The 72,089-nt window shown below is 40.1% G+C and overlaps 4 protein-coding genes across 4 annotated transcripts in view; 3 read left to right on the forward strand and 1 right to left on the reverse strand.

Annotated features, from left to right (window-relative positions):
• The first annotated feature begins 5,473 nt into the window (after positions 1-5,473).
• On the forward strand, positions 5,474-16,208 carry apba2a (amyloid beta (A4) precursor protein-binding, family A, member 2a). Its single transcript, XM_060909292.1, has 11 exons — positions 5,474-7,018; positions 7,176-7,259; positions 7,377-7,416; positions 7,812-7,957; positions 8,159-8,245; positions 12,106-12,291; positions 12,745-12,924; positions 13,049-13,261; positions 15,659-15,778; positions 15,911-16,051; positions 16,137-16,208. Exons 1-11 carry the CDS (start codon positions 5,474-5,476, stop codon positions 16,206-16,208), a joined length of 2,814 nt encoding a protein of 937 aa, XP_060765275.1.
• Positions 16,209-19,036: 2,828 nt separating this feature from the next.
• On the reverse strand, positions 19,037-30,390 carry duox2 (dual oxidase 2). The gene is made up of 8 exons (XM_060903307.1): positions 30,258-30,390; positions 29,748-29,920; positions 28,362-28,419; positions 26,923-27,057; positions 26,549-26,756; positions 26,224-26,438; positions 25,838-26,064; positions 19,037-19,057 (listed from the first exon to the last, which is right to left on the reverse strand). The coding sequence occupies exons 1-8, from the start codon at positions 30,388-30,390 to the stop codon at positions 19,037-19,039; spliced, it is 1,170 nt and encodes a 389-aa protein (XP_060759290.1).
• A 397-nt stretch (positions 30,391-30,787) lies between these two features.
• On the forward strand, positions 30,788-51,699 carry duox (dual oxidase). Its single transcript, XM_060909305.1, has 33 exons — positions 30,788-30,848; positions 34,909-34,986; positions 35,495-35,656; positions 35,775-35,962; positions 36,337-36,538; positions 39,537-39,703; positions 40,026-40,086; positions 40,548-40,644; positions 40,811-40,901; positions 41,017-41,119; positions 41,221-41,393; positions 41,509-41,684; positions 42,939-43,057; positions 43,149-43,289; positions 43,401-43,514; positions 43,608-43,810; positions 43,929-44,108; positions 44,302-44,527; positions 44,664-44,757; positions 44,953-45,128; positions 45,547-45,616; positions 45,705-45,782; positions 46,228-46,406; positions 47,093-47,323; positions 47,690-47,789; positions 49,379-49,428; positions 49,543-49,670; positions 49,778-49,931; positions 50,072-50,304; positions 50,441-50,599; positions 50,733-50,888; positions 51,115-51,243; positions 51,577-51,699. The coding sequence occupies exons 1-33, from the start codon at positions 30,788-30,790 to the stop codon at positions 51,697-51,699; spliced, it is 4,602 nt and encodes a 1,533-aa protein (XP_060765288.1).
• A 19,618-nt stretch (positions 51,700-71,317) lies between these two features.
• Positions 71,318-72,089, forward strand: part of LOC132873598 (zinc finger BED domain-containing protein 5-like) — a 1,233-nt gene continuing 461 nt past the window's right edge. The window contains exon 1 of the mRNA XM_060909318.1: positions 71,318-72,089. This exon is cut by the window's right edge and continues 215 nt beyond it. Within this exon, the coding sequence (XP_060765301.1) occupies positions 71,357-72,089 (733 nt within the window). The 5' untranslated portion in view covers positions 71,318-71,356.

Below are 72,089 nucleotides of genomic sequence, written 5' to 3' on the forward strand. Positions count from 1 at the left end.
TAACTGAGATATTTATGAAATTCCGAGTAGACTAATATTGTTGTAAATTGTATAGCCTTTGGTTTCACTGATTTGATGGAGCACATCTTCTATAATATCCACTCTACATGTACAGTCCCAGTCAAAAGTTTGGACACACCTTCTAATTTAGTGGCTTTTCTTTATTTTTATTAAGTAAAAGGCACTTCATGTCTTAAAGTAATGATGGACTGTCGTTCCTCTTTACATAGTAGAGTGGTTCAGGGCTATTTACTGTATTTTTATTATTTACTGTTTGATATCAGACGGGGCGGCACGGTGGTGTAGTGGTTAGCGCTGTCGCCTCACAGCAAGAAGGTCCTGGGTTCGAGCCCTGGGGCCGGCGAGGGCCTTTCTGTGCGGAGTTTGCATGTTCTCCCCGTGTCCGCGTGGGTTTCCTCCGGGTGCTCCGGTTTCCCCCACAGTCCAAAGACATGCAGGTTAGGTTAACTGGTGACTCTAAATTGACCGTAGATGTGAGTGTGAATGGTTGTCTGTGTCTATGTGTCAGCCCTGTGATGACCTGGCGACTTGTCCAGGGTGTACCCCGCCTTTCGTCCATAGTCAGCTGGGATAGGCTCCAGCTTGCCTGCGACCCTGTAGAAGGATAAAGCGGCTAGAGATAATGACATGAGATGAGATGATATCAGACGCATTAAGAAGGCAAGAAATTGCACTAATTAGCTTTTGATGAGGCACACGTGTTAATTGAAAAGCATTCCAGGTGATTACCTCATGAAGCTCGTTAAGATAATGCCAATAGTGTGTAAAGTGCCATCAAGGTAAATGGTGGCTACTTTGACGAATCTAATATCCATCCATCCATTATCTGTAGCCGCTTGTCCTGTTCTGTAGGGTCCTGGGCAAGCTGGAGCCTATCCCAGCTGACTATGGGCAACAGGCAGGGTACACCCTGGACAAGTCGCCAGATCATCGCAGAGCTGACACAGAGACAAACAACCATTCACACTCACACTCACACCTACGGTCAATTTAGAGCCACCAGTTAGCCTAACCTGCATGTCTTTGGACTGTGGGGGAAACCGGAGCACCCGGAGGAAACCCACGCAGACACGGGGAGAACATGCAAACTTCACACAGAAAGGCCCTCGTCAGCCACTGGGCTTGAACCCAGGACCTTCTTGTTGTGAGGCGACAGTGCTAACCACTACACCACCGTGCCGTCCCCAAATCTAATATATAAAGCATTTTTTTTTTTTTTACTTTTTTGTTTACCACATAATTCCATGTATGTTCCATGTGTTATTTCATAGTTTTGAAGTCTTCAGTATTGTTCTACAGTGTAGAGAATAGAGGCTTTGCACCATCATTCAGTGGGATTCAGTTTCAAACAGAGAGGTCAAAAACCCGATGGTATGCTCACTTCATTTCCACAAAGGTAAGAATTTAAAAAATAATAATAATAATATTAAAAAGTATATTTACATTTGGGGATCCTTTGGAGTGCGTTGTGTGCGCGCTTGGGACTCGGTCATTATGGGAAACACCTGATACTGATCTGAGCACAATCAGCATGCACTGTAAGGACACTGTTTTCACAGAGACTTTGCAAGTATTCTGTCAGGTATGCAGCGGTAGACGGATCTAAGTGCAGGATGAGTGTTTATTAGCAGGCGTGAGATTTCCAACCCCCCCCCCCCCCACACACACACACACACACACAAACGAAACCAAAAGCAGAGTCATAAACAAGGCTCGAAACAAATGTGACAGTGATAATGATAATACTTCCCAAAGCCTCTGTGTCCTTGAAAGCACATGCTGATTGCGCTCAAATCAGTATCAGGTGTTTCCCATAGGACATACCATAGGGTGACCTGGATGACTGAGAACCTTCACAGGCATACCTTAGGGTTTTTGACCTCTCCATTCGACACGGAGTCCTGCTGAAGGTTTTTTTCCCTCCATTTTCCCTTCTACGTTTAGAAATCTCTCTGGTTTTTCCCCCCAATAGTGAATTACTTTTGGCAAATTAAAAAATCTGATGTCTTTGTTTTGTCCAGAATGATTTGCACATCCAAAAATGCAGCAAAACCTTCCCATACTGATCAGTAACAACCAACGCATCTGAATGAAGCACTACAAGTGTGCCCCCTGTCATGGTAGCGTAGTTACCGTTGCTATGGGGGGTCACGTGATGGTGCAAAGCCTCTATAGTCAAAATAAAGAAAAAAAACTTATGAATGAGTAGGTGTGTGCACGGTGGTGCAGTGGTTAGCACTGTTGCCTCACAGCAAGAAGGTTCTGGGTTTGAGTCCAGTGGCCGACGGGGGCCTTTCTGTGTGGAGTTTGCATGTTCTCACCGTGTCTGCGTGGGTTTCATCCAGGTGCTCTGGTTTCCCCGGACATGCAGTAATTGTTCGTAGGGGTGAATGTGTGTGTGAATGGTTGTTTCCCAGGTCCAGAAATGGAAGGGTTGTGGCAGGAAGGGCATCTGGCATAAAATTATGCTCCAATTAATATGACATGTGGATCAATAGGGTCCACATGGACCCTGACCGGGCAACAGTGCTGGACAAGGGAGATGATGAATCAGTAGGTATGTCCAAACTTTTGACTGGCGACTGGATGTTTTTACCTTCCCCTGTTCATATTTTTTGTCCTTTTAAGTGCATATTCTGGACCAATTTCTTTTTTTTATATGAAAAGTATATCCCTTTACACACTCATCCAGAAGGGTAATTTTGCACAAGTCCATCTGTCTACAGCAGAAAAAAATAAAATAAAACGCGTCTGGAAAAATCCCAAGGGAGTCTGGAGCCAGATTTGTGACATCACCTGCGGAAGCGCCAGCAGGCTGCGCGAGCTTTGCGCAGTCTCAGTGCACAGCCTGTGTAGACCAAGCACTCCCATTTCTCTCTCATTGTCCGGTCTTTTGGAAAACAATGAGTACTAATCCCATCAAGATTGGTGTTGTTACACCCTCCTACGATACATCTGTTAACCATTTTAATAATTCCTTGATAACATTGAAGAAATTTGCAGAAAACCACCAGGTCGTTTCCTCATAAACAATCCAGTATGATTCAGAAGGAGGCATCCTGCATGTGACGTCACGAAAATCAACATTTGCTGGGAAATCCAAATGCCAAGTTTTTTCAGAGGCGGACCAATTCGCCTCAAATGGCTTGATTTCCACTGAATATTTCTGGTATTGCACAAGGTAAAAAAATTGCACAAAATGCAAAATGTGACAGATATTTGACCAAAGTTTAGTATAAAATAGGAGAATTACATTGATCTTGCTCCTGAATTTACCCAAGATGTGCCCTTTAATAGTACTGTTCCCAACTTAAAAGGAATGCATGCAGCATGTAGGGGAAGAGGATCTGTCCTTTTGTTCAAAAGAAACATATACTATATGGCCCAAAGTGTGTGGACACTTGAGCATCGCTATGTGGGTCTTCCTCAAACTGTTGCCCCACAGCTTGAAGCCCACAATTATATAGGCTATCTTTGTATTACTAGGTATAATATTATAATTTCCCTTCAGTTGAACTAAGGAGCCCAAACTTGTTCCTTCATGCAAGTGTCCGTGTACACAAAGTGAGGTCCATGAAGGTTTGCCAGAATTGTTGTGGAAGAACTCAAGTGTCCTGCACAGAGCCCTGACCTCAGCTCCACTGGTAACTATTGGGATGAATTGGAATGCTGACTGCACCCCAGGCCTCAAAGTCAGTGCCCAACCTCTCAAACACTTTTGTGGCTGAATGAGTACAAATCCCCACAGCCATCCTCCAAAATCTAATGGAAAGCCTTCCCAGAACAGTGGATATTATAACAGCAAAGCGGGACTAAACCTGGAATGGAACATTCAAAAAAAAAAAGCACAGATGGATGTAATTGGTCAGGTGTCCACATACTCTTAGCCATGTAAAGCTTTCTGCAGTGACTTTTTAATGACCAATGCTGGGAAAACAAGGTCTGTCATCTACTTCGGCATATAACCTACCATTCCTACTGAGACATGATGCTTAATTGTGATGACTTTCATTATCTATATTCTATAGACTATATTCTTTTAGCTATTTCTGTTTCTTTTAAATACTTGATAACAATTTTTGGGGTTTTGTTTTCAAATAGAGTTTTTATTTCGTCCTCGGTCGGTTCAACAACACACTCCGCCATTTTGTTTTTCTCTACTCATGGTATATGAGCTGATATCCTAGTAGTAGAGAGAATCAGAGCGCATCTTTGCTCATATGCCATGAATGTGGATATAATAACATTGATTATCTAGTTACAGTGGCACCTGTCAAGGGGTGGGCTATATTAGGCATCAAGTGAACAGTCAGTTTTCAAAGTCGATCTGTTGGAAGCAGGAAAAATGGGCAAGCGTAAGGATCTGACAAAATTTGACAAGGCCAAAATTGTGATGGCTAGACGACTGGGTCAGAGCATCTACAAAACAGCAGAACTTGTGGGGTGTTCCTGGTATGCACTGGTCAGTACCTACAAAAAGTGGTGTATGGAAGGACAACCAGTGAACTGACAACAAGGTTACGGGCGCTTAAACCTCACCGATGCATGTGGGGAATGAAGGCTAGCCGTCTGGTCCAATCCCACAGAAGAGCTACTGCAGCAGACATTTCTGAAAAAGTTAATGCTGAGCATGATAGAAAGATGTCAGAACACACAGTACATCGCAGCTTGAGATGGCACGAGAATGCACTATGGGAAGAAGGCAAGCGGTCGGAGGTAGTGTGATGCTGTGGCTGATGTTCTGCTGGGAAACCTTGAGACCTGGCATTCATGTGGACATTATACTTGACATGTACTTCCTACCTAAACATTGTTGCAGATGTACACCCTTCATGGCAGCAATAATCCCTAATGGCAGTGGCCTCTTTCAGCAGGATAAGGCACCCTGCCACACTACAAAAGTTGTTCAGGAATGGTTTGATAAACATGACAGAGAGTGATTCAAAAGGTGCTGACGTGGCCTCGAAATTCCTGAGATCTCAGTCTGATCAAGCATCTGTTTGATGTGCTGGACAAACAAGGTCATACCTCGCGAGTTACAGAACTCAGAGGATCTTCTGTTACTGTCTTAGTGCCAGACACCAAAGCATACCTTCAGAGGTCTTGTGGAGTCCATACCATGATTGTTCAGAGCTATATTGGTTGCACAAGTGGGACCTACACAAGTGGTTTTAATGTTATGGTTGATAATTGACGTATCTCACAGTTGGCTTGGGAACATTTGGGGATCCCCCAGGTAACCAGGGACAAAAATTCAAACTGAACTTTACAGCATGTTGCCATGACTCACACCAATAAAAGTGGAAGGAAAATGAATGAATGAATGAATGAATGAATGAACTATTCTGCTGTGACATATGAGATGGTACTGTGTTTCCATTACTGTATTGTGTTATGCTCTGTTTTACAGTACTGTAAGACTCCCACTTGCGTGGGCTTACTGAAGCCAGTTATGGCTCTCAGACAAAGCCAGGGTTCCAGGGCCGTGCCTGATCATCCACAATACATCTCATCTCTACCAGAACAGACAGTGAAACACTCTAGAAACAGAGTGGATCCTGAACAACCTCAGAGCAGTAACACAGTCAGCCAGTCAAGCACACCAATCCCAGTCAGCTTCTGTCCCACTGATGGCTCTGTCTCAGGGGAGGAGTTCGACCATGGAGATAGCCCTATTCATCATGATAGCATGGAGGAAGACTCACTGTCTGAATATGATAATGTCAGATCAGAGGAGGAAGAAGAGCAGGACTATGAGGAAGATGAGGAACTGCGTACCGATGCAGATGGGATGACTTACTATGTTCACGGTTGCCCCGAAGATGAGAGCTATTTGGAAGGAATGGACTGTCATGAGGGTGCTGAAAGCATTGATAGACCAAGTACTTCCAGAGAACCAGATGCTGAAGGAAATCCAGGAGATGCCTGGGAATTTTCTGAGAGGTTTTATGAAGTGGAAGGTACAGGGAAGCTGGTCCATAAATGTCCCAAGCCTATTACTGAGTCTACTTTCATTCAGGCTCCCATGGCTGAGGACGAAGAAGATGATGAAGAAGATGCAGAGGAAGTAGAAGAAGAAGATGATGAAGAAGATGCAGAGGAAGTAGAAGATGATGATGATGATGATGATGGTGGTGGAGAAAATGAAACATATTTTGCTTATGAACAAAAAAAGGCAGGAGGAAGTCAGGATGGAATTATCTGCAAAGGGCAATGTGATTTGCGAGAGGACAGTAAAAACCCTCATGAGGGATTAAATTATGTTAAAGGAATGAGTCGAGGAGAAGAGGATTTAAGTAATTATTACAGAGTGGATAAAAACATCCCAGAGAAGTGTAAGGGTGATGCCCAGAGGTCGTTTATTGGTCACAGAGAAGGCAATAAAAAGAGCAATGTTGAAGTTAAAGTTGATTATTCAGGAAACTGTGAAGTGGGCAGGGTAGATAAAAACTCAAAACAAGAGTCTATATTCAGAGGGCATCAGATTTATAAGGAGGACAGAAGCAACAGAAACTGCAGACTTAATGATATGACCACACCTGATGGTCCTGAGAATAGAGAAGAATTTAAAAAAAGACATTCATACAAGGATCATGGAAGAGAAAAAAGAGAAGACCGGTGTTTATATGAGGGGAGTGACAGTTCTGAAGACAGTACCCACAGGGGACAGGGGTGTCCTCATAGCTATAGAGCAAAGACCAGGAGGGATAAGGTGCAGTCAGTGGACACGGACAAAGATGTGGATCAGATTGTGAATGAAGTAAGAACAAAAATGAAAGTAGGACCTCAGAGCACTGGGACAGACAGGGGTATAGCCGAGAAGTCATGTAATGAGAGAAGGATTACGGAAAGTTCACAAGTATCAGTGCTTAGATCACACAGAGAAGAAAGCAGATCCAGTGCCCCAAACACACCCAGGCAGCCTCTCAACCCACAGCTGCAGAAAGACCCGGTCGGATCCACTAAAAAAGACTTACTGACGTCCAATCAGAGCCAGGTAACAGTTCAATTAAGTTCAAATGCATGCATGGCTGCAGAGGCTGTTAATATATATTTTTTTTCAGTGTGGAGTACCTTCTGTTTAATTTAAGTGTATATTCAGGAGAGTGATGGATATTTTAATGGCGTAACTCAAAGTTTTACACAATCCTCAGGTAACACAAAGCAGCCCACAGCACTGTACAGTAAATCCACAAGCTGAAACTAACACAGCAGCTAGCAACCGTAACCTCCCTCAGGTAAGAATCTAGGAACAGACAGGGGGTTCCTTTACACCTGTTTTGGAAATACCATCATGCTGAAAAATTTGAAACCTGTGTGCAGCTGCAGCCTAACAGATTTCCTTTACTTTACAGCAAGGAAAGAGAAATCACTCTTTCCCAAGCTTTGTGGATGGTAAGAATTTTTCATTCTTCCATGTAAGCTGAAGTGCTATATGTCCAAAATTGTTCTTAAGTAACTAAGTCACTCAACTTACATAAACTGTATGCAATATATACTGTGATTCTGTGATTGTTAATGAAATAATAGATAGATAGATAGATAGATAGATAGATAGATAGATAGATAGATAGATAGATAGATAGATAGATACGTACATACTGTACATACGTAGATGTACTGAATTGAACCCCAAAGGAAAATTTGGGTCAAAATCTAATTTTAAAGCCAAAACATTTCAAGAAGGAAAAAAAAATATTGTATGTGTTTGGAATTTGTTTTAAAATGCATATTCATATATTTTTCTTATGGCAAAAATAATTACTGAGGTATTAGTGTCTCTTACACAGTCCCAGGCCCATGTGAACCAGAGGACCTCATTGATGGGATCATCTTTGCTGCTAACTACCTCGGGTCCACTCAGCTTCTCTCAGACAGAAACCCGTCCAAGAGTGTGCGCATGATGCAAGCACAGGAAGCTGTGGACAGAGTAAAGGTAGAGTTATAATACGTTTTAATAAAGCTTTAGAATCTTTTGATCCATATCTGGTGAACATTTTCCGTTAATCTTATAAATAAGCATTGCAAATCACAATCCCCCTGTGGCTGTTTCTGGATGTTGTCAGGAATGATGGTTATGAAAAATGTCTACCCTGGCCACAAGATGTAGCTATTATTCTACTGCTGTGTGTTTTAGTGCGTGGATCAAGAGAGCCAGAACCCAGTTGAGGTTGACCTCTTCATTTCAACAAAGGCCATCAAAGTGCTCAATGCTGACACACAGGTTGGCAGTGTTCTAATTCACAATATTAGTAAGAATAATTGTTTCCATTTTCATGAAGGTCTGTCCTTTCTGAGTGATAAGTCAACCAGACTATAAATACACTGTAAGTCAAAACAAGAATTTCAATACTTAACACTTCAGTACAGGCCTGGAATTTCGTCATTTTAGGGGCAAGGCCACTTGGCCTTTTGTGCTGTCAATTTTTTGAGGGCACGAAGGCCAAAAGCCAGGGCACCAAGGCCATAAAATAAAACAATGATTTTAAGTTCACGTCTATAATGAATTTAATTTAAGGACTACTGACTCTTCTGAGGAAGATTGGAATCTCAGTCGAAACTATCAAGCAGGTAAAGAAACATCTCCTACACTATTATGTCTGAAGATAAGAAAATATTGAACACATCTAAACTTATCAATCCATCACTCACTTCAAAAATTGTAAAACTTATTAAACCTATATCCTCCCATAATTTTTGTTCAATTGACACCGAATGTGCAAGAGCATCTTCAGACTGTACTACTACGCAGATTTTTGAGCCTGAAGTACATCAAAATGTTTGACTGTAAATGGAACATATACCGTACTAGCATGCAGGCTACTGATTAACCCATAAGAGCCCAGACCAATTTCTCAATCAAGAAAAATTATTGAGGAAATAAAATGAACTAAATAGACGACAAAGAAAACATTTCTGACCTTTTATTTCTTAGAATAACACTTTCATGTCTCAAGATCTGAAATATTAAATTACAAATTTGCAGAACACTGCAGCACTACACTGTTAACCCGAAAGTTCATTCTATGCAAACAGTTTGAGTAAATACCACTTTTAAAGATTAGTTTTATTGCATTACTTAAACAGTATGAGTATATGAGACAGTCATTGGGTGTACTCATTTTTGTAATTTAAACAAACTTAAACTATCATGTTTTACCTCAGGCCACAGTGCTGCCCTGTTGTGATTGGCTCAAAACTCAAGACAAGTCTGTGCTTGCTTGGCATAATTATTACTGGGGGGTAAATGAATAAAAGTAAATGTTAATGTTGTAATGACGCCAAAAACAATGAGATACAGTGGTGCTTGAAAGTTTGTGAACCCTTTCAAATTGTCTATATTTCTGCATAAATATGACCTAAAACTTCATCAGATTTTCACACAAGTCCTAAAAGTAGATAAAGAGAACCCAGTTAAACAAATGAGACAAAAATATTATACTTGGTCATTTATTTATTGAGGAAAATGATCCAATATTACATATCTGTGAGTGGCAAAAGTATGTGAACCTCTAGGATTAGCAGTTAATTTGAAGGTGAAATTAGTGTCAGATGTTTTCAATCAGTGGGATGACAATCAGGTGTGAGTGGGCACCCTGTTTTATTTAAAGAACAGGGATCTATCAAAGTCTGATCTTCACAACACATGTTTGTGGAAGTGTATCATGGCACGAACAAAGGAGATTTCTGAGGACCTCAGAAAAAGCGTTGTTGATGCTCAACAGGCTGGAAAAGGTTACAAAACCATCACTAAAGAGTTTGGACTCCACCCATCCACAGTCAGACACATTGTGAACAAATGGAGGAAATTCAAGACCACTGTTACCCTCCCCAGGAGTGGTCGAGCAACAAAGATCACTCCAAGAGCAAGGCGTGTAATAGTCGGCGAGGTCACAAAGGACCCCAGGGTAACTTCTGAGCAACTGAAGGCCTCTCTCACATCCTCTCACAGGAAAACACTGCATTCCAGAATAAGAACCTTATCCCATCTGTGAAACATGGTGGTGGTAGTATCATGGTTTGGGTCTGTTTTGCTGCATCTGGGCCAGGACGGCTTGCCATCATTGATGGAACAATGAATTCTGAATTATACCAGCGAATTCTAAAGGAAAATGTCAGGACATCTGTCCATGAACTGAATCTCAAGAGAAGGTGGGTCATGCAGCAAGACAACGACCCTAAGCACACAAGTCGTTCTATCAAAGAATGGTTAAAGAAGAATAAAGTTAATGTTTTGGAATGGCCAAGTCAAAGTCCTGACCTTAATTCAATCGAAATCTTGTGGAAGGACCTGAAGCGAGCAGTTCATGTGAGGAAACCCACCAACATCCCAGAGTTGAAGCTGTTCTGTACAGAGGAAAGGGCTAAAATTCTTCCAAACCGGTGTGCAGGACTGATCAACAGTTACCGGATATGTTTAGTTGCAGTTATTGCTGCACAAGGGGGTCACACCAGATACTGAAAGCAAAGGTTCACATACTTTTGCCACTCACAGATATGTAATATTGGCTCATGTTCCTCAACAAATAAGTGACCAAGTATAATATTTTTGTCTCATTTGTTTAACTGGGTTCTCTTTATCTACTTTTAGGACTTGTGTGAAAATCTGATGATGTTTTAGGTCATATTTATGCAGAAATATAGAAAATTCTAAAGGGTTCACAAATTTTTAAGCACCACTGTAAAATCTCTTGCAATGGTGATCTCGGCAGCAGTTACACTTCGGTTAAACAGCAAAAAGAAACATACAACACTAGTAACAAAACAATGCTAACTGCATAGATTAAAAAAGTGGCTATGAACAGACAACAGCACATATCACGTATCATATTATGGCAGGAACAAGCAGTAGTAACATCCATGACCTTACGCTTAAAGCTCGACAAAGGAAAAACTTGACAGCAAGCTAATGAGCATTTGTTACCGGCTACAGTCAGTACTCGGCACATTAAAAGTGGGTCAGCGTTGTAACGACATAGCGTTACTGTCCAAGCAATGCTTATTTAACGGTAACAAACTTAAGCCCTATATGTTGAAATTCCTCTCTTATTCGTTCGTTAATTTATCACACAGTATTACCTCAGTCAACTTTTTCCCTCCTTCTGTGAAAATTCAACGTCTCAGACGCGGACACAAGTGGGCGGGGGATGTGTTTGATTAAGTCTCCTGGTTGGCTGGTGATAGATTGGTGTCGTTATAGCACGTCGGAGCGGCTCATGCCAGGCTCGAGTCCGATCCACCACTGATGAGAATAAGAATCCAGAATGTCATCAAAAGACGTATTTTTTTCTCAATAGACGCAGGTGATGTTAAAGCCTATTGGCAGTCACGAGGCAGACTACAAAACCGCAGGGCATCAAGGCCACTGTGGCCTTATGGCAGATATTTTTTCCAAGGGCACAAGGCCAAATTGAAAGGGCACAAGGGCCATGGCCCTTGTGGCCCTCGTGAAATTCCTGCCCTGCTTCAGTATATGTGTGGCAGAATAGGAAAACCCATCACACGGTGAAATCTGGACAGTTTTAACTATAGATAACTCTGGCTGTTTCTCTTTTTTCATGGACCTCAATCACAAGTAAAGTTCTAGCATTTTAAAGCTTGTTTACCCCCACAAATCAAAAGACGGAAAAATTTAATTTAAAAGGCCCATCCTTGGGTGCGACACAGGAGCATCACAGACATTTTGCCAGCTGGTATCTGATTACAAACTCAACTGATTAAGCTTATGTCGATTTCATTGTGGCATGAAACGATCCAAAAACTTTATCAAAGTGTGATATTCATGACATGAGGAACGCACACTTAGCAGGCAAGGTTTTATATATCTTTAGAAAGACTGATTGTTTTTGCAGCCACATTTTTTACACTGGTTCCTTCCCCAAGATTGAATTTAAAGAAATAGTCTTGGCAAGATTTAAAAGTAGTTTTGGCTGTTTGCCAAAATTCAACTGCTGGACAGACTTTCCTAGGCCACCATATGCATATAACCAAGATAGTGAAGCAGTACATCAACTTAATTCCTTTATTCTTTAGCAGTTTTTTTAAAATAGCATGTTGGCTGATATTGTGTCTCTTCCGATTCAGGAGACAATGATAGACAATGCTCTTCGGACCATCTCCTACATTGCAGACATTGGGAGCGTGGTAGTCCTGATGGCTCGCAGACGAGTGTCGCAGTCTGCTGCACTCGACTATAATGAAACCAGCCTGAATTCTGCTGAGGGCAGGAAGCAGTACCGAATGATCTGTTACGTCTTTGAGTCTGAAGATGTAAGTCAAGACTGTACCCTGATTGCAAACTGATACTATCATATTGCTTATATACGAGATAAGGTACAAGTTTGTATAGTTTTTTCTTGTATAGATGCTCAAATTATAATTTATGCTCATTTAGGACTACTGCCTCAACACAAGCAGTAATCATTATATTATATTTTATAAGGGCAGATGAACAAACTCATACTATCTGGTCATGAATCAAGTTAAAGCCAAAAATTCTAGGCTTTGTTTTATTATTTTATGTAATTATTACTAATCCGTATAATTTCCATGTGCCTGATTGTAGACTATCTCAGTGCAGCAGGGGCAATGCCCTGAAAAGTGTATGATTATGTAACTGCTCATGACTTCACTTTCATTGCCTGATTTGAGTTGGCTGAGCATGCTACCTCAGTCAAGTATTCTCCTGTCTTCTGAGCCTTCACTCTCCCCCCCCATCTTCAGGCACAACTCATTGCACAGTCCATTGGTCAGGCGTTTAGCATGGCCTACCAAGAATTTCTGAGAGCAAACGGGATCAACCCTAAGGACCTCAGCCAGAAAGACTACAGTGATATTCTTAATTCACAAGAGATGTACAATGATGATCTCATCCACTTTTCAAAATCTGAGAACTGTAAAGAGGTATGGGGAGTCTTGGCATAGCAAAGCTATTCAGACAACATTCTGTGCAAACTAACAGTTACTGTGCTGCATTCTGTTCCGTCCACTCCCTGTTGACCCTGACCTGTTCTTTTTCTTTTGGTAGCTGCTCCTGGAGAAGCAGAAAGGGGAGATTCTTGGGGTTGTGGTAGTAGAGTCTGGCTGGGGGTCTATCCTGCCGACAGTTATCCTGGCTTGCATGCTGAACAGTGGGCCAGCTGCTCGTTCAGGGAAGCTCAACGTGGGTGATCAGATTATGGCTGTCAATGATACAAGTCTGGTGGGCTTGCCCCTCGCCACCTGCCAGGGCATCATCAAGGTTTTTATGCATTGCTATAAATTCATGTTGTGCTTAATTGTTCCTTAAAATTTTATTTACAACCCCGATTCCAAAAACATTGGGACACTTTAACAATAAAGTTTATCAGTTTGAACATGAAATATCTTGTCTTTGTAGTGTATTCAGTTGAATATAGGTTGAAAAGGATATTGATTTTATTGACATTTTACACAGTGTTTCAACTTTTTCGGAATCAGGGTTGTAGCTCATCAAGATACCTGGTGCAAAACTTACAGTGGTGCTTGAAAGTTTGTGAACCCTTTAGAATTTTCTATATTTCTGTATAAATATGACCTAAAACATCATCAGATTTTCACACAAGTCCTAAAAGTAGATAAAGAGAACCCAGTTAAACAAATGAGACAAAAATATTATACTTGGTCATTTATTTATTGAGGAAAATGATCCAATATTACATATATGTGAGTGGCAAAAGTATGTGAACCTCTAGGATTAGCAGTTACTTTGAAGGTGAAATTAGAGTCAGGTGTTTTCCATCAATGGGATGACAATCAGGTGTGAGTGGGCACCCTGTTTTATTTAAAGAACAGGGATCTGTCAAAGTCTGATCTTCACAACACATGTTTGTGGAAGTGTATCATGACACGAACAAAGGAGATTCCTGAGGACCTCAGAAAAAGTGTTGTTGATGCTCATCAGGCTGGAAAAGGTTACAAAACCATCTCTAAAGAGTCTGGACTCCACCAATCCACAGTCAGACAGATTGTGTACAAATGGAGGAAATTCAAGACCATTGTTACCCTCCCCAGGAATGGTCGACCAACAAAGATCACTCCAAGAGCAAGGCGTGTAACAGTCGGCGAGGTCACAAAGGACCCCAGGGTAACTTCTAAGCAACTGAAGGCCTTTCTCACATTGGCTAACGTTAATGTTCATGAGTCCACCATCAGGAGAACACTGAACAACAGTGGTATGCATGGCAGGGTTGCAAGGAGAAAGCCACTGCTCTCCAAAAAGAACATTGCTGCTCGTCTGCAGTTTGCTAAAGATCATGTGGACAAGCCAGAAGGCTATTGGAAAAATGTTTTGTGGACAGATGAGACCAAAATCGAACTTTTTGGTTTAAACGAGAAGCGTTATGTTTGGAGAAAGGAAAACACTGCATTCCAGCATAAGAACCTTATCCCATCTGTGAAACATGGTGGTGGTAGTATCATGGTTTGGGCCTGTTTTGCTGCATCGGGGCCAGGACGGCTTGCCATCATTCGTGGAGCAATGAATTCTGAATTATACCAGCGAATTCTAAAGGAAAATATCAGGACATCTGTCCATGAACTGAATTTCAAGAGAAGGTGGGTCATGCAGCAAGACAACAACCCTAAGCACCCAAGTCGTTCTACCAAAGAATGGTTAAAGAAGAATAAAATTAATGTTTTGGAATGGCCAAGTCAAAGTCCTGACCTTAATCCAATCGAAATGTTGTCACACTGAAAGCAAAGGTTCACATACTTTTGCCACTCACAGATATGTAATATTGGATCATTTTCCTCAATAAATAAATGACCAAGTATAATATTTTTGTCTCGTTTGTTTAACTGGGTTCTCTTTATCTACTTTTAGGACTTGTGTGAAAATCTGATAATGTTTTAGGTCCCATTTATGCAGAAATATAGAAAATTCTAAAGGGTTCACAAACTTTCAAGCACCACTGTACTTACCCTGTTAGAAAGTCAAAGAATTGTGTATGCATTTTAAATTTCTTTATTTGCTGTATTTAGCAATCAAGCCAACACCAGTTTGTGTAGATACCATGCAAATTATATATTTTTTCATATTAATCTCACTTGCTGTTCATACATAAAAGTTAGGATATTTTAATGAAAAAAATAATTAATGAATTCATATAATTCATATAGTGAAGGGTTGGGCAAAATTACAGCATTTAAAAAAAGGTTACAAGTTAGATCGAGATTCAGTGAGTCTAAACACCAGAGCATATGACTTAGATCATTTTCATGCTTATCAATGTGAGCACTGTGCATGTGGGCTGAGTCATTCAGAAAGAGAGCAACCGTATCAGCATAAAAATAATACACCACAGGAAAAAAGGTGATGAGTCAGAATAAGTTTGTACTGATTTGCAATGACCCTTAACTCTAAGGGGCACAAAGGGTGTCAGTAAACTTCCCCCACCACATAACAGAGCCGCAATTTTTCCTTTAATTTGTCACCATTTATAGTTATAATTAGTTGCTTCTGCTTTTACCTGAGCAATATTTGATGCAGTATTTATGCTTTCACTTCAGTGTGATATTTCTGTACTTTTTCCACTGTTTCTGACCATGCTTACAGTTCTGATAACGTGTGTGTGTGAGCACGTGCATGCATTTATATTTATATTTATGTTTATTCCAGGGCTTGAAGAATCAGTTACAGGTAAAGCTAAGTGTGGTAAGCTGTCCTCCTGTGACTACGGTGCTAATAAAGAGACCAGATCTGCAGTATCCTTTAGGCTTCAGTGTACAGAATGGCATAGTGAGTCCACATTAATTGGGGGATATAATAATGTGAGAAGAGCATGATGCTTTGCATGTATAAGTATGTTGATTAAGATTACCAGATGCACATTATGCTGTGTGTACTGGTGTATACGAACTTTCTTTCCAGATCTGTAGTCTGATGCGAGGTGGAATAGCAGAACGTGGAGGAGTGCGTGTGGGTCATAGAATAATTGAAATTAATGGACAGAGTGTAGTCGCCATGGCACATGAGAAAATTGTCCATGCCCTATCGGTGTCCGTCGGAGAGGTCAGTGTGTTCTTTATGATTTAAACTGAAGTTTTATGTCTGCTGCATTACTTGAGACTTACAATGCTTTATGTTTTATTGGCAGATTCATATGAAGACGATGCCAGCTGTAATGTTCAGGCTGCTAACTGGACAGGAAACCCCAATGTACATATAATGGCCGTGCTGGTGCTTGGGATGCTCTGTGATGTTCTACCCTGCTTGTGCAACTCAAAATGTTACATACAGTTTTCAAAAAAAAAAATCTTGAATAAGGATTCTTTGGCTTGTCCCTCTGGAGGAACTTATAAAGGTTTTGTGTAGGACAGAGTGTTTCCCTACCTTTCCAAGTAGGAAACTAAAAACCCTCCAAATAACTTTTTTTCCTTATAAATGTAGTTTTAATCCCTTCTACAATCCGTCCTGTGAACACAGCACCATTGTTGTACTAATATACTAGTTTACTAATTAACCATCAGTACATACAATAGGGAAACTGACATTAGGCTTAATCCTTGTTTGATTGATCATGCTCTTCAATGCACTGTGTGTATGTTTGTGACAGAAACAGACAAGATTAAGAGCAAGCTACTGTATTTTTAATTCGCCTGCTGGGGCAAGGTCTATGTTGGCGTGTTAGACAACATGTTTAGGTCTAACACCGAAATACAACCCCGATTCCAAAAAAGTTGGGACAAAGTACAAATTGTAAATAAAAACAGAATGCAATGATGTGGACGTTTCAAAATTCCATATTTTATTCAGAATAGAACATAGATGACATATCAAATGTTTAAACTGAGAAAATGTATCATTTAAAGAGAAAAATTAGGTGATTTTAAATTTCATGACAACAACACATCTCAAAAAAGTTGGGACAAGGCCATGTTTACCACTGTGAGACATCCCCTTTTCTCTTTACAACAGTCTGTAAACATCTGGGGACTGAGGAGACAAGTTGCTCAAGTTTAGGGATAGGAATGTTAACCCATTCTTGTCTAATGTAGGATTCTAGTTGCTCAACTGTCTTAGGTCTTTTTTGTCGTATCTTCCGTTTTATGATGCGCCAAATGTTTTCTATGGGTGAAAGATCTGGACTGCAGGCTGGCCAGTTCAGTACCCGGACCCTTCTTCTATGCAGCCATGATGCTGTAATTGATGCAGTATGTGGTTTGGCATTGTCATGTTGGAAAATGCAAGGTCTTCCCTGAAAGAGACGTCGTCTGGATGGGAGCACATGTTGCTCTAGAACCTGGATATACCTTTCAGCATTGATGGTGTCTTTCCAGATGTGTAAGCTGCCCATGCCACGCGCACTAATGCAACCCCATACCATCAGAGATGCAGGCTTCTGAACTGAGCGCTGATAACAACTTGGGTCGTCCTTCTCCTCTTTAGTCCGAATGACACGGCGTCCCTGATTTCCATAAAGAACTTCAAATTTTGATTCGTCTGACCACAGAACAGTTTTCCACTTTGCCACAGTCCATTTTAAATGAGCCTTGGCCCAGAGAAGACGTCTGCGCTTCTGGATCCTGTTTAGATACGGCTGCTTCTTTGAACTAATAGAGTTTTAGCTGGCAACGGCGGATGGCACGGTGAATTGTGTTCACAGATAGCGTTCTCTGGAAATATTCCTGAGCCCATTTTGTGATTTCCAATACAGAAGCACGCCTGTATGTGATGCAGTGCCGTCTAAGGGCCCGAAGATCACGGGCACCCAGTATAGTTTTCCAGCCTTGACCCTTACGCACAGAGATTCTTCCAGATTCTCTGAATCTTTTGATGATGATATGCACTGTAGATGATGATATGTTCAAACTCTTTGCAATTTTACACTGTCGAACTCCTTTCTGATATTGCTCCACTATTTGTCGGCACAGAATTAGGGGGATTGGTGATCCTCTTCCCATCTTTACTTCTGAGAGCCATTGCCACGCCAAGATGCTCTTTTTATACCCAGTCATGTTAATGACCTATTGCAAATTGACCTAATGAGTTGCAATTTGGTCCTCCAGCTGTTCCTTTTTTGTACCTTTAACTCACGGGCGATTGCTCTAAGACAACGAGGGAGGTTCAGCCTCCTCTAAAAATGACGAGCATTGTGTAGGATGAATTGCACTAGGCTTATGTTATAGCCGACCTTATAACATTGCTATTTCAGATCCAGAATCATAGAAATATATGTGCTCAACCCAACTACAGTGCGAAATCATTCCGTTATAACTTTCCCCAGTTCGCCTAATGTGTGCATGAGTTTTTCCCCCTCGTGACAGCGCAATGCAGCCCAGCCTCAGTGGACTTCAATGGCATGTGGGAGCTATGCCCTTTTCAATCTCAAAATGCAAGACAATTATTGGACAAATACTGCGAAAACGCCCGCCCACGGACTCCCAGCCTCACAGTGGGAGGGACATGGCAAAGCTTTCCGCGAGGAGACTGGTGATTGGTGAAAGCGGCTGGATATTTTCTTTGATTGACAGCTCGTTTCAAATATAGATAGGCAGCGGTGAATCTCAGTTCAGTCCCATGCGGATTCGCAAGTGGTGTGGTGTATTGTAAGAGATCAGCTTACATTTCGATTTCATTCATTACATACAGTTTCTACCAGCTTTTTTAGTTTGTATATATTTTCATTGTAAATAAAATGTAAATATAGTGTTGTCAAGTTTGCTATCTTGGTTCCAGAAATTTCGTTTATTTGAGTGACTGAACTTGAACTTGAGGGGGCTAGTCAGCTAGCAAGAAAGCTGCGCACAGATGCCAAGCATTGCTGATTTAATTTTGGCGAAGCCATTTGCCAGTCTTCCTTTCGAGGAAAAAATTAAAATTAAAGAGCAGGGTAGACCAACGCCTCAAATTGACTTGGTGAAAAAGGTAGGGAATAATACTCATTCCTTTCAGCTCTCCTGGTACGAGAAAGTGAATTGGCTAACAGCAAGTTCAGTGACGAGGAAAATGTATTGTTGGCCATGCCTCTTGATTAAACCCGGATCCGTGATTTGGTCAAACGTGGGCTTTGATGACCTGCACAATTTCACAAGGGCATATAAAAGACACGAGATCAGCGACCCACATCAACAACAGTAAATAGGCTACTTTAGTAATACGTCATGGATGGACCAAAAATATAGAATCTATTTAAAATGTTTATGCTGAGTATATTATAGTGGAATATATATTTATCTGGATATGAATTAAACACAGCTACAATTTGGAAAACATTTTTAAACAAAAACACAGCCGAGAACACTTCACACTACAGACCTGGATTAAAAGTGACGGGTTATCAAAATTGTCAATAAAACATTTCTCAGTCAAAATAAGTAAAATATAGGGAAAGTGTCATTGAATGAAATGTGTGGCACCCAGCTCTATGTTTGGCTCCCCAAGGTCAGTGCTTGTGCCTATTCCAGAACACTCTGCTGTTACTGCTGAGGTTCCTGACAAAGAGCTGCTTTCAATAATGATCAATTTTTAAACAACATGCCACAATTTTAAAATATAAAATGTTAAAATATACCCCCCCCAACACCACCATCATGTATATTGGACAGTAGGCTAATGGGCCAAAAGAAACTGTTATTTCACAGTTTGTGACCCTGCCAACAATCAGCCAGATCAGAGGCAAGAGTATGGGCAAAATTGATGTGTTTTTTCTTTTAAAATCTGGAAATATCGTAACTGACCAGCCTCCCCTGTTTGAAAGACTGCCAGCCGCCACTGCTTTAACTTTTCCAGCCTCTTATTGCCCCTGTGCCAACTTTTTTGAGATGTGTTGCTGTCATGAAATTTCAAATGAGCCAATATTTGGCATGAAATTTCAAAATGTCTCACTTTCGACATTTGATATGTTGTCTATGTTCTATTGTGAATACAATATCAGTTTTTGAGATTTGTAAATTATTGCATTCCGATTTTATTTACAATTTGTACTTTGTCCCAACTTTTCTGGAATCGGGGTTGTAAAATACGAGACTCTCAGACTAAATTAGGTTCACATGGCTCAACAGGGCCAAAGCAGTTGAATGGATCTTCTGAATGGTAGGCTCCCCCTCTTGTTTTTAACCTTGGGGAAATACAGTGCATGATTGTGTTCCATGCAAGTGAGCTGGAGCTTTATAGAACGTCAACTCACCTCTGTCAGACCTCGTAAACAAATATAGCTCTGGTCATATCAAGTCTACCCTGGTGGTTATAGTTTCCCTGCTCTGCCTTGCATGATTATTTTTTAATATATATTAATATTGGGATTTATTTTTAATGCTGTACATAGTAGACTTGTTTATCAGCTGACATACTTACTAAGAATAGATATCTATGCAGATTCATCAGCTAAACTAGGAATGATGCTATTCATGCTCATATTTATCATTAATGTTTCATACATTTCATAAGCTTTCGGTCATTTGGGAAAGATTACCTGACTTCCAAAGAAAAATACACTTACATTCTCACATTCATGCTCATATTTATCATTAATGTTTCGTCCATTTCATAAGCCTTTGGTTATTTGGGGGAGATCACCTGATTTCCAAAGAAAAATACACTCACATTTATGCTCATATTTATCATTAACGTTTCGTGCATTTCATAAGCTTTCGGTCATTTGGGAAAGATCACCTGACTTCCAAAGAAAAATACACTTACATTCTCACATTCATGCTCATATTTATCATTAACGTTTCGTCCATTTCATAAGCCTTTGGTCATTTGGGGAAGATCACCTAATTTCCAAAGAAAAATACACTCACATTCTCACATTCATGCTCATATTTATCATTAACGTTTTGTGCATTTCATAAGCCCTTGGTTATTTGGGGAAGATCACCTGATTTCCAAAGAAAAAATGCACTCACTTTATTAGGAATACCAGTACATTGGCACGTACATGTAGTTCTCTAGCCAGCCAATCATGTTGCAGCAAAGCAATGAAAAAAAAAACACACACACACACAGGCAGATACAGGTCTAAAGCGTCAGATAATGTTCACATCAAACATTACAGGCATTTAGCAGCCACTCTTATCCAGAGCAGTGTACAATAAGCTTTACCAAATCTGCATGTCTACCGTATGAAGTGAGAGAAAACCCACACAGACACGGGAAGAACATGCAAACTCCACACTGAATGGCCCCTGTCAGCCGTGAGGGTCAAACCTGGCACCTTCTTGCTGTGAGGCGACAGTGCTAACCACTGCACCACACGTAAGTCTCTCGGATGGATGTTAAACATCAGCATGAAGAAAAAGTGTGAGCTTTATGAAGATGTGAAGAAAAAGTATGAAAAAAACCAAACGGTGTGAACAGCAGTTGTGTGTGTGGAAACTCCTTGTTGATAAGAGAGGTCAGAGGAAAATGGCCAGATTGGTTCAAGCTGCCTTGAAGGATAGAATAGTTCATATAATCACTATTTGCAACCATGGTGAACAGAAACACATTGCAGCATGCACAAAACATGAGGTTACATTGGGCCACAACAACAGAAGACTACATCAGGTTCCACTCCTATCATCCAAGAACAGAAATATGAGGCTATCATTGACATAGGCTCACTCAAACTGGACAGTTGGAGATTATTAAAAAAAAAAACAACACCTGGTCTTTTTCCAGTTTTCAACTGTCCTGTTTGAATCTGTGCTTGTGATAGCCTCAGATTCTTGTTCACTGCAAAAAAATATCTTAGCAAGTGAAAATATTTTGAATATCGTTGAAACGATCTAGCATTTCCTATTAGAAGAATACAAGACACCAGTTCTGAGATTATTAAACCTAGTTCTAGATTGCAACCAATTTATTCTAAGATGTCTTATCAAGTAAAAATATCTGTCCATGCAGCAAGATAATTTCACTAGTATTAAGTAATTTTCTCCTCAAATTCAGTTTTCTTTCTTTCTTTTTTTTTTTTTTTTGCAGTGTTCTTGGCTGACAGGCGCAGAACCTGATGTGGTCTTCTGCTGTTGTAGCTCATTCACCTCAAGATTTGATGTGTTGTGTGTTCTGAGATGCTTTTCTTCCCACCATGGTTGGAAGAGAAATTATTTATCTTCTTCTTCTTTCAGTGCTGAGAAATTTCACAGAATCACAGCACAAATTTGAAACTTGTATTTAAATCCAAGTAACTATGATGGAGTACTTGTGTTTGACAAGTGCTCCATCATGGTTACTTACTAGACCTTTGTATTCCTTGTCAAAACTTTACCCATAGGTTGTGGTTCAGACTTATATAATTTAGGAAATCAATTAGTGTAACTGATCATTTTTAAAGGCAACACGGTGCTGTAGTGGTTAGCACTGTTGCCTCACAGCAAGAAGGTCCTGGGTTCGAGCCCAGCGGTCAGCGAAGACCTTTCTGTGCGGAGTTTGCATGTTCTCCCGGTGTCCGTGTGGGTTTCCTCCGGGTGCTCCGGTTTCCCCCACAGTCCAAAGACATGCAGGTTAGGTTAACTGGTGACTCTAAATTGACTGTAGATGTGAATGTGAGTATGAATGGTTGTTTGTCTCTGTGTCAGCCCTGCGATAACCTGGCGACTTGTCCAGGATGTTCCCTGTCTCTAGCCCATAGTCAGCTGGGATAGGCTCCAGCTCGCCTGCGTTCTGTAGAACAGGATAAGCGGCTAACAGATAATGGATGATCATTTTTAAAACCATTCCATTTCAGTGACCAGTCCACCCTGCTGAAAAATCCAGCCACCTGATTAACTACCAAAACACACTCCCCAGGCATTATTAGCATGGCTGCCCACTGGGTATGGTGCTTGAAAGTTTGTGAACCCTTTAGAATTTTCTATATTTCTGCATAAATATGACCTAAAACAACATCAGATTTTCACCCAAGTCCTAAAAGTAGATAAAGAGAACCCAGTTAAACAAAATGAGACAAAAATATTATACTTGGTCATTTATTTATTGAGGAAAATGATCCTCTGTGAGTGGCAAAAGTATGTGAACCTCTAGGATTAGCAGTTAATTTGAAGGTGAAATTAGAGTCAGGTGTTTTCAATCAATGGGATGACAATCAGGTGTGAGTGGGCACCCTGTTTTATTTAAAGAACAGGGATCTATCAAAGTCTGATCTTCACAACACATGTTTGTGGAAGTGTATCATGGCACGAACAAAGGAGATTTCTGAGGACCTCAGAAAAAGTGTTGTTGATGCTTATCAGGCTGGATAAGGTTACAAAACCATCTCTAAAGAGTTTGGACTCCACCAAGCCACAGTCAGACAGATTGTGTACAAATGGAGGAAATTCAAGACCATTGTTACCCTCCCCAGGAGTGGCCAACCAACAAATTTCACTCCAAGAGCAAGGCGTGTAATAGTCAGCAAAGTCACAAAGGACCCCAGGATAACTTCTAAGCAACTGAAGGCCTCTCTCACATTGGCTAATGTTAATGTTCATGAGTCCACCATCAGGAGAACACTGAACAACAATGGTGTGCATGGCAGGGTTGCAAGGAGAAAGCCACTGCTCTCCAAAAAGAACATTGCTACTCGTCTGCAGTTTGCTAAAGATCACGTGGACAAGCCAGAAGGCTATTGGAAAAATGTTTTGTGGACGGATGAGACCAAAATAGAACTTTTTGGTTTAAATGAGAAGCGTTATGTTTGGAGAAAGGAAGACACTGCATTCCAGCATAAGAACCTTATCCCATCTGTGAAACATGGTGGTGGTAATATCATGGACACCTGTCCATGAACTGAATCTCAAGAGAAGGTGGGTCATGCAGCAAGACAATGACCCTAAGCACACAAGTCGTTCTACCAAAGAATGGTTAAAGATGAATAAAGTTAATGTTTTGGAATAGCCAAGTCAAAGTCCTGACCTTAATCCAATCAAAATGTTGTGGAAGGACCTGAAGCGAGCAGTTCATGTGAGGAAACCCACCAACATCCCAGAGTTGAAGCTGTTCTGTACGGAGGAATGGGCTAAAATTCCTCCAAGCCGGTGTGCAGGACTGATCAACAGTTACCGCAAACGTTTACCGTAGTTACAGTTATTGCTGCACAAGAGGGTCACACCAGATACTGAAAGCAAAGGTTCACATACTTTTGCCACTCACAGATATGTAATATTGGATCATTTTCCTCAATAAATAAATGGCCAAGTATAATATTTTTGTCTCATTTGTTTAACTGGGTTCTCTTTATCTACTTTTAGGACTTGTGTGAAAATCTGATGATGTTTTATGTCACATTTATTCAGAAATATAGAAAATTCTAAAGGATTCCCAAACTTTCAAGCACCACTGTATGTGCTCATTGCTCACGTATGTGTGCATGTTTGTGTTCACTGCTTCAGATAGGTTAAAAGCAGAGAGGAATTTCACAAGCGTGTGATGAATAAAGGTGACCTTCTTGTTCTTCTTCTTATTATTATTATTATAATATCCTTCCTGTCAGCTCAAAGCAGTCTGGTCAGTCTCCTCTGATCGCTCTCATCAACAAGCTGTTTCAGACTGCAGACCCTCTGTTCACAGGCCTTTTTTTTTTTGGCCCATTCTGTATAAACTCTAGAAACTGTTGTGTGTGAAAGTGGCAGGAAATCAGCAGTTTCTGAAATACTCAAATCAGCCTTTCTGACACCAACATTCATGCAGTGGTTAAAGTCACAGCGATCACACTTCTTGTGTATTCTGATGTTTGATGTGAACATTAACTGAAGCTCTTGACCTGCATCTGTATCATTTTATACATTGTGCTGTTGCCACATGATCGAATGATTGGATACCTGCATAAACAAGCAGGTGTTCCTATTAAAGTGACCAACAAGTGTATATCATATTCTGACTAGAATATGTTCTAACACCCATGATGTGACACATTGGGCTGATTTAAATTGTGTTATATTATATTGTATTTGAATCTGTGCCTTTGACCCTCCACCTCAAAAAGCCCAAATACCTGTAGTTTTTGGCTACCATGACGCTGGTCTGTAAATTTTATCATGCAGTGCAAAAAATAATAACAACAATAAAGAAGCAACCACTGGTATAGACTGTGTTTAACTGGCCTTGGAAGAGCCTATAAAATTGAATTAAAGCATTTTGTTTCAATACGGTCTCCAATGCTAGACCAATAGAAAGAAATTGTGCAATTTTGCAGGCTGATTGACATGAGCAGTTTTAACATTGGTATAAAAGCTTACTTTGTTTTCATATCCAACAACACAAGTATAGTAGTTTTCTCCTATAAATTCATGTGATACCAAACAAATGATGACGTCGTCTAGTGACAGTGATGCCAATTGAATTAACTCACCACTTGTGTAAAGATGAATTATTATTCCATAAACTACATCTAAAGAATACAGTGCATAGATAAAATAGTCCCCCCGGAGTTATCTATGCCAGTAACCTGTGTGAGATGACTGCACTAGAAAAGATACCAATAGAAGGAATTATCATCCAGCATAAGAGTGGGTTTTGTGCATTAATAATTTGAATCCTCTGTAAACAATGTTTTTCATATATATTTATTTTTCTCAATGCAAACAAATGTATATACATATTTACACTTATACTGTATGTATGTGAACTTACAACAGAAAAAAAAATCTGTTGATATTTGTATTTACAGCAACTCCCAGCAAGAAAATAGGCTTTGTTCTGAAGGATGTGTGATTTTCAAGTATAGGAAATGATGGCCTTGTTGGCTTCAATTGGTTTCTCAAAGCTTCTGTGGAGACATGTAAAGTGCATCATTTTTTTCATCACTGTTCATACATTGAGTTTAATTAATATCAGGAATCACTTGAAGGTTTATATTCATTACAGTGTTTGTTTGATAAGGGTATGGAGACTTACTGTTAAAGTGAAGATCTGCTGTGGTTCTTGGTTCGTTGTTTTTACAGTCACACTTTCTAAACTTATTTCTTCTAGGAAACTTGTGTTGAGGTAACCCTCTGATATTAAGTACATATCATTATCATCATCATCTTCATCCACCCCAACACTGAACGCTGCTCTCATCTTCTCTGGGATCAGGCAATCCAGCAGAATCACAACAATACCAATCACTGCACACAATAAACCTGCAAACCAGAATAGTGTATTATTCACAAGAGATCTGCTTTTCACAATTGTGATTTATAATAGCTTTTATGTCATTAATATACAGTCTGCAACACTCAAATATACCAGAGAGACATGCAGTGAGCGTTAAAATACTATGCATGACACAGGATACATACCAGTAGCTAAAGCTAACCAGAAGGAATGGCTATATTCAGGTTCAAAGGATTCCGTGCCTATAGAGAAGCTGCACTGTGGGATGTTGTATATTGTGGAAAAGGAGGCCAAAGAGAAGAAGATAAAAGCTGCCGTAGTAACCATCATGAAGCCGGCATAGAGGATGACGGGCATTGAGAAGAGGATGTTGGCCACTATCCAGCAGCAAAAAGCTGTCCTGTGGGAACAAGTGAGAGAGACACTATTCTTTACTGTACTTGGCTGCATTTGTTGAATAGGCCTTGCTTCTACATTCTGAAGACGGTTTCACTGATCATGGTGTCTTACCACAGGGTGGCCGAGGCGTATCTGCCTGAGTACTGGTACTGATAGATGAGACTGCAGGGGCTGTTTAGGGTGAACTTCTCAGCAACATACAGGATGGGGTTGGGAAGACCTTTTACCAGGGCATCAGAATAATCATCATCTATGACACCAGCCCATGTGAACATTTCATTGTAGTCTATGGTCTCGTTGAACTGTACTACCGGATCTCCTACAGGGACAGAAATAAATATCAGATATAGGCTATGAAGCCTTCTCTGACCTGACCAAACTTAAATAATTTGCTTAAGTTTTAAACAATTCTTCTTTTCCAAACATCTAACCTAATTTATTGAAATATATGTATGAAAAAGCAAACCAATTTCTGGTTAACTAACCTCTGAGCGTGATGTTAATTCCATACAGGCCCACATGTAGACCCACCTCAGCATTCACCACGACATTACTGAATGATTTATAAGTAGTGTTGGCCTTCAACCTTCCTTCAGCCCAGTCTGAAGTGAAGTTTAGAGCTGTAATAGGAAGGAAGAACTCATTCTCAGTGCATCAGTGCATGTATATATAGTTATGATTTTATATATATATATATATATATATATATATATATATATATATATATATATATATATATTCTATCCACATTCACTGGATATGAGCGATAGCACACTCTGATTGGCTACTCTACTCTACTACTAGGATATCAGCTCATATACCTTGAGTAGAAAAAACAAAATGGCGGAGCGTGTTGCTGAACCAACCGAGGATGAAATAAAAACTCTTCTTGAAAATAAAACCGCTAAAAAATACAAAAAAAGCAACAAAATATGGAATACAAGTATTTGATGGTAAGAACGCATCTTTTTTATTTTTCAAGAATTATTATTATCGCATTTTTCATAAATTCGACTGTCATTTCACCGGTTTGTTTACATTCTAAGCAGAAATGATTTTGTCAGTCGTTTTGTCTAAAGTTTTTATTTATCGAATTTGCAAAAAAAAGTTCTGTTTATCAAAATCTAGTGAATGTGTATATAATAAAGCAGTAGCAGTTATTCTACTCAGTCTCATCATACATGGCTTATTGCCAACTCGGCTATCAGCTCATATATATATATATATATATATATATATATATATATATATATATATATATATATCATCTCATTATCTCACTGCTTTATCCTGTTCTACAGGGTCGCAGGCAAGCTGGAGCCTATCCCAGCTGACTACGGGCGAAAGGCAGGGTACACCCTGGACAAGTCGCCAGATCATCACAGGGCTGACACATAGACACAGACAACCATTCACACTCACATTCACACCTACGGTCAATTTAGAGCCACCAATTAGCCTAACCTGCATGTCTTTGGGGGAAACCAGAGCACCCGGAGGAAACCCATGCGGACATGGGGAGAACATGCAAACTCCACACAGAAAGGCCCTCATTGGCCACTGGGCTCAAACCCAGGACCTTCTTGTTGCGAGGCGACTGTGCCACCCATATTTGACTGTTTTATTCTATAAGGGATTTTTATCGCACACTAAAACAGCATGAGAAAAAAAAGAACCGAGGCGTATGTTAAAAAAATAAATAATAATAAAAAACTGGCAAACTTTACAAAAGCATCTCAAGAAGTAATGTGGATGTGATTGGATCTTTAATGCATGACATTAGGATGTACTGTAGTAGGTTATTTCCTATGGCAATAAAGTTTATCATATTATCAACACCTATTCCCTTTTTCAAATAGGGTGAACAAGACATTCCTTGAATGTTTATTTATTAAAAAAAAAAGTTAGGCTATAAAATACTCACCGACTATAACCACTCCTATGAATAAGCTTATAATTATTCTGAATGTCCAAAGAATCCTCTGAAAGAAGGAAAAAAAACATTTCTGTAATGCTAGTATACAATCAGTCAGCTAATACACTACCGTTCAAAAGTTTGGGGTCACCCAGACAATTTTGTGTTTTCCATGAAAAGTCACACTTTTATTTACCACCATAAGTTGTAAAATGAATAGAAAATCTAGTCAAGACATTTTTCTGGCCATTTAATCGAGCCCACAAATGTGATGCTCCAGAAACTCAATCTGCTGAAAGGAAGGTCAGTTTTATAGCTTCTCTAAAGAGCTCAACTGTTTTCAGCTGTGCTAACATGATTGTACAAGGGTTTTCTAATCATCCATTAGCCTTCTGAGGCAATGAGCAAACACATTGTACCATTAGAACACTGGAGTGAGAGTTGCTGGAAATGGGCCTCTATACACCTATGGAGATATTGCACCAAAAACCAGCAGCTAGAATAGTCATTTACCACATTAGCAATGGATACACTGTAAAAAAAATCCGTTGTTTTTACGGAAAAATACTGGCAGCTGTGGTTGCCAGAATAATCCTGTTAAAAATACAGTGAAATGTAAACAACATTACAGAATAACTTGTACATTTCACTGGGATTCCATGTACAATTAATGATAACTAAATGTAAATTTTACAGGTATTCAATGTACAGTAATCAATACATAACTGTTAATTTTACGGATATTCATTGTACAATAAAAAAGCATCTAGGAATGAATTGCGAGTGTTCTCGATTATTGGTTTTTGTGGCTCCAAAATGATGGTTACAAGCAATGATCTACTAGACAGATATTTTATTTGATTTAGAGTTTTACGAAATGTGCCGGAGAGCCTCTACTGACATTTTTTTTTTATTTTTTTAACAGGGCAATGGTGTAATTTTAACTATCACATTCTGTTTTAGTATTACAGTTTGTCTGTGTTTAAACTACAACAATTTGTAAATTCTACAAAAAAAAAAAGATCAATTCAACATATTGTTACTGTTAAATTAACAGTGGTATTTGGTTAGGAGTTTTACAGTATATTGATGTAAATTACACACTGCTTCATTGTTTTTGTATTTACAGTTTTTTTTATGTCATGATTTTACATAAATTCACTGTTAATTCTACGGACATTTTTTTACAGTGTAGAGTGGATTTCTGATTAGTTTAAAGTGATCTTCATTGAAAAGAACAGTGCTTTTCTTTCTAAAATAAGGACATTTCAAAGTGATCCCAAACTTTTGAACGGTAGTGTATATAAAAAATATTTCATTTACTGACAGCAAGATTTTGTTGTTGATTTTTTTTTTTGTTGTTGTTGCTGGGCTGCTGTGTGTGAGTGCCCTCACCGAGCGGCCGCGGATCCCGGGCACAATGAGCAGCAGGAGGACAAGCAGCGTCAGGAAGACCAGGATGATAGCGAGCAGGCTGCCGCTGAATATGAACGAGGTTCTTTGTAGCGGGTAGAATGGGTAAATGTCATCGTAGAAAGTCATCTTCCCTCCGAATCCGTGCGCTAAGGCTGAAACACACCGCGCCACAGTGAGGACATGGAGCTCAGTTACCGGCAGATGGTCAGATAAGAGGCTGCTTTCACTGGAGCGCATCTCTCATTTAACTAATGACTTCATCACAAGCATATCTTACAAAGCCTCTTGTAGAGACAATTTCTGCATTTGTTTCTTTATTTATTACATAGGCTGGGTTTTTTTTCAAATGTGCCAAATCTCTGCAAATTCGCATTATTATCATTATTATTATTATAGGCCTAATTATAGGTAAACTGATCTCAACTCTGCCGTGATGCATATTTCAACCAAGTCATAGCCTGTTGTATAAATGGACTTATTGTGGCTTACCTGCGAGCACGAAAAACAGCGCAAAGTGTGCACTAAAAGTGCAGGAGAGTCGCAGTCCAGGGGGAATTGTCTTTCCACGGCGGTGAGCATCTTTTATATCCTCACGCGTCATGGGATTCGACCTAATTTGCATGGATTGTAGACTTAGTTCAAAAATGAAGGTGTGAACCAGTAATGACCATCCCTTTTCTGATAAGTCTGGCACTTTGTTTCAGACAAACGAACTGTGTAGCTGCGTTCACACACACACACACACACACACACTGCGCTTTTTTTGGTTTGCTTGCGCTCAGGTGTCACAGCTCAGTCGCTCCCAGGATCCAGTGCCTCCGTCAGTCCTGCCTATAATGCGCAGGGTGTTAACAGGAAAACCAACTCCTTCTTAGTTTCTTTCGCACTACTGATTGTTTTTGTTTGTTTGTTTGAGCTGATATTTCGTGTTCCCTGGCTCTGAGTGATTTCAGCCTCTCCAGAGTTCTCCAGCTGTCTTGCTTGGTTAAGAGCTACACTTGGCTGCGTCTTTCTTCAGAATGGACTTGTACAGTTGCGCATGGGCTCTGATCGCACTGTCTCTGATGGTCTGTGCAGCAGGTAAGCAAAGTGAATGGGCTTTAATATGATTGCAAAGTTTTTAAATCATGCCTTCATACCACAATGATAGCTCCATTAAGTTATATGAACTTACACTACCGTTCAAAAGTTTGGGGTCACTTTGAAATGTCCTTATTTTTGAAAGAAAAGCACTGTTCTTTTCAATGAAGATCACTTTAAACTAATCAGAAATCCACTCTATACATTGCTAATGTGGTAAATGACTATTCTAGCTGCTGGTTTTTGGTGCAATATCTCCATAGGTGTATAGAGGCCCATTTCCAGCAACTCTCACTCCAGTGTTCTAATGGTACAATGTGTTTGCTCATTGCCTCAGAAGGCTAATGGATGATTAGAAAACCCTTGTACAATCATGTTAGCACAGCTGAAAACAGTTGAGCTCTTTAGAGAAGCTATAAAACTGACCTTCCTTTGAGCAGATTGAGTTTCTGGAGCATCACATTTGTGGGGTCGATTAAATGGCCAGAAAAATGTCTTGACTAGATTTTCTATTCATTTTACAACTTATGGTGGGAAATAAAAGTGTGACTTTTCATGGAAAACACAAAATTGTCTGGGTGACCCCAAACTTTTGAACGGTAGTGTATATCTCTTATACTCAAATGTCTCATGATAAGTTCGAGATACTGAACTCAAGTTTATAAGTTTTCATTACATTCCTGGCATTCAGCAGATGCTTTTATCCAGAGCAGTATACACCATACAACATACAACATACCCAGAGCAGCCTGGGGAGCAGTTGGGGGTTAGGGCCCTTGCTCAAGGGCACTTAAGTCATTCCTGCTGGTCCAGGGAATCAAACCAGCAACCTTTTGTTCCCAAAGCTGCTTCTCTAACATTAGGCCATGGTTTAATTTTCACAAATTAAACTTGAAATAATCCTGTCTTGACTTAAAACTAAGGTTATCTTCAAGTTGAGTTTACTCTGAGAATTTTTCATTTCTAAACGTAACCAGCTTGAAATTTCTTACAGTCAATAGTGTTGTTTGTGTTTCAATGACTTGAAGCTTGACGCCAATTCACTGTTCTTGCTATTGAATATATATCTATTAGCACAACTGAAACAGTGTTAGTTTGTAAATCATGAGGTACCAAGATGATCCAGCAGGTGGAGAAGGAGGGAAAAGCTCCTGAAACATGCAGACAACAGTACTCCAAGCTCTTCGTGTAATACAGGAATGTTGAATGTCGTCATATAGACCGAGGGCAGGTATTATGAGGGATTGTAAGCATAACATTTACATGACACTGTGTGAGGTCTGGACAAGTTAGCTGCACATTTCATTTGAGTTAATAGCAGAGCCCCATACTTAAGAGAAATGCATCAACCTGATTTTTGATGGTTTGACCGTATGACGTCCGTACATACATGTACCACCACAGGGTACCCTGCCATAAGCGCATGGCAATGTATCTCATGAACACTTAACCGCCAGACAATGAAATTTGTATCTTTATTTACATAAGATAGATGGGGTTTTATTCAGTGCTGATTGTTAATTTGCTTTTTAAAAAATAATGCAGGATTTAAAAAATAATGTGGGACACATTTTATGGAAAATATTCACAATGGTTTCATATAGAACTAGTTAAAAGAGTTTTATTAGTTCACTAGCTTGTAGGAGGGCGGCACGGTGGTGTAGTGGTTATCACTGTCGCCTCACAGCAAGAAGGTCCTGGGTTCGAACCCAGCAGCCAGCGAGGGCCTTTCTGTGTGGAGTTTGCATGTTCTCCCTGTGTCTGCGTGGGTTTCCACTGAGAGCTCTGGTTTCCCCCACAGTTCAAAGACATGCAGGTTAGGTTAATTGGCTAAATTGACCGTAGGTGTGAATGTGAGTGTGAATGGTTGTCTGTGTCTATGTGTCAGCCCTGCGATGACCTGGCGACTTGTCCAGGGTGTACCCCGCCTTTCGCCCGTAGTCAGCTGGGATAGGCTCCAGCTTGCCTGCGACCCTGTAGGACAGGATAAGTGGCTAGAGATAATGGCTGGATGGATTGATGGCTTGTAGGACAATTGATAGTTTATGTCATGTAAGTACGCGAAGATTTTTATTGAAAGCATCCTAACAAATATATCCAAAACTGAGAAAAAGGCAGAGTTGAAAAACAGGCAGTGGTCCAGTGAGGCACAGACAGGATATCAGAGGTAATACAATACTCCAAGTCCAAAAACATAAATAGGGTCAAACACTGGCGCCATCTGCGGGGGCACGGACCTTTTTGATCCCCCAAAGATAAAGTTGGGGGGGGGCAAAAACACCCTGATAATGAAACGTGAAAAAGTAGTAAACAGTACAGGTGAATTCATGTTAACTGACGATTGAAACCAACTAAACAAATAATAGCCTAGCTTTGAATGCAAAATAAGTAATCTATAGAAACGTCACCTAAAATGTTATGATCAGACATGACCTGCCCCCTTTTCCGCTTGCAATATTCCAATGGTTGGCAGTGAGTGACTGACAGGTTGCACTCCGCAAAATTTACACTGCGTAGCACTAGGCCTACGCGGCCCAGGCAAAAAAAAAAAAAACATAAATAAAATGGTTCGTTGCGTAGCAACCAAGGCAGCACTACTGAGGCGAAAAGTTCTGTGTGGCCTCCCGCAACCGTTTTCATTGAACAGTGAACATAGAAATGAAGCAAAATGGACAAGTGGATTATCCGAACCAATAGGCCGGCAGCCACCAGCAATGAAGGTGATCATGTTGTGCAGAATTTGGACACTGAAGTCTGTGTTAAAGCCGATGTGGATATATGAGTTTAACGTGCTTAAGCCTTTTTATGGAGTATGGTGCACTTTTTTTTTGCACTATTCTTGTCAGTTGTCTGCCGAATTCATCTCAAAGAAAATTGCATAAAACTAAATTTGTTTATTGAATAAATTGTGTTTCATACAATGTTTAAAGTCGTGAGATTTTTTTAATGCATCATAATAAGTTATCGTTCAAATGGGCGCTTCCCACTTGCAACGGTGAATAGTAATGAATGAAAATGACTTACAACTGAGTCTTTGATATTCAACTACATACACTGCCGACGTCATGACGTCACGGTGCAAGGACATAATTCTGACCCCCCCAATGTTGACATGAAGTTGGCGCCTATGCCAACTGGTCTTTACTGAAATGTTTATCGGGGAGTTTGCAGTTTACCAACTGCATGTTTATCGGGAAGTTTGTACATAAAGAATGATCATTCATTACCATACCATTACTGTTATTACCATATTTCATTTTATTTTTATTAAAAGAAAAAAATTTCAAATCTGAGAGATACCAGATCCTGTTATTAGCAATGCTAAAGTAAAACCCATACCATATACATACTTTCTGAACTTGATCTATTGTTAATTCTCAGAATTTATTAGATTACATACACTTTTACGTAATTCAAAGCAAATCTCAATTTCATAGATGTATTGTCAATTCATGAGTGATTTGCAGTAGTTCTTCATGAATACTTTGTTTTGACTTGTTAACATTCGATACAGGCCTACAGTACGCAGCACAATTATATACACTGTATGGCCACATGTTTGTGGACACCTGACCATCACACCCATATGTGCAAATCCCATTCCAGATTTATAACCTCTACTTACCTGGGACAGCTTTCCACTAGATTTTAGTGTGTGGCTATGGGGATTTTTTTTTCCCCCTTCAGGCACAAGAGCATTAATGAGGTCAGGCACTGATGTCGAGCATGAAGGCCTAGGGTGCAGTGAGTGTTCCAGGTCATCCTTAAGGTCAGAGCTCTGTGCAGGCCACTCCAGTTCTTCCACTCCAATTTTGGCAAACCATATCATCATGGTGCTTGCTTTATTAATGGGGCACTGGCATGCTGGAACATGTATGGGCCCTTTAGTCCCATTGAAGATAAAATGTATTTCTCTTCCACAGCATATAAAGACATTCTAGACAATTTGGACCAGTAGTGGTACCATGTGTTTCTGATATGTAGGGTCATTGCTTCATTAGGGAGGACCACCCACTATGTTATTCACACCATAATTGTAGTTGTCCTTTCTATCACTCAGACTCCAGCATCACTTGGGAAGTTCAGAGATATGACGGCTGGTATAATAACTTGGCCTATCATCGTCGGGGAACAGCAGGTAACAGCTGGATTTGATCAGTTATGTGAACTATAAAGGTAAAGGGTTCTACTTTGAATTTATTCTGAAATAGAAACCTTCTGCTGTAGCAACAAACCAAAGATGTTTTAGGGTGCTAGATGGAACCATTTTTACAAAGAGTGTACATAAGATAAAAGTGTACCATACACATGTATTAATTAAATTACCTTCTTTACAACAATGAGAACCATTTTTGATGGATAACTCTTTAAGGTATTTTTGGGGGTTTGCAAATAATCATTTTATATTTTAAAGCTTTACATCATGTGGGAGGTTCTTTATGGAAGGGATTGTTTTTCAGTTCATTGTGGCACCAAAAAAATGCTTAAAGGTTCTGACTATGTCCAGGAGAATGAAAAGTGTTTGGCGGGCCAGTGCATGAACCTGTCAGGGTTCCCAAATTCCTGCTATTTGTCCCTGAAGGGCATGTGACCATTGTCTACATCTAAGGAACCTGATCCCAGCACTGTGAATGTTTCTTGAACAGGTGCACCTCTCATGCGCCTCATGACCACTCACTACTCAGATGGAGTTTTTGAAATAAAAGGACTGCACCTACCCAATGCACGGCGCATCAGTAACACAGTGTCACGTGGACCTTCTGGTCACTTATCAGTTCAGAACCGAACAGTTCTCTCTGTGTTTTTTGGTGAGTCACATATATCACACAGTGTTTCTGCTCGCAATCCTCCTGGATTTTTTGACTGTGGCATTATACAGTGTTTCATTCTGACAAGACAACTATCAAATTTACTGGTGGCCATTAGGTTTTCATGTAATGGCTGAGATTGCGGAATCCCAAAGACCCGGCTGCCCTTCTGAGTTCATGGACATCCCAATCCCAAAGGATGACCCCATCTTTGGGCGTAATTCCACAGAACAAGTCCAACTCCAGGTCCAGCGTGTACAGTGGGACCATAGTAGTGGACAGAGTCCAAACAACCCCAGAAAACAGGTAACACTTCATGTTGAACTGAGTGAACTATACCCAAAAAGAATGAGCAGAAAAGACATGTGTTCTATGAGTATCAACATTTAAATTCATTGCTCCAGTTTGTACATGATAAATGACATAACAAAATATATTTTTATGACTGGTATTCACAGAAATGTTTCTGGTGTAAAAATTAAACGAGCAATTTGTGTTGAGAGCCTAATAGACATTTTATACATTTTAACCATTTTATTTTTTTAAGATTTTTACTTAACCCCTTAATCTCCCAGATTTTCATTGCTTACTTTTGTAGCTTACATTTTCTTTCAGTTTCTTTGTAGTTATTGGATAATGTGCTTTAAGTGAATAAAAGCTGAGGGTTAATTTCCTTACAGGTGAACCATGTAACAGCTTGGATTGATGGCAGCTCAATCTATGGCACCTCCAGCTCGTGGTGTGATGCTCTGAGGAGTTTCAATGGAGGGCTTCTGTCTGCCGGCTCTTCTTCTGACATGCCAAAGCAGAGTGACAGTAGCAATTTTATGTGGAGTGCTCCAAATCCCCAAACAGGACAGACTGGCCCAGAGGGGCTCTATGGTAAAAGCACTCAAGATTTTATTTATTTTGTTTTCATTTTAAAATAAAATCTCTACCAGCATTAGATATCTTATTTTAACAATAATGTTGCTGATAATGGTGGTGTAGTGGTTAGCACTGTCGCTTCACAGCAAGAAGGTTCTGGGTTCAAGCCCAGCGGCTGGCGGGGGCCTTTCTGTGTGGAGTTTGCATGTTCTCCCCGTGTCTGTGTGGGTTTCCTCCAGGTGCTCCGGTTTCCCCCACAGTCCAAAGACATGTAGGTTAGGTTAAGTGGTGGCTCTAAATTGACCGTAGGTGTGAATGGTTGTTTGTCTCTATGTGTTAGCCCTGTAATGACCTGGTGACTTGTTCTGGGTGTACCCTGCCTCTCACCCATAGTCAGCTGGGATGTGTGTGCATGCTTGCATACAGGGTGTGTGTGATGCGTTAGGGCAGTTAGTACTGGGGTAGTAGTGCCTGTAATTAGTGCATGCTGCATGTCGCATGCTGCATGTTGCTTCTGCTTGCTACTTTCTGCTTTCAGTTACTGACACCGGCTAGCCCTCTATGCAGAGGGTGAAAAGAGGAGCCGAGTGTGTAAGCCTCCTCTGCCAGTACATGGCCTCTCCACCATCAAGACTCCTGCAGTGCCTCCACGCGGCCACACATGGTAACTGGGTACCTCACGGTCCCAGGCCAAACTGTAGGGGATCTCGGAGCAGCAGTGGGCCCCAGAGACAAGGTGTGCAGGTCTGCCAGCGTGCAGACACGCCCTGGCACCTGTCAACCACTGCCCCAGCTATGGGTAAATAGCGGGTAGATGGGGCCCGGCCATGGTAGGCAACCTATCTAGGAGAAGGTCACTCCAAACAAAAACCACAGGTGCTGCTCATGCCTGGCTCCACACCATATACCATCTGAAGATGGCGGAGCAAGGGCGGATGAGGGCTTTAAGCCCAAATTGGCCAGAGTAGGGCTGTGAGAAGTTGCACCCCACAGTCCTTAACTAGTATTGTAAAGCTTGAAAATGGAGACACCAGTCAATGAAAAGCCTATACTTCCAGCAGCGAGAGTCCGCAGGAGCCATGCAGCGAACAGTGGTGCTGGGCCTCCCCTGGGAGGGCACTATGATGACTGGAACCCAAACCCTCTCCGTCCAGGTTCAGTCTGACCACAGCCCACTGTCCAATGCACTCTTGTGCTGTAGGAGACCATTTATTATGGGAACCTTCAACACAAATACAGTGAGGGAGGAGGCGAGGCTGGACGAACTAGCGCACTGTGCTGAGGAAAGAGGAGTGCAGATCCTGGGGGTCCAGGAGCACAGGAGAGGGCATGGCGACCAGCCAATTGTCTACCACAGAGTGGGGTGGTGCTTGTTCATCTCCTCATCTGCATGGCGCAATGACGCCCAGGCTGCGACAGGTGGCATGGGGATAATGGTGAGCCCTCGAGCGCGAAAGGCTCTCCGTTCGGTACACCAGCACACCAACAGGATCCTTGTCGCCGATTTCAAGGGGAACCCAGTAACAACTGTCATAACTGTACACTCTCCCACCAACGCAGCACCAATCGAGGAAGTGGAGACATTCTATGATGACCTGAGAACAGCTATCTACCACATGCCGGCTCACAACTTCCTGACAATCCTGGGGGACTTCAATGCGAGACTCGGACCAGAAGATGCACCCTTCACATACCACAACAATACCAACCGCAACGGAAAACACCTAGCTGCCATGCTCACGGAACACGAGCTTCTGGCTGCCAACACCATGTTCCGTAAGAAAATGGGCAAGAGATGGATGTTCCAGGACCGAGCTACCGGTTTGCTACATCAGCTGGACTACATACTGGTAAGGAGGAAGTGGAGGATGTCTGTCCTGAACGCAGAGGCATACAGCACATTTGACTCTGTGGGCTCCGATCACCATGTGGTCTCTATGAGGGTGCACCTGAGTCTGAGGGTCCCCAAACACACTCCAAGGGCCCGGCCTGATTGGGAGGCCTTCGCAAGAAGCCCCGACCTCCAGGCCAGTTACACAGCGGAGGTGAGAGACCGCTTACACCTGCTGGGCGAGGAGGATGAGCCTCATACAACTTATGGGTGGTTTCTCACCGCAATCGAGGAGGCAACAAGGAGGTGGGTGCCGACAAAGGAGAGAAACAGAACTTCCCCCAGATCCAAGCACCCGGAGGTCATGAGGGCACGGGCAAAGGTGGAGGAGGCGCATAGGAACTTCGAGAGAGAGGGAACCACAGAGAGCCGGGAGGTGTTGAACGAGGCCAAACAACAACTATTCAGCACCTACGACAGGATCAAAGGGGAGGAACTGATGGAGGAAGTGTGGAAAGTGGAGGTTGTGCATGGCGAGCAGCAATACAAGGAGTCATGGAAGGTCATCAGTGAGACAAGCAAGCACAAGAGGTCGAGGGAGGGACAACTCACAGGCTGCAGTCCAGCGGAGAGACATCTGTACTTAAGTGTATGTTTTCTGTAGTATGTTTATTCGGAATACTAAACAGTGCAGTGTTTTAAGAAAGTTTAGAATGACCTCATTCATTCCACGACACAGACTCAATCTTCATTACTGTTTTTTCTATGCTATGGACCTGGTCCTACATTTTTGCTAAACCTCATTAAATCCTACAATGACTGTATTGTTGTTGTTTGTGTTGCTGCCCTTTTTATGGTGGTGTTCTTTATTTCTGCCACATACTCTGTGGTAATGCATGTCTCAAGGAACTCAAGTCATTGAGCAATGTCTAGGTAGCAAAATGCTATCTGAGGGAGCTTGTCTTCTTTAAGAAACACATTTAACAAATTGTCAGATGTTATCAGTAGGATATCTTTCAGTTGCTCAAGCTCAATATGCAGGTTACATCAAGAGAGGACGTACCTTATATGTCAAAAATATAGACATAAATTTCAATCAAACATATTAAATAAGCAGTAAAGGTATGGATGTATGAATATATTAATCTTTCATTGTGTTCACTGATCATTTTGTCTCCACAGAATTTGGGAATGCCTGGGCCAATGAGTATATCTTCACAGTAGCTGAAGCAATTATTTGGTTTCGTTACCATAATTACCTTGCTACTCAACTCCACAAAGAACACCCGTTGTGGTCAGATGAGGAGCTTTTTCAAAATGCTAGGAAGAGGGTTATTGCCACATTTCAGGTACAGTAGAGAGCAAAGTCAACTGTTATTTGGAAACCACAAAGAGTATACAGAAGTATCAATTTCTTAGTTTGTCCACCTGTATGGTTGCCTCACACACTTTCTGTAACATGGCTTAAGACTTTTTTGTTTGAAGTGTAAGCTACTTCAGGTGCAAAATAAATAGTTGCCCAAGTCATGATTCAGTACATGATACTGTAAGGTGAAGAAAGCGATTGATTGCCTGAAGCAAGAATTGATATGTGATACAAATTATTATTTGATATACTTGTAAGGTTTCTCTCAACCTAAACAGTGTTATATTCTTTTCTTCTTTCATCAGAACATTGCGTTCTATGAATGGCTGCCCGCATATCTAGGAGTGTCAGTGCCTCCATACCCAGGTGAGAAGACACACAGAAGGTTTGTGTGTGTGTGTGTGTGTGTGTACAGGTTGTGGTGAGCTGACATGCTCTACTTGCCTGTGGTTTAGTGAGTTACCACTTGAGGTTCTGTTTAATGGCCATAGTGAGCTTTGGTTACGTCAGCGAAGGTTAACTCAAGCCAGGGTTATTATTTTTGCTGAGGAAACTATTTTTGTTGGATTATCCTTCCTGCAGAAACAGAACATGAATAGTCTTAAAAGTTGTATTAAACATTTAAACTGAGTTTTGATGAGAATTTAGATGTATTCCATGTAACAGGTTTTTTTTCTTTTTTTTTCAAAATCAGGCAAGTTTGATACAACAGTCCATAAAATATAGCCTTTTATACATGCAGTAACCATTTTATTCCGAAAATCAAATAATGCTGAGTCTATATTTTGAATGCATTCACAATTTTTTCCCCCCGAAAACACTTCTAGGCTATCAGAAATCTGTGGATCCAGGAATTTCTCCCGAATTTCAGATTGCAACAAGGTGTTTTGATTTAACTCTGCTTCCCTCTGGTGTGTATATGAGGTAAATACTTGCAAATCCATTAAACAGAACATGACTGAATTACAAAATGAACTTCTGTTCCATAATGTGCATGGCTTGAGTTGTATTTGTAGTGTAATTCACCGTAATGCTTAAAAATTAACATTGCTCCACGTGTGTGGGGTTTTTTTTGGATTTTTTTTTTTAGAAATAGGACTTGTCATTACAGAAAAGTTGTGAACTGTGGTGGAGGCATTTCTCCAGCACTCCGCATGTGTAACAGTTTTTGGAACAGAAATGTGAGTCAAGAATTTTAAAAACGTGTTCAACATTCAATCATTCTAGATTAAGAGTTTCAGCGTATTTAAAATTTCATGTTGAAGCAGCTTTTTAAAATTTGGTTCCTTGCTGTAGAACCCAAATTTAAACTCTGGCCAAGATGTGGACGATCTGGTAATGGGTATGGCTTCGCAGACAGCTGAGCGAGAGGACAATATAGTTGTTGAAGATTTGCAAGGTTACCCTTTCTTTTTGTTGCTCTCTTCTCCTATATCTATTCTTTTTGAAATATCCAGTAAGTAATGAACTAATATCCTCTCCTTTACCTTTCCTGTGTAGACTACATGTATGGTACCTTGCAGTTCTCACGTTCTGATGCTGTGGCCACAGCCATTCAGAGAGGGCGAGACTTTGGGCTGGCCAGCTATAACCAAGTCCGAGAGGCCCTCAGCCTTCCACCTGTCAAGACCTGGGGAGAGATTAATCCCAACCTGAATAAGACTAATCCAGAGGTATATACAGTAAATTACGCAGTCATGTAATAAATTCGTTCATGAAATATCATATTTGGTAACAACATCTGTATTACTTTTGTGTAATGGTTGAGTTCCACTTTTTTTTCTGTAGTTATTTGTGGAGCTGTCCAAGCTATATGGAAACGATATCAACAGGTTGGAGCTATTTGTTGGAGTTCTGCTGGAGATAGGCAAAGGACCAGGTCCAGTGATTTCCTCAATTGTTCTGGATCAGTTTGAACGCATCAGAAATGCAGACCGATTCTGGTTTGAAAACCAACAAAATGGGTAGGATATTAATTACATGATAAGCATGGCATATTTATGTGCCATTTTCTGTAAATTATTTCACAATTTTAAAGCAGGTGGATGTAAGACTTGGAAATTTGTCCCCTCTGGTACAAAATGCTATTGCTAATGCTATGCTAGAAGAACATTTCAGAACATGGACTGTGCTGGTTCATTCTACATCACGCTGATTAACCTTGTAGCTGTGCATGCCAAGTAATACACGTTCAGAAAGAATTCAAGGCTGTGTCCCCAAAATTAGTAATGACACCAAGGGTGTTAAAGTTAAAAGTTAAAGTCCTTCCCACACCTTACAGTACCTGGTATTCCTAGGCAGTCTCCCACTCAAGTACTAACCAGGCCCAACCTGTATGTGGCGCATTGGGCGGCGCCGATCTCCGTTTCCATAGCCCTTGGCCTCTCGCCTATTACATAGCTAGGGTTACAGTGGGGGGCTAGTCCTCTGGTAACCACGAGAGTTTAACTCCCCATGCACATCTGTATTGCAGCGTGCCTTGCCAGATGGTAGTGGGTACCATTTTTTGATGGTCTTTGGTATGACCCGACCGTGAATAGAACTCACGATCTCCCGATCGAGAGGCGGACACGCTACCACTAGGCCACTAGTTGGTATACACCAAGGGTGTACTGACCAATTATTTAGTATGGTAGTGTGCAGTTTGGTACTGGGACCCAAGCATCTGGACCCATCTGTTTTGGTTATAAGCTGAATAGTGGTATCGTGCTAGCTAAACCTTAGAGAAATGAATGTAAATACAGAGGTGAGTCAACACCTCGAATGACTCACTCTAGCCTGATATAACAGAGTTTGAAATACAAACAATCCCTGTTAATCCAAAGCACGCTATAAAGAGCTTGCTCACCTCTCATCTGGTTAACAGTACAAATTCCACACCTGCAATAAATCGGCTAAGTATCCTTCATCAGATTTCCACCAAATTAGAGAAAAAATACATTTTTTTTCAGCAATCGAAAAAGATATTTTTCATGCCTAAATTTTGAGTACGATAATGTTTGATGTATCTTAGCTGATGTATTATGCATATATACAAATTCCAGCCTAAGACCCCTGACACAATGCTGACTTTTAAAAAATATATAAAACTTCAGTATAACCTGTAGTTTTGATATAGAATCAAATTGCTTTAATCAATTGAAAAGGATCCTTGTTGATTATTAGGATCATTTCCTCTTGTATTGCCTAAAAATGGGCTTTCTGTGTTCTCTTCATAGTTTATTTACAGAGGAAGAGATCCAAGCTATACGAAACACTACATATTATGATGTACTTCTCAGGACCACGAGTGCACAGAGTCGAGACCTACAAGAGAATATGTTTTTCTGGCTAAATGGTACGATTGATTCAAAACGTACATATCACCTATTATTGCTTCTACTGTATGTTTTTAAATATTTCAACCACCGACTCTCTGTCACCTACAGGTGATCCTTGCCCTCAACCTCAGGCAATTACAGCCTCCATGCTTTACCCTTGCACTAATGCTACTTCTATGAGTTACTTCGACAGTGGTAGTAAAGCAGGCTTTGGCATTTTTGTCATTGCCCTTTTCTTCTTCCCTGTAGGTCAGTACGACTGCAAATGTGTGCATTAATTTACACTCAAGGCAGAGATCTTTAACTTTCATTAAAGGCTCAAAAATATATTGATTTCTTCTTTTCTTTAAAACTTAACAGTGAGTTTCCTCATGGCTTACATAGTGGCCTACATCCGGGCAACCAAGTATAAAAGGTTTCTGAAAAGGACCCAAGGCCCTGTCCAAGACAAAAACGCCACTCATGGAATCAGAGGTAGTTTGTGCAGCTCACATTATTACTGGTTGATCCTGTGTTATCAGAGAAATGTTTCAAACATAATCCTTCCTGTGCTTTCTATTTGACTAGCTTGTGAGTGGCAAGGATATTCAGATCCTCATCAGTACGTCAGCCTGGAGATTGACGAAAAGAAACGGCTCCATATTTATGGTGAAAATGGATCCCCTGTGCGCACTCATAACCTCGGCAATCAGGATCTCCTTGAGGTGTTTCTGTCCAGTGATCACCAGCACCGTGCCCTACTTCTGAAGATCCCCAAGGAATATGATCTAGTAGGAAATAAGTATCTTTAACATACAAATTGCATGTAGTAAGTTGAAAATCTGATGTGCTGAAATGTGTTAGCTGTCAAAATGCAGTAACTAACATACATTTAAAAAATGTCTTCAGGTTTTGTTTTTTGAGAACACTGTGAAGAGATCAGAGTTTGTGGCTCAGCTACAGTCTGACCGGAAGGAAACACATCTGGTAGTGACCGAGATAAGTGAGAAAGATCTGCTGAAGGAGGCAGTGACCAAAGAACAGCGAGCTCAGATAGTGGAGACTTTTTTCAGACATGCGTTTGCAAAGGTAGGAACTGGACACTCAAATCACATCATTTGTGTGTGTGTGTGTTACACATAAAACACTACACATTAGTCCTTGTTGCATATCCATAAACATATACTAATTCTGTCAGCCTGAGTCTGCTTCTTGCAGTGGAGTTTATAACTGAGGTTGAAGTCTGGCATTTCAGCAGCTTAAATCTCTTCCCGGGCTTCAGATTCTAGATATTGATAAAAGTGATGCAGGAGACCTGCATGGTGTGTCCTCCAAGCAAACCAAAGAGGCTCTTCAGTGTGAGCTCACAGGAGCTGAGTTTGCCCATGCGCTGGGGCTAAAGCCTGACTCACTTTTTGTGGAGTCCATGTTCTCTCTGGCAGATAAGGATGGCAATGGATACCTCTCTTTTCAAGAGTTTCTTGATGTTCTGGTCATCTTCATGAAAGGTCAACTTTTTAACATTTTTCTGACTTAAAAAAGGACAATGTAGTCAGAAGCTGTTCGTAAATGTCTTGACTTTTGTTTTAATCCTATTTCACCCACATTCTAACTCTGTTACTTCATTATTGGTCTCTACTTCAGGAACCCCAGAGGAGAAGTCCAAGCTCCTGTTCTCCATGCATGACATTAAAGGAGAAGGTTTCCTGTCTAAGGAAGATTTTTGTTCTTTACTCAAGTAAGTATTAAAATATTAAATATTGACTTATTTGGTCAGTTATAACAGTCAACGAATTTGTCATAATGTTGACGCTTACTTAGTATTAATACTCATTTACATTGCAATTAATTTCCAAATTACAGGTCATCCTTACAGGTCAGGGACATAAGGCATAAATTTCTTTCTTGTCTTTCTACGTATATATCTGCTTAGGTCTTTTTTGGAGATCTCCAGTAATGTCCTCTCTAAGAACCAGGCAGAGGAGGCTATAGCAGCTATGCTTCATGCTGCAGGCTTTGAGAACAAAGATCACATCACTTGGGAAGACTTTCACCTCTTACTACAAGATCATGAGAATGTCCTGCAGTTTGCACAACTTAATATCAAAGGTGTTTTCTCGCTCTGTACTTTTATCTTTCAATCACACCGAGTGTTGTGCTCAAAGTCTCTTAAATGCAGGTGAAAACATGTTCAGGTGTGTACAAACCAGATTTATCAACTAAAGCTCATTTCTGCCATCTGTCTATGCGTTTATCTTCTTTCCAAGCTGTTTCTAAATGCAGTGGCTCTCTCTCCCCTGCTGAACCAATTTTTTTTTTTTTTTTTGATATCGTCACTTTTGAGCAGCTCATTGTAATTGGAAGTATTCAACTTTGTCATGCATCTGTAGAAATGACCAGATGGCCCATAAGTTTTCTTGACAAGTGAGAATGTGGCTAATTGTCCAGTATCCATCCTGTTCTTGGGTTCTGCTGAACTGGGGTTTAATTTGTCATTTCTTGTGCTATATTTGTCACATAATTGCAGGAATGGAAATGCATGACATGAATAGACTAAGCCAACATCGTGTGTCCTTTATCAGCAATAAGAAATGCAGGTAAATAAATTAAAAAAAAAAAAGTGTTCAAAATTCTGATACCAGTATGTATTTGTTCACTTCCGAAACATATGTCTCTTATTTTCAGCTCCTCTTTTAAAAATGATAGCAACTTCGTCTACAATTGCCCTGTAGATGATGGACAGGAACTTCGCCAAAGGAAAAAGTGAGAACTTTAGAAGCCTGTTTGTCACCTACGGTAGTATCCTATTTGTAATTGTGGTTTTCTCATCTATTGCATGTTACCCAGGAGTATAAAGACATCAAATGTTATTAGATGCTGGAAATTGCTGCTTTATTGTTTTTTTTTAAACACGAGCTACCATTCGTCATGTCCAGATGTCCATGTACTGTATGACTGCAGTGTGATCCATTAGACTTTACCTAAGCTACAGTGATCCCTGTTATTTTCAGATTACCGTCCTAATACCAGCTGTGTTTGTGGGCTTGATGCAATGTAATGACATAATGTCTGCAAAATTTCACTATGACTTAAATCATCTTTTAAACTAGTCATATATGGTCTGAATACCTCAATGGTGGCATGTGGCGTCACTTGAAGTAAAAGTTTATTATGACCTAAAAGAGTACTCATTGCTCTTTTTTTCCAGATCAGGCTTCTCCAACCCTAAGCTCTACGTGAAACCTCAGAGAGAGCGTTACATTCGGAATCGCGTCCAACAGAAGATCCAGCAGTTTAAACGCTTTGTGGAAAACTACCGTCGCCATATTGTGTGCGTTGGTGTCATATATGGGATCACTGCTGGGGTTGCTCTGGAGAGATGCTATTGTGAGTCTAGACTCTCCTTTTCGTTTCCCTCATTATGTCACCATACACTCACCAGCCACTTTAATAGGAACTTGTTCTTGATTCTGAGATGCTTTTCTGCTCACCATGTCTGTAAAGAGTTGCTATGAGTTGCTATATCCTGGCAGCTCGAACCAATCTGGCCATTTTGCTCTGACCTCTCTTATCAACAAGATGTTTCCACCTACAGAACTGTCGCTCACTCCGTGTTTTTTGTTTTTCGCACCATTCTGTGTAAACTCGAGAGTGTGTTGTGTGTGAAAACCCCAGATCAGCAGTTTCTGAAATACTCAAACCAGTCCATCTGGCAGTAACACCCATGCCACAGTGAAAGTCTCAGAGATCACAATGTTTCCCATTCTGATGTTTGAAGTGAACATTAACTGAAGCTCTTGATTTGTATCTGCATGATTTTATGCATTGTGCTGCTGTCAAGGGATCGGCTGATTAGAGAACTGCATCAAACAGCAGGTTGATGGGTGTACCTAATAAAGTGGCCAGTGAGTGTAATTGCGACAGATTTAATGAAATAAATCATAACGTACATTATGAGTACATTAATCTTATTTTAGATTTGGTTTGCACTGATTTGAGTTACTAAATGTCTGTTAGTGAATTGATTTTAATTCTGATTTTAATTTAAGTCAAACTAATGTCTCTGCATGTAGTCTATGGTTTTCAGGATCGCACCACTGGTGTCACAGAATCCTCCATGGTGGGCGTTATAGTGTCCCGAGGCTCTGCTGCTGGCATCTCTTTCTTGTTCCCCTACATGCTCCTCACAGTGTGTCGCAACCTTATAACCATGTGCAGGGAAACCTTCCTCAACAGATACATTCCCTTTGACTCTGCTATAGATCTCCACCGCCTCATGGCATTGACAGCTATAATCCTTACAGGTCAGAACTTAGGTTGAAGGTTAAAACTTTTTATAAAAATTTGAATGCAGTTTATTGTGATAGTCTCCATATCAACTGCACACAGAAATCACACAATTCAATCAAAAAGTAAAATATTGGCAATCTGACATGGTTTGGCATATTTTTTTTTTTTGCCAGTTCAAGGGAAATACAGAATAATTGGTTTGTTTAAACTGCAATTGTAAACCAATCTTAGCATCTATATTGCAAAGTTGAAAGTCAAATCTTCTCTATCTGCAGAACCTGGTGTGTTGAGTTTCCTGTATCATAACGTTTGATCATGATACATGATGCTGTATCATCATGTTGACCTTTGTCTAACATCTATCCCTTCTCATCTTACAGTTACACACAGCTTGGGCCATTTAGTCAATCTTTACATCTTCTCTATCAGCGAACTTAGCATCCTTGCATGCATGTTTCCCCAAGTGTTTTCCAATAATGGGTAAAGTGTCAATATCTTTGTTCCTACTGACCATATACAATATAAAGTGGTGCTTGAAAGTTTGTGAACTCTTGAGAATTTTCTATATTTCTGCATAAATATGACCTAAAACATCATGAGATTTTCACACAAGTCCTAAAAGTAGATAAAGAGAACCCAGTTAAACAAATGAGACAAAAATATTATACTTGGTCATTTATTTATTGAGGAAAATGATCTAATATTACATATCTGTGAGTGGCAAAAGTATGTGAACCTTTGCTTTCAGTATCTGGTGTGACCCTCTTGTGCAGCAATAACTGTTTCCGGTAACTGTTGATCACTTCTGCACACCGGCTTGGAGTTATTTTAGCCCATTCCTCCATACAGAACAGCTTCAACTCTGGGATGTTGGTGGATTTCCTCACATGAACTGCTCGCTTCAGGTCCTTCCACAACATTTCGATTGGATTAAGGTCAGGACTTTGACTTGGCCATTCCAGAACATTAACTTTATTCTTCTTTAACCATTCTTTGGTAGAACGACTTGTGTGCTTAGGGTCATTGTCATCTGGCCCAGATGCAGCAAAACAGGCCCAAACCATGATGATACCACCACCACCATGTTTCACAGATGGGATAAGGTTCTTGCTGTATGCTGAAATGCAGTATTTAACTTTCTCCAAACATAATGCTCATTATTTAAACCAAAAAGTTCCATTTTGGTCTCATCCATCCACAAAACATTTTTTCAACAACCTTCTGGCTTGTCCATGTGATCTTTAGCAAACTGCACACAAGCAGCAATGTTCTTTTCGGAGCGTAGTGGCTTTCTCCTTGCAACCCTGCCATGCACACCATTGTTGTTCAGTGTTCTCCTGATGGTGGACTCATGAACATTAGCCAATGTGAGAGAGGCCTTCAGTTGCTTAGAAGTTACCCTGGGGTCCTTTGTGACCTTGCCGACTATTACATGCCTTGCTCTTGGAGTGATCTTTGTTGGCTGACCACTCCTGGGGAGGGTAACAATGGTCTTGAATTTCCTCCATTCGTACACAATCTGTCTGACTGTGGATTGATTGGTGGAGTCCAAACTCTTTAGAGATGGTTTTGTAACCTTTTCCAGCCTGATGAGCATCAGCAACACTTTTTCTGAGCTCCTCAGACATCCCCTTTGTTCATGCCATGATACACTTCCACAAACATGTGTTGTGAAGATCAAACTTTGATAGATCCCTGTTATTTAAATAAAACAGGGTGCCCACTCACACCTGATTGTCATCCCATTGATTGAAAACACCTGACTCTAATTTCACCTTCAAATTAACTGCTAATCCTAGAGGTTCACATACTTTTGCCACTCACAGATATGTAATATTGTATCATTTTCCTCAATAAATAAATGACCAAGTATAATATTTTTGTCTCATTTGTTTAACTGGGTTCTCTTTTTAGGACTTGTGTGAAAATCTGATGATGTTTTGGGACATATTTATGCAGAAATATAGAAAATTCTCAAGAGTTCACAAACTTTCAAGCACCGCTGTAACCTTAACCTGATACTGCTGGATTGAGTCATGTCTGAGGATATGTGTGCAACTTGCTTACAGGTCAGAGCTACCACTAAAATGGACCTTCTGGTTCTTTTGTACAGTACCAGGTAGGGTTACTATTCACTGAGTGTGTAAAAAGCAGTGAATTAAGGGTGTGTACATATATTTTATATCTTACTGTTTTCACTCTCATTCTCCTTCTCACTTTACTTCTCTTGCAGGCATGACAGGGATTATTCTTCTCTTTTTCTTAGCCTTTATGTATGTCTTTGCCTTGCACTACTTCAGACGCATCAGTTTCAGGGGGTTTTGGATCACACACTATTTGTACGTGCTTATCTATACCCTGGTGAGAATAAAGCCCGTATTATTTTATAAGCCTTCAGTAGGATGAGATGCTGTTTGTGGTAGGACTGTTGGATAATGAAATGCTATCTCGTGTTTTCTTCCTGACAGACAGTGATCCATGGCAGCTTTGCCCTCCTCCAGCAGCCACGCTTTTACATCTACCTGATCCCACCTGCTCTCCTCTTCCTCCTGGATAAGCTCATCAGCCTCAGCAGGAAGAAGGTGGAGATCCCTGTGGTGAAGGCTGAGCTGCTGCCCTCAGGTACTGAATATTATATACATGCTTCACAAGCAGCAGCATACAGTATGGCTCAGGATTTATTTTTCCTAGTCTGCTTTAGCTACTTCAGGCTGAACCCTCTGTCATGGTGTGAGTTATTATGTGAAATTCTTCCATGGCAGGAGTTACATATCTGGAATTTAAGCGCCCCCAAGGATTTACCTACCATTCAGGACAGTGGGTACGTGTGGCCTGTTTGGAGTTGGGCACAGATGAGTACCATCCCTTCACACTGACCTCAGCACCTCATGAGGATACCCTCAGCCTGCACATCCGTGCTGTGGGACCATGGACCAGCAAGCTGCGAGAGCTCTACAACGTAGAGAGACTGAAGGAACTAGGGGATTATCCTAAAGTAGGAGGCAGTTTTTCAATGTTTTTTCTAATATTTTTAGCTCTACGTAAAAATAACCTTTTTTTTTTTGCTTGATTTTGGATTTAATTACTACAGTTCTGATTTGTGGACTTTGTTGAAACATTTTAATCTTCAGCTGTATCTGGATGGACCATTTGGGGAAGGCCACCAGGAGTGGAAAGACTTTGAGGTGTCTGTTCTAGTGGGAGGAGGCATCGGAGTAACTCCATTTGCTTCTATACTGAAGGATTTAGTTTTCAAGTCTTCAGCGAAACTCAAAGTGCAATGCAAAAAGGTCATTCATAGAGTTTATCTTTCAGGGCAATACAAACAATTTACATGACTCTTCATCACTTGACTTGACTTTATGCTTAACTTTATTAGTGCTTTACTGTTGGAGAAGTAAAATGTGCCCAATCTTCCTCCAGGTGTATTTTATCTGGGTGACACGGACTCAACGTCAGTTTGAGTGGGTCTCGGATATCATACAAGAAGTTGAAGAGATGGATGCACAGGAGCTGGTGTCTGTACACATCTACATCACTCAGCTGGCAGAAAAGTTTGATCTGAGGACCACCATTCTTGTAGGGAACTTTTCCAAAATTATCATGTCCTATTGTAGGGACAGGCATTGACACCCTTTGTGAATGAACAAAAATCCTAATATGTTACCCTACATTACATGACCCCAAATTTATTTCAGATTACTTAATTTCACACTATACTCTCCAACTTTATTCTGAAAAATGGAAAAGGCAGTGTTTTAATTATAGCTTTATAGCTGTATGTTTTTTTTTTCTCTTTCCTTAGTATGTATGTGAGCGCCATTTCCAGAAAGTGTCAAACAGGAGTCTGTTTACTGGCCTGCGTTCTGTCACACACTTTGGCCGTCCACCATTTCTGGCTTTCTTCAGCTCTCTACAAGAAGTTCACCCTGAGGTGCCTCACATTCTTAGACATCTCTCCCATAACTATCATTAGGTCACAAGTTGCCATCTGTGTAGATTGGCTGATATAAGTAAGAGATCTAGCCCATTAATTATTCAGCAAAGGTTGGTTCAATATTAATGAATCACCCCATAATAACTCATATAAGCTTATATTATATATGCACTTATATATAATTTACATTTCTTTCTAATATTCATCCATATAATTTTAATGTTGAGAATAAATTAGGTGACACAAGTAGTCATATATTAAACATTAATGAATCTGAAGAAAGTGATTGTTTCCCAACCTCTAACTCAGGTATTTCATTCTTTTCCTAAGGTGGGGAAGATTGGTGTCTTCAGCTGTGGTCCACCTGGTCTGACAAAAAATGTAGAGAAAGCCTGCCAGCAGATAAACAAACGAGATCAAGCACATTTCATTCATCATTTTGAGAACTTCTGACTTGGTTCTAAATTTACTGTTGGTTAACAGTAGGAAATTTAGAAGCAACACTCTGCTCAATCAACAGTAAATTTACTTTTACTAACACTGTTCATTTTATTTCATTCTTTTCTTAAGCTAAAGAAGATCAAGCACATTTCACCCTTCATTTTAAAACTGCCAACTTTACTGTTGCTCCTACACTTTACTGTTACTAACTGAGCAATAAAGCAATTTAACTATAAATATAAGTATTGATTTTACTTGATACCATAGTGCAGTACTATTAGAGATTTATTATTATTATTATTATTATTATTATTTATAATTTATTTCTTTTTTCTTCTTTTCCTTTTTTTTCCTTATGTGATTCATGAAATGAAATGCTCCTTCTGACCTTCACTGTGATATAAGGGCAATTTGTACTTAATACCTGATAATTGAAAGCTAAATAAATTTTCACTGAAAAACAGCATCTATGCCTATATCTTATTCTTGTGTAAAGACCTATGACAGCATGTTTTCTGGGGTGTTTTAGTAAAATCTCAAATGCAAACAAAACTAATGCAAAGACAGAAGCACTTACCGTAACTAGAGGCTCCAGTTATTGCAATCCTGCCCAATTAACCATACAAAAATACTGTCATGATATAATACACGATACTATATGCTTCATAAAGGTTTCCAAATTGCAACATAATAATAATAATAATACTCATCTCATCATCTCTAGCCGCTTTATCCTGTTCTACAGGGTCGCAGGCAAGCTGGAGCCTATCTCAGCTGACTACGGGCGAAAGGCGGGGTACACCCTGGACAAGTCGCCAAGTCATCACAGGGCTGACAAATAATAATAATAATTAGAAGAAGAAGAATACACTATAAATAATGACAACACTATATTATAATTATTAATGAGGCCTGCTTGGTGGCACAGTGGTTAGCACTGTCGCCTCATGGTAAGAAGATTCTAGGTTTGAACCTCATGGCTGATGGGGACCTTTCTGCGTGGAGATTTCATGTTCTCTGTGGGTTTCTTCCCACAGTCCAAACACATGCAGATTAGGTAAAAATACCTAGTCACTGGGGTGCCAGGTACATTGAGGAGGGTTGCATCAGGAAGGGCATCCGGTGTAAAATCTATGCCAAATCAAATATGCGGATTGGATGACCTCCTGTGGTGACCCCTAATGGGAGCAGCCAGAAGATTATTTTATTTATTAATATCTTAAAATTATGACTTACAAAATATACAATAAATGTTACAATATAGTTTACAAATACACTGATCAGCCATAAAATTAAAAACACTGACAGGTGAAGTGAATAACACTGATTACAGTGGTGCTTGAAAGTCTGTGAACCCTTTAGAATTTTCTACATTTCTGCATAAATATGACCTAAAACATCATCAGATTTTCACACAAGTCCTAAAAGTAGATAAAGAGAACCCAGTTAAACAAATGAGACAAAAATATTATACTTGGTCATTTATTTATTGAGGAAAATGATCCAATATTACATATCTGTAAGTGGCAAAAGTATGTGAACCTCTAGGCAGGCCCGTTTCAAGCTATTTGGGGGCCCTAGGCAAAGGGGGATCTGGGGCCCATAATTATCCCCCCCTCAACGAAAGGCCTTATGGCCGCCTACCCACTGAAGACTTAATAAACATCACACATATTGTAATCATTCTTATGATTTTTACTTAATAAATGAACTCTTCACATTATTATAAATAATTATCAAACCCAATTAAACACAAGAATAGACAAAATACACACACACACACACACACACACACACACACACACACATTATATATATATATATATATATAATAAATCAAATATGAAAATAAGACAAAGTAATATAAAATGTGCAAATAACACAACACTAAATATTTACAGTATATACACAAGTAGAAATAACTTCAAATGGTGATTAAATGATTACAAACATGAATAAGAATCTTAATAAGAACCAGCACACACAGAAAAGTGCAAAAGGTATAGAAAAACACATAAAAATTTAACAATACACAACTAGAATCATGGGCAAAATGTCTAAAACTGCTGCTTGCGGGCTTTGGCTTCAGCAAAGGCAGCCACAATACCCTCCATGTCCAAAGACCTGCGGACATCACATTCAATTGACATCAGTGCCAGTCCGGAGAGCCTCTCTTGGCCCATGGTGGACCTCATATAGTTCTTAATAAGCTTCAGAGCTGAAAAGCTCCTCTCACTTGAGGCAACTTATACAGGAAGTGTAAGAAGTAAATGTAGTGCAATACTTAAATTGCTGTACAAGTCTAGTAGCTTCTCACTGTATATGTAGTCAAGCATGTCAAATGGGCAGGTGCATGCATTATCTGGGAAAGTGTGGACAGCAGAATTGATCTCCAGTGCTAAGTCCTCTGCGTCAATATCCGACCAAGGTCACAAACGTAGCCTATTTATGTAAAAAAGAGCTTTCTTGTGAGCCATCCCCTGTCCTACTCCATTCATGCTCACGACACACTAGCTACTTCTGATGAAAGCCATGCAGCTCGCTGAAACTAACTCTGACTATGACATTTTGATAAACACAATAAGTTAATCTGGGAGAAGTTGACAGTCTTTCACCTATTTGTGTGGCACATATTAGAATTTTTAGCCAGTCCTTGCAAGTTTGTAAGCCTGTTGTGCATGACAACGTTTACATCACTGTTATAAACACTGTCTACAAGATAACTACCATTAACGTAAGCTAGCTACCAAATTTGCTTGTCGACCCGCTTGGTATTAATGAGTGTGTACATTCTCACTTACCAGTGTCTTGTTTTTTTCTGTCTTCCTCTTCCCTTTTCTTCTTTCTCTTCTGGCTCCCTGAGGGGTAATTTCGCTTCATATTTGATTTTGGGTTTTTTTTGCCGCGGAGCTCTGCAACCACTTGACTGGACAGAGATGGGCATTGAGGGGTTGACAACAGACTGTCATTGTACTTTTCAGCCAAAGCATGTAGGGAGGCGCTGTTGTGCGTTAGGGGGCCCCCCCTGGAACTAGGATATTTCAACAAGTATCATTAGGCGCTGCGCTGCCGCGCTCAAAAAGTTGTCATTGCTATTGAATACATAACCAGTCATTCGGCAGCGGGGGCCCTTCGAGGGCTGGGGCCCTAGGCAATTGCCAAGTCTGCCTACCTTGTTGCAACGGGTCTGCCTCTAGGATTAGCAGTTAATTCTGGGCTGTCAACTCTCACGCAATGAGCGTGAGACACACGCATTTGATTGTCTTCACACACTCACACGCCATACCTCCGATTTCTCACGCTAGAAAAAAAATCTAGTTTATCTATCTAATCTAGGCTTGCGTCACGCCAACCACTTGCGATCAATCAATTACGCCTTACACACGGCTAAACAGGCAGAGAGGTGTTCCCTTCTGTACACACTCCCCTATGGTAGGTGGCGCATCTAATGATGCTGCACTCGCCGGAAGTTGGATAATTGCCTACCGTCAATTTAGAGGAAGAGGAGAGAGAAGAAGGTATCCGAGTTGAAGACGGGTGTCTCAGACAGGTTTGTACATATGCACGCCAATGTGTGGCATTACTGGCGTAATTATGAACTTATATAAAGTTTCTTAATCGTTTTAGCCTATAAGTGTTGTGAGAATATTTAATGCCATATCGAGAGCTGTGTACTAGGCATGCTAAATCATTATAGGCCTACTGCTGTGCCACAGCCTCTATCTTCCCCAACAAGCAGCACGGGAGAGCACCTCCTTAGCACACGTTTATTAAAACGCATTTTTAGTTTGTTTACTGTATGTTATCATACTTTATGACTATTTGAAGCCATACTGGAAATGTTGCAAAATAAAGCAAGTAAGAGATAATATTACAAATGCAAGAAGAGCCATTAGCCACCATACCTATTGTTTATTTACAGGGTATTTATTTTTAATTCATTCATTCATTCATTATCTCTAGCCGCTTTATCCTTCTACAGGGTCACAGGCAAGCTGGAGCCTATCCCAGCTGACTACGGGCGAAAGGCGGGGTACACCCTGGACAAGTCGCCAGGTCATCACAGGGCTGACACATAGACACAGACAACCATTCACACTCACATTCACACCTACGGTCAATTTAGAGTCACCAGTTAACCTAACCTGCATGTCTTTGGACTGTGGGGGAAACCGGAGCACCCGGAGGAAACCCACGCGGACACGGGGAGAACATGCAAACTCCGCACAGAAAGGCCCTCGCCGGCCCCGGGGCTCGAACCCAGGACCTTCTTGCTGTGAGGCGACAGCGCTAACCACTACACCACCGTGCCACCTTTATTTTTAATTATTTATGATATATGTAATTGCTCAGTTAAAGTAAATAAAGCATGGTCACCTGTAATATCAAAGAACTTGAACTTGTAAATAATTGAAAAAAAGACAGAACAATATACTGAGGAGACAGGGTTTCAAAGAGGGCAAGACAGGTAGAGAATATTTGTCAGATAACAGGCCCTGACGAATGCTCTATTACTAATAAGAAACATAGATAAGAAATAAATTAATAAGAAATATATTAATATAGCTTGTTTAAGTATGACCAAAATTTTTAAGCCCAACTTTGTGTGCACAGTCCCACCTATGGCCAAGGTTCAGCAAGGTTAATCATTTTAATGTTTCTTGTAGCACATGCACATTTTGCTTACTGTTTAAGCATTTTATTTGTTCTTTTGCTGTTAATATTTTTCCCCATGCCAATCTTCTGCTGAACCCAGTGGTGGGGAAAGCCCTTAAATGCATAATGAATAGTCAGTGAGGGACAATCTTATTTTTTGCAACAGTTATTAAAAACTTAACACTTAGTTTCAATTCAGAAGGTGTTTAGGCTTAGCTGATGAAATATTTTCAAACATGAACTTGCCTTTAAATCTGAAACACAGGTCTATAGGGCTACAGGAACATTGGCAGTCATCTGTAGTTTTCTAGTGTGGGGGCTTTTAAGCCAAAACTTGGTGCTTTTGTTGGCCACAAGCTGAAGGCCTGGCAAGTCAGGGTGTGTAAGAATGTAGGTATGGCACAGCAGGCCACTCCAAAAATCCACCAGAATGCAGGAACATCTACTAAATCCAAAATCTCAAACCCCCCCCCCCCCCCCCCCCCCATTGTCCATCTCCAGCTGGACGACCCACAGACAAAACACCAGAATGCAAGGGGACAAGTGAATATCAAACTGAATACAAAATTACCACTTACTGCATGGTGTGCGGAAAAATTTTGCCGTCGACCCCCCCCCCCCCCCCCCCAAAAAAAAAATCTCACTCCAAGGAATTTTGAAAAGTTGGCAGCCCTGGTTAATTTGAAGGTGAAATTAGAGTCAGGTGTTTTCAATCAGTGGGATGACAATCAGGTGTGCGTGGGCACCCTGTTTTATTTAAAGAACAGGGATCTATCAAAGTCTGATCTTCACAACGCATGTTTGTGGAAGTGTATCATGGCACAAACAAAAGAGATTTCTGAGGACCTCAGAAAAAGTGTTGTTGATGCTCATCAAGCTGGAAAAGGTTACAAAACCATCTCTAAAGAGTTTGGACTCCACCAATCCACAGTCAGACAGATTGTGTACAAATCGAGGAAATTCAAGACCATTGTTACCCTCCCCAGGAGTGGTTGACCAACAAAGATCACTCCAAGAGCAAAGCATGTAATAGTCGGTGAGGTCACAAAGGACCCCAGGGTAACTTCTAAGCAACTGAAGGCCTCTCTCATTGGCTAATGTTAAAGGATATGGGACATGGATTTTTTTCTGGGCATAATTATGTATAAAGGACATAAGAAATGCCATCTAAATCACTGCAGGGCGTCAAAAATGTGAAAATCATCACATTATTCAAGTTTTTTTATACATCAGTGTAAAACAAGGATTCGTTAATGAGCTAGGTGGTCACGTGACCCGTGATGTCACAAAAACTTTCCAAGGAGCCAGCGCTTGAGTATCTAATGTAAACAGGTTACCGAAATGGACACCATCGACAGTGACATTCCCGATGTTTCACAGAGATGTGAAGTTAGACCCTATCAATTCGAACTGATAGCTGGAAATTCACATGAACATAGATCTGGTCTTTACTCTGACGGATTAGATGATTCTGAGAGTGAGAGTTCATTCAATCCCCATGAAACTGAAAGCGGTCGGCTCGATAACACATCCTGGGAAGTTAAAAACAATTCTGCTCAAAGGCTAATGATCTGCTGAAAGAAGTATTATTTTTGTATCATACATTGAAAGTTAATCATAAATCTAGCTAAAGTCCGTTGCAAGCTAGTTTTTTTTTGCTGATATTTTTTGAGATTGATTGAGATACAATGCTTCCAGAGTCCGAGATGAAAACATTCAAAATGGCGAAACGAGTCAGAATTATGATAATCAATAAATGATACACCCAAAATTATAATACTAATCCTTACCTCGGCTTTCAGTCGCTTAGCGAATGCACCTAGTGGTGGCCGTAGCACTTTGGGTTTCACTCCACTGTCTTGTTCCTGAATTGGGACATTGGGAACGGCTCCATCTTTAAGTAGCCTCTTAAATTTGGCTTGGCAATTAATATCGCTCAGTACCTGAGTATTAATGTTCAAAGAATCCTCAGTGAAATGGTCCGAACACAGTTTGTGGGAAACAGTAAGTGCAAAGTTTTTTCAACAGGTGTTCTGTAAAGTTATCCTACCTCTTGGATTTGTCCTATTAAGCCTACTGCGCATGCGCGAAGCCTACTGCGCATTAGTGATGGGAATTTCGGCTCTTTTTTGGGAGCCGGCTCTTTTGGCTCTTCTTACTATAAGGAGCCAGCTCTTTCGGCTCCCAAATGGCTCCTGAGATTTTATTTTTGATTTAATTGCTGCAATTAACTAGTTAATTAATTACATTATTATTTATATTTTATCAATAGGATGTTTTCCATGGGCGGCACGGTGGTGTAGTGGATAGCGCTGTCGCCTCACAGCAAGAAGGTCCTGGGTTCGAGCCCCGGGGCCGGCGAGGGCCTTTCTGTGTGGAGTTTGCATGTTCTCCCCGTGTCCGCGTGGGTTTCCTCCGGGTGCTCCGGTTTCCCCCACAGTCCAAAGACATGCAGGTTAGGTTAACTGGTGACTCTAAATTGACCGTAGGTGTGAATGTGAGTGTGAATGGCTGTCTGTGTCTATGTGTCCGCCCTGTGATGACCTGGCGACTTGTCCAGGGTGTACCCCGCCTTTCGCCCATAGTCAGCTGGGATAGGCTCCAGCTTGCCTGCGACCCTGTAGAAGGATAAAGCGGCTAGAGATAATGAGATGAGATGAGATGTTTTCCATTTTATTTTTTAGTTTTTGTAGCCATTGTAAAGCTTTGTAAAGTATAGCAGTGTAACAATGTTCTAGCTATAGAAATAAAACTTACTTACCAATTAATAAATTATTTTCTCACAAACATAATGCAAAACTGTGTTATATTACCAATATAAAATACACAGAAGACATCAACTGTTTATCCTTTATGGCTTTATTTCACACTCGACCTTGAACAAAATGCCACAAAATAAATTATGAAGTATAAATCAGGCCTAAGAAACTATGAAGCAAAGTTGGAAATTATTTTAACAAACACAGAACAATGTGCAACAAAATATTTTATTAAATAAAATATTAAATAAAATATTAGACTCCTCTCCCCTGCGCTCCACAGCTTTAAGCATTACACCAATTTTCGTATTTTCGCAGCTGTGAATGACATCAACCCCCCCAACCAAAAAAAGTAGGCGTACACCATGCTACTTTTTTTCCTTTGAATGGTAATAGACAACACAAAGACGCAATCGGACAGCAACTTTTTTTGTGAAAGTCTCTCTCTCTCTCTCTCTCTCTCTCTCTCTCTCTGAGGCACCTAAGGACAAAAAACTAATTTGGCTCCCCAACTTGGCTCCCACCGAAGAGCCGGCTCCCGTCGTTCACTTCAAAGAGCCGGCTCTTTGAACCGGATCATTCGCGACCGACACATCACTACTGCGCATGCGCAGGTGAGCCCACACTTTCCTCAGCTTCGGGTCCTTGGGGAATGCAAAAAAACTTACTCCAGGGCATTTCCCATTGGAATTATTGCAACCATAAGCAGCACAATACACCATGATGTTCAATGTACGTTAAAGACTATAAAAACAATTTTCTTGTCATCCACTTCTCCATTCATCTACCCACTTGTGCTGTGCCCGAAAGTTTTTGTGATGTATGATCACGTGACAGCGGCTCTTCCAGTTGTAGAAAATGCATATCGGAAGTCGAGCAGACATGCCATATAATCATCATGAATATAACGATTTTGCTGAATTTAATAGATGATTTTGTATTTGTTGATGCAATTAATTCATATTTTTAATGGAAAGAAACTGATATAGCGTGCATTTATGTTTCATGTCCCATATCCTTTAATGTTCATGAGTCCACCATCAGGAGAACACTGAACAACAATGGTGTGCATGGCAGAGTCAGGGACGGACTGGGACCAAAAAACGGCCCTGGACTTTCCCCCCAAAAAGGCCCACTATACTATAGTATACTATACTATAGTGCTATAGTAAAGTGCTATAGTGGTATATTGTCTGTCATAACAAAACCCACACAGATGAACTATTTATGATTGTTTATTCAAGAACTCAAGAACATCTAATATTCAAGAACGACTAAACATCACTTGCATCTCCTAAACAAAAATGAACATAGACATTGTCTTTTATACTGCTATTTTACAGTCACTTCTATGCTTGCATTTTAAAGAGAAAAACATCTGTATCAATGATATTTGTAACTGACTTTGCCAACAATAATTACACTGAGCAGGCATTCTGAATGTTGGCTATTAAAGGTTGGTACAATTAGTGCTGAGGGAGAAGAAGTTTCCTCAGAAGGTCACTGTTTTCTGCCAATGATACAGTCATTATCCAGGGACATGAGGATGTCTTTTTCAGTAGCCATTAACATGAAGGCCTCAAGGTCTTCCTGAGAACTGCTGCTCCTTAAGCGGTTCTTGATGTATTTTAGGATAGAGAAACTTCCTTCACAAGCGACTTGGGTCACAGGCAGAGTGAGGAGAAACTTATACGCTAACCCAAGGATGTGATAGGCATCAGTTAAGAGGTTGTACCTTGTAAGAATTTGGTAACAACATGTGGGACACTCTTTACAGTATTTTCAGATGCTGTTTCTAATTTCTGCCTCCTCCACCACTCCGGAGATTTATTATCTCCCAGTTCAGCGCTAATCTGGATCCGGGACTGGACTTCCATCTTGCCGGCATTCACTTCCTGGTTTGCTCTGCTGTGCATAAGAAGGCTGTTCTCAGACGGGGACTTTTTTATTATTATTATTTAAGATTAGACAGTACTACGGCAGAGCAATAGGGCCAGGGTTTTATATTTTATTTGGAAACTTCTGAGAAAAAAAACTCAGAATTTTTGAGATTAAAGTTGAAATTTTCGAGAAAAAAAAGTCGAAATTTTCGAGACTTTTTTCTCAAAAGTTTTGAGATTGTTTCTTGAAATTTTTGACTTTTTTTCTCGAAATTTCTGACTTTAATCTCGAAAATTCTGAGTTTTTTTCTCAGAAATTTAAAAAAATATACGTATTTCTTAGTGGCACTATCGCTCTTCCGTACTACGACAACAACAAAACAGTAAGAACAAGTACAGTAAAAGACAAAGTGTAAAAAGACATTCCAAGACATGACAAAGGCATAAATAAAAAAATAAGTAATATAGAAGGAAAAAATAGGGGTGATAAATAACTGAATAAAATAACAAAAAATAAATGCAAATAAGTTTAAAGAAAGAAAAGGAGATATACAACAGGGCAAATTGAGATGACAGACAATTTCACTTAATGTAATTTGAATAAAATTGAATAGCTGATAAGCACTTTTTGTTGGATTCGATATGTGACAGACTCAAAGTACATTTTTAATTCAATTAAAAATAATAGGAATGAGGGGGTTGCCTTGGACATTTTGACTTCATGTATATGGAATTTACCTAGTAATATAAGGAGATTAATTATGTCAAATTTATTATTGTATGAGAAAGTGCCAAAAATAATGATTTTCTCATCAAAGTGATACTTGACTATAGTTTTAGCGAAAAGAAAATTTCCCAAATCTTTCCAAAAGGTGATACAAAATGGGCATTTATAAAATAAATGGATAATACTTTATCTTTTTCACAAAAGGTACAGCTGTCATCGATATCGGAAAATCTGGAGTTGTATGCATTAGTAGGATAGATGTTATGTAATAGTTTAAGATGTAATTCTCTGATTTTGTTAGAAATTAAAAATTTAAATGGGACAAGCCAAGCTCTACTCCAGTTTACATCTTTGAAGAGGGAGTTCCAATAAGTCTTTCCATGAGGAGTTATTTTTCTTTTGCTATAAAGGCATCTTCTAATATGTTTATTTGTACATTTACTAGTGCATCTCAAAAAATTAGAATACCATGAAAAAGTTCCTTTTTTCTTAATTTAATTCAAAAAGGTAAACTTTCATATATTCTATATTCATTACATGTAAAGTGAAATATTTAAAGCCTTTTTTGTTTTAATTTTGATGATTATGGCTTATAGCTCATGAAAATCAGAAATCCAGTATCTCAAATTATTAGAATATTCCCTAAGATCAATCAAAAAAAGGATTTACAATACAGAAATGTCCAACTTCTGAAAAGTATATTCATTTATACACTCAGTACTTGGTTGGGGCTCCTTTACCATGAATTACTGTATCAATGCGGTGTGGCATGGAGGTGATCAGTCTGTGGCACTGCTGAGGTGTTATTGAAGCCCAGGTTGCTTTGATAGTGGCTTTCAGTGTATCTGTATTTTTGGGTCGGGTGTTTCTCATCTTCCTCTTGACAATACCCCAGAGATTCTCTATGGGGTTCAGGTCAAGCAAGTTGGCTGGCCAATCAAACACAGTAATATCATGGTCAGCAAACCATTTGGTAGTAGTTTTGGCACTGTGGGTAGGTGCTAAGTCCTGCTGGAAAAGGAACTCAGCATCTCCAAAAAGCTCATCAGCAGATGGAAGCATGAAGTGCTCTAAAATCTCCTGGTAGATGGCTGTGTTGACTTTGGACTTGATAAAATACAGTGGACCAACACCAGCAGATGACATGGCATCCCAAATCATCACAGACTGTGGAAACTTCACACTGGGCTTCAAACACCTTGGATTCTGTGCCTCTCCACTCTTCCTCCAGACTCTAGAACCGTGATTTCCAAATTAAATGCAAAATGTACTTTCATCTGAAAAGAGGACTTTGGACCACTGAGCAACAGTCCATTTCTTTCTCTCCTTCGCCCAGATAAGACACTTCTGACATTGTCTCTGGCTCAGGAGTAGCTTGATATTAGGAATGCGAAAGTTGTATCCCCTTTCTTGAAGATGTCTGTTCGTGATGGGCAGGGGCGCCACCAGAAATTTTGGGCCCCATGAAAGATTAGAATTTTGGGCCCCTCAACTTTGCCCACCCTTGTCACAATTGCACTGTATATAGCAAACTGCATATGGTGCTCGCTCATTAAAAACTTCAATCCTAAAGCATTTATGGGTTGTATTGCTGCTTACCTCCTTCTCCAAAGGGGGGTTCAGTGGTTTGGTAGGGCGGAGGTCCCCCTGAGGCTGAATCTGTGCATATTTAGGGCACCTCATTAGTTATGAAACCGGTTATTAGCACTAGTTATTAGCACCAGCATAACATAATATTTCATCTTGTTTATCACACAAGTCAGTTCAGTTATTAAAATGGAAAAAATGTCACTGTACAAACTGTAAAAGTGTTCTCTTGATAGGCTAATCCAACCACGTTCATACTGTTTATTTACCATTCGCTAATATTTTGAACACACATGTGAGCGATGGCTACCTTTCTTTGGGAAAAACTGAGTGACCAGTTGCCTGCCTCTCCGGTCCCTCTCAGCTTTCAGCTGTCTTTCTTTACGTTTTTGACAGCCACTCTTCATATTTAGCGATCATAGACTGTACGCACTCCACTGCTGGCTGGCTGGCTGCTGCACCGCGACACAGCAGCAAGTAGCGTTGCACTGATCAGCACACAGATTTAACGCATCGCGCTTCTACCAGAACTGGACCGTACCATTTCGCAAAAGGGGGAGGGTTAAATGACAATATGTTGAAGAACTCAAGAAATAGACAACCTTGTTCAATTAGCTCATTTTACCAGATGGAATATTGCATTGTTGTTATTTCAAAAGTCTTATTAAAATAATTAAAAGCATATTATCAGCCCCTTAAAGGGCCCCATGGCAGTGCTGGGCCCCTAGAATTGTTCTAACCTTTCCCCCCCTGACGGCGCCCATGGTGATGGGTCTTGATACACTGACACCAGCCTCAGTCCACTCCTTGTGAAGCTCTCCCAAGTTCTTGAATCAACTTTTCTTGACAATCCTCTCAAGACTGCGGCCATGCCTATTGCTTGTGCACCTTTTCCAGCCACCCTTTTCAGCAATGACCTTTCGTGGCTTACCCTCCTTGTGGAGGGCATCAGTGATCATCTTCTGGACAACAGTCAGGTCAGCAGTCTTCCCCATGATTGTGGTTGTGTGCACTGAACTAGACCGAGAGATACACTGTGTTCATACTGTTTTACTCAAAATCGAAATGAAATATTCTAATATTTTGAGATGGTTTTTTATGTTTTTGTACTGTATGCCATACTGATTAAAATTAAAATAGAAAAATGCTTGAAACATTTGAGTTTATGTGTAATGAGTCTATAATATATAACATTTTCACTTTCTTAAATAACTGATGGAAAATATTGAACCTTTTCACAATATTCTAATTTTTTGAGATGCACTAGTATAACTAATAAACTGGATTCCATCTAAACAAAGTGTCTGTTGAAGGTTAATAACCTCGTGTAGATTACTACAGCCTTTCATTAGCTCTTTCAAACCACTGGGAATAGAGCTAACTATAAATCTATATTCCTTGGGTTTGATGGGAAATCCTTGTTTTCGCAAAAACATCTCATATGACACAGAAGGGGACTTTGCCAGAAGGTGAAAGCTGCTGGAGTGACGTAATTGACAGGAAGTGTAGCAAGCTTGGCATGTGTCAAGTGGCTAGGGAGAGAGAAGCAGGAGCGCGGACAACGATAACAAATGTGGAAGGTTTGAAAGTAAACTACTGTACAGTGAATGTAAAGTGGACAATGGCAGAGGAATCAGATGGCAGTAATATAAGAGATCATTATGGTTTGGATAATGATGAAATGTTTTGGGAGGAAATGAGGAAAAAACAAGTGAGACCAAGATCAGATTCTAACAGCAGCAATGAATCCGTAGACCCTGTTAAAAGGAGCAAACCTGAATTAAGAACTAGAACCAAGGAGCCAGACAAAGAGGTTTGGAAAGTAATCATAGTGTTTGATCAACAAGGAGGGCCAGATCTACACCCCATTCATGTTACCAAAGCAATAGAAAAAGAAATAGGTAAAACTAATCATGCTCAATTTATGGGAAATGGTACCGGTAGGCTACTGATTTTTGCAGCGTCTGAAGCTCAGCGAGATAAGATCTTAAAGAAGACTACATTAAATTGTTCTAAAATAACCAGAGGCGATTCTAGAGTCTGTTATGGCCCCAAGCAAAAATTTCCAGGGGGCCCTTCTGACCAGTGTTCATCACCAATATGTTATAAGTAATCTGACACCAACAAAAAATGTATGAAACCAAAGTTTTTTTAAATTCCAAATGTGAAAATACAATGGTAAAGAACAATAAAAAACAAAATAAATAAGCCCTCGGTCCCCGACTCTCGGGGGCCCCTGGGCCAGGGGGCCCCAAGCAGTTGCCTGCCTTGCCTGTTCACAAGCTGCGCATCTGAAAATAACATCACACATCCCAGGAATAGCGACAAAGAAAAGAGGAGTTATAACTGGGGTTCCAGTTTCAGTGTCCATTGATGAGGTCAAGAACAATCTGAAAGGGGGAGAAATAGTCAATGCAAAATGCTTGACTAAAGGCAAAGAAAAAACAGAGTTTGTCAGTTTTACTGTTTTTTAAGAATGAGATGCCTGCCAAAGTCCAAATGGGTTTTATGAGCTACCCAGTGCGAGAATTCATTCCCCCTCCAATACGATGTTTTAAATGTCAATGTTCTGGCCATGTAGCAGCACAATGTAGAGGTAAACTTAGATGTGCAAAATGTGGAGGTGAACATGAGTATGGGAAATGTGGGGAGAATGTTCAGTTAAAATGTTGCAACTGTGGAGGTCCAAGACAGAATGGTGGGTACCATATATATCAACAGACAAAGGTAGGCCTGCCAAGGTCTAACCCAGTGATGGAATGTTGTGAATGCAAAACAAGAATTTCAAAAGAGACTCTACTGATTTAGAAAAATGAATTTATAGCATTTATCTGTTCTATAGTTAATGTCACAATACAGCACTCTAGGAAGAGTGAGAGAATTAGATCAGTTGTGGAAACCGCAAATTAATTTTTGGGTACCACAACCAGAGCTGATGAAATTCATGAAATGTTAAATAATAAATATGGAGAATCTCAAGTTGGTTAAATGTCTAATGGTGTTAATCATTCTTCAGTGGAATGCAAGAAGTCTGATTGCAAATGGACAAGAGTTTAAAAGGTATGTGCATGAATTAAATAGTAAACCAGATGTTATCTGTATACAGGAAACATGGTTAAAACCACATTTGGATTTTGTCTTAAAAGGTTATAACAACAGGCGGCACGGTAGTGTAGTGGTTAGCGCTGTCGCCTCACAGCAAGAAGGTCCGGGTTCGAGCCCCGGGGCCGGTGAGGGCCTTTCTGTGCGGAGTTTGCATGTTCTCCCCGTGTCCGTGTGGGTTTCCTCCGGGTGCTCCGGTTTCCCCCACAGTCCAAAGACATGCAGGTTAGGTTAACTAGTGACTCTAAATTGACCGTAGGTGTGAATGTGAGTGTGAATGGTTGTCTGTGTCTACAGTATGTGTCAGCCCTGTGATGACCTGGCGACTTGTCCAGGGTGTACCCCGCCTTTCGCCCGTAGTCAGCTGGGATAGGCTCCAGCTTGCCTGCGACCCTGTAGAACAGGATAAAGCAGCTAGAGATAATGAGATGAGATCAGACTATAACCCATGTAAAGCTTTAACAAATGAACTGTTGAGAAACATCATCAGAAGATCTCATAGAGAGCTATGGTGTGGGGATTTTAATGCCCAGAATAGCTTATGGGGAAGTAAACACACAGATCTAAATTGGGAGACTGTTGAAGAAATGATAAATGAAAGAATGCTAGTATGTCTAAATAATGGCAGTGGTACACGGATGAATATATATAAGAATGAAACCTCATGTATTGACCTGACTTTAGTTGATAGGAAATTAGCCAGTAAATGTGAATGGGAGGTAGACCAGAAAACAAGCATTGGTAATGATCATTTTCCTATCTTTTGTAAAATTGAAGTTGAAATGAAGACTGAAGAAAGTTAGATTCATCATAAATGTCATTTTATGAAAGCAGACTGTGAGAAATTTTTAAAAAGTTGCAATGAAGAAATGAAAAATATTCCAATAATTGATCAAACTATAGAGCAGATGAATAATAACCTAAGCATCCTCATTCTTGCTGCAGCTAGTCAGAGCATTCCTATTAGTAAGAGTCAGAAGAGAGTGAATGTTCCATGGTGGAATGATAAATGTAAGGAAGTCATTAAAGATGGAAACAAAGCTTTTAAAAAAACTGCATTAAACATTAACTACAGATAACCTTGTGGAATACCAAAGGAAAAAGGCTCTAGCGAGGAAAGTAATTAAAGAGGTAAAAAGGGAATCTTGGAGACAGTTTTGCTCTACAATTGGAAGGGAAACAATCTTAGATAAGATGTGGATGATGGTCAAAAAGATGTCAGGTAGATATAAGCCTGCAAGTATTCCTGTACTAATTGATAAGAATTTCAAAGCTGTATCAGATAAGGAAAAGACTAATATGTTGGGTAAAATATTTGCAGATATTCATAAAGGTGATCATTTAGACAATTGTTTTAAAAAAAGGAAAGAGGATATATTAAAGGCGAATGAAGGTATCCTAAATGTTAAACCTGAAACAGGGTCTATACTTGATAATGAATTTAATATGTCAGAATTGAAAATGGCAGTAGCTAATACAGCATACTCCTCACCAGGAAGTGAAAATTTGTGTTATGCTATGTTTAGAAAACTACCTGTGGAAGTACTGGAAAAGATACTTGAGTTATTTAAATCAAATTTGGAAAGAAGGAAAATTACCTAAAACATGGAAAAAGGCAACAATTCTTCCATTTCCTAAGCCAGGGAAAGATCCTAGCAACCCAGGTAATTACAGGCCCATAGCTTTAACTTCACACCTAGGAAAGCTCATGGAAAAATTGGTAGTGGGTTGTCTGAATTATTTCTTAGAAAAGAAATGCTTGCTTAACAGCTATCAAACAGGATTTAGAAGGAGTAAATCAACCACTGATGCGCTTGTTAAACTTTGTAATGAGGTTTAAAAGTCTTTAGTTATGAAGGAAGTGATGGCAGCTGCTTTTCTGGATATTGAAAAAGCTTATGACACCATGTGGAGAGAGGGCCTATTAATTAAGTTGGAGAAAATTGGGATAATTGGGAGAATGTTCAATTTCATTTTAGATTTTTTGACACATCGTACTTTGAGGGTAAGAGTAGGCAATGGATTGTCAGAAGAATATATGGTAGAAAGTGAAATTCCCCAGGGGAGCGTTATCAGCCCTGTTCTATTTAATATAATGATTAATGACATTTGAGAAAGGAGGTGAAGGGCTATTGTATGCAGATGATGCTGTTGTATGGAAAAGGGGACGTAATTTCCCGTATATATTAGATAGCATACAGCAAATATTAGAACAATGGGGAATAGATTGAGGATTTAAATTCTCTTTACCAAAAACTAAGGTAATGTTTTTTACCAGAAAGAGTAAATAAGTTTAAATATCTTGGAATCTTCATGGATGAAAGAATGACATGGAAACAGCATATAGCACATGTAGAAACTAAGTGTAAAAAAGTATTGAATCTTATGAGGATGATTTCTGGGCAGTACTGGGGTGCAGACAAACAATCACTGATGAATATTTATAAAGCATTAATCAGATCAACCATAGATTATGGTTGCATAGTGTATAGTTCTGCATGTGCAACATTTCTCAGGAAACTTGATAGAGTTCAGTCTAAAGGTTTACGGATTGCTAAAGGAGCTATCAAAACAACTCCTACCTGTGCACTGTTAGTAGAAGCTGAAGAAACCCCACTTAAACTAAGATTTGATAAATTGTCCTTAACATACTGGGTGAGACTTAAAGAGAGCATAAATAATCTTGCTGTATCAGTTCTAAATGAGTGTTGGGAATACCATTCAAAGAGTTCTGGTTTTGGATGGCATATTAACAACATGGGGGTAGAATATGGAATTAAAGATTTTAACTTAAGCCCTGCACTCGTGTTGAGTACAGTTCCTCCATGGGTGCTGCCTGTTCCATCCATTGATTTAGAACTGCTGAATGAAAAAGCAGTGCAGCCTAATGAACAAAGCCTTGCAGAATGCAGCCAAAGACATCTTATATCTAAATATTATGGTTTTATTAAAATATTTACAGATGGGTCAAAAGATCCACAAGATGGGCATTGTGGAATTGGGATATACAGTATATTCCCAAATTCAACAAAAAGTATGGATATAGGCTTAGCAACTCTGTCAATATATTCTATAGAATTAGCGGGAATAATAACTGCTCTGAGATGGACTGAAGAAGTCAAACCACTAAGAGCTGTCATATGTACTGATTCATTGGCAGTATTACTCACCTTTGAAACAGGAAACTCAATAAGAGAGGATTTGATAATGGAGGCAAGACATGTTTTATTGAATCTTAAGAACCTTGGATTATTAGTTCAGTTTTGTTGGGTTCCAGCCCATGTTGGGATTAAAGGAAATGAAGTGGCTGACAAAATTGCTAAGAAAATGCTGGAAAAAGAACATATAGAAATTAATATTTCAATGGGGAAGGGAGAAGCTAAATCTAAAATAAAAACAGAAGTTCTACTTAAATGGCAAAATGAATGGAAGGTAGAATTCAATGCAAGGCATTATCATGAGATCCAGGAAAATGTTTGGGGGGAAAAGGATATCAGGTCTCAACAGAAGGCAAGAGGTGGTATATAGTAGACTAAGATTGGGTCACACAGGTCTTAATGGCACTCTACTGTTAATAGGGAAGAGTAATGGTTTATGTAGTGAATGTCATGTTCTAGAAGATGTAGTTCATGTTTTATTTAATTGCAATAAATACACAGAACACAGACAGCAATGGAGAGAAAGAGAGGCTGATAATGGAATAGAAAACATCCTTAAGGAAGAAGGAATGCAGAGAGATAGGATCAAATCCCTATTTATTTTTCTTAATGATACAGGTTTAATTAAAAGGATCTAGGATCCTTTTTCCCCCCTTTTTTTTCTTCTTAAATTTCGGATAGCCATGAAAGTCTGCTAAGTCCCTTTACACACTCCTGTACAGTAGGTGGTGGTATGCACCAAAGAGACGTGATCCGCCAATAAACCGAAGAAGAAGAAGAAGAAGAAGAAAAAGAAGAAGGGGACTTTGCCAGAACGTCTTGTTGTTTTTTCATGTCGCCTTATTGCTTCTTGGATTTTTGCTCTGTTTTGCCTGTTCGTTGCCACAGTTTTTTGCACTCACGTCTTGTCATTTTTTCATGTTTTTCTGTGCTACGTTTTTGCCTCCAGTTTTTTATCAGGACTATTTTTCATGTTTTTTCATGGTAACATTTTTGTCCTTGCCTGCCTTGTTTTTTGTCTGGATTATTTTGCTATTTTTGTTTGTTTATTCTTTGACTTCAATTAAATCATTTTTTTATTTATTGGATTTTCTGGTCTGTGTTCTGCTTTTGGATCCAAACTCACCACATCTTGCCACCTATAACAGTATGTTCTGGCCAACATGGATCCAGCAGAACTGAACCATCTGAGAACGGCTATGCAGCAGCAAGGAACCCTCCTCGGGACTCACCAACAGGAACTCAAGCAGATCACCCAGAACCTGGCCACCCTGTCCAATTCATTCAACCTCCTAGCCACACAACTTCAGCACTCCCAAGCCATGCCTACCCTTGCCCAGCCGTCTCTTTCTTCACCTCCCGCCACCGTCGGTCTTCACGAACCAAGACTCCCTTCGCCTCAGCCCTACAGTGGAGAACCAGGTACTTGTGGATCTTTTTTGTCACCATGTTCACTGATCTTGGAGGTTCAACCTCTGGTTTTCCCCACAGAATGCTCCCAGGTAGCCTATACCAGTGGTTTTCAAAGTGGGGGCCGCCAGGGGGCGCTAGGGGGGCCTCAGAAAGTTGGAGGGACGATAACAAAAAAATTGTGAAAAAAATATACTTTTTTAAAATAATTATTATTAAATATATTGTAATTAATTTTTTAATCATTACTATGAAATATAATTATTAATAATAATACATCATATCGAAACGTTGTTTGCCATGCTCATCTCTCCGATTGCCTGTGACGTTGAGGTTTGCGCCATTTATCAAGCTGCTTTGCTCCTCAAGCTAGCGTATTGCTAGCGCAAAATGGACAGGTTTTTGAAGAAGAGACCGAAGGAACAAACCAACAGCCCTGCTGTGGAGGACACTGCTGCGAAAAAAACTAAGAAGTCCTGGCCAACTAAAATCCGAAAATACGAGGCAGCATACATTAAGTATGGCTTTACAGCCATACAGAAAAATGGCCGTGATTGCCCGAAATGCGTCCTCTGTCTGGAGACCCTGTCAAACGAGTGCTTAAAACCTTCGAAACTTCAGCATCACTTGGTACAAAAACATCCGACAGATGCCGAAAAAACAGTAGATTTCTTCAGACGCAAAGAAGAGCATTTGGTCAGGCAATCTGCTGCATTCACCCAGCAAGCTACTGTCCCCGAGCGGGCCCTGAAGGCATCATTTTTAGCCTCGTACCACATTGCTCGTGGTAAAAAACCTCACTCAACTGGAGAAGATTTGATTTTACCAGCCACCAAAGACATTGTCCAAGAATTGCTTGGTGAGGATGCTGCCAAAAAAATCGATGCTGTCCCACTCTCTGATAACACCGTGAGCCGACGGATTGGTGACATGGCTCAAGACGTATCTGCTCAGCTGTTGGAGCAGGTGAGAGCCAGCAAATACTTCGCACTTCAGCTGGATGAGAGCACAGATTTATCCAATGAGGCCCAACTGCTTGTGTATATCAGATTTATTTCACAGGAAAGATTTGTGGAGGAAATACTATTTTGTAAAGCACTTGAAAGAAGAACTACTGGGAAAG

This window comes from Neoarius graeffei, chromosome 2 (genome assembly GCF_027579695.1).
Source record: "Neoarius graeffei isolate fNeoGra1 chromosome 2, fNeoGra1.pri, whole genome shotgun sequence".
In the NCBI taxonomy this organism is placed as follows: domain Eukaryota; kingdom Metazoa; phylum Chordata; class Actinopteri; order Siluriformes; family Ariidae; genus Neoarius; species Neoarius graeffei.

Bases quoted from the DNA above. Each gene is read 5' to 3' on its own strand.
- apba2a (XM_060909292.1), top strand. From the start codon at position 5,474: ATGGCTCTCAGACAAAGCCAGGGTTCCAGGGCCGTGCCTGATCATCCA. The intron at 7,260-7,376 runs GTAAGAATCTAG...TTTACTTTACAG, and splicing joins GCAACCGTAACCTCCCTCAG to CAAGGAAAGAGAAATCACTC. The intron at 12,292-12,744 runs GTAAGTCAAGAC...CCCCATCTTCAG, and splicing joins ACGTCTTTGAGTCTGAAGAT to GCACAACTCATTGCACAGTC.
- duox2 (XM_060903307.1), bottom strand. From the start codon at position 30,390: ATGCAAATTAGGTCGAATCCCATGACGCGTGAGGATATAAAAGATGCT. The intron at 28,420-29,747 runs GTGAGGGCACTC...TCCTTCTTTCAG, and splicing joins CCGGGATCCGCGGCCGCTCG to AGGATTCTTTGGACATTCAG. The intron at 19,058-25,837 runs GTAAGTCTCCAT...GAAATTGTGCAG, and splicing joins AGCAGATCTTCACTTTAACA to GTCATCAAAGCCCACGTTTG.
- duox (XM_060909305.1), top strand. From the start codon at position 30,788: ATGGACTTGTACAGTTGCGCATGGGCTCTGATCGCACTGTCTCTGATG. The intron at 34,987-35,494 runs GTAACAGCTGGA...TTTCTTGAACAG, and splicing joins TCATCGTCGGGGAACAGCAG to GTGCACCTCTCATGCGCCTC. The intron at 49,429-49,542 runs GTAGGGTTACTA...CTTCTCTTGCAG, and splicing joins GTTCTTTTGTACAGTACCAG to GCATGACAGGGATTATTCTT.